This window comes from Protopterus annectens, chromosome 8.part0, assembly GCF_019279795.1.
Source record: "Protopterus annectens isolate FY-2018-M chromosome 8.part0, PAN1.0, whole genome shotgun sequence".
Taxonomy (NCBI): domain Eukaryota; kingdom Metazoa; phylum Chordata; order Ceratodontiformes; family Protopteridae; genus Protopterus; species Protopterus annectens.
This window is the reverse complement of record NC_056741.1, coordinates 1,557,942,256-1,558,014,344: the sequence shown is the minus strand read 5'-3', so window position 1 is coordinate 1,558,014,344 and position 72,089 is coordinate 1,557,942,256.

Sequence of the window (72,089 nt, the reverse complement as noted above, 5' to 3'; positions counted from 1 at the left end):
CCATGAGTGGAGGAGCTCCCTGGTCAGCCTCAGTAAGAAGCTGAGATCCCTTATCAGATCCTCCAAAGCTAGCTATGAAAACAAAATCACCACTAATTCTAAGGACAACCACAAAGCATTCTATATCTATGTCAAGAATCTCGATGGCAACACCCAGATCTGCTCTGAGTTACAGCACAAAGGCACGAAAACTACAGAACCAACTGATATTGCCAACATCCTAGCAGATAGGTTCAGTGCTACCTTTACCCCCCCACCCCCTAACGGGCCCATATCTATACAGGAAGAATGCAGAGTCCCTGTAATAACAACTACACAGGTAAAAGCTGTACTCTCTAAAGCCAAAAACACAGCATCCATGGGACAACACTCCAGGCTGCGTTTTACATGAACTTCAGAATGAACTGGCTCCCCACTTAAGCACCATGTTCAATAATAGCCTTGCATCAGGCTTTGTGCCCAATTAATGGTGCACAGCAACAGTTATCCCACTCCACAAAGGGGGAGCCACCACTGATCCTGGGAATTATCGACCTATCAGCCTGATGAGCCTGGTCAGCAAGGCCATGGAACGTATCATCATGGAACTCATAAACAAAGACATTGGTAACCTCCAAACTCTGGATCCCACCCAGTTCGGTTTTGTGAAAAGCAGATCATGCCTCCTGAACCTGATTGACTCTTTGAGGCAGTCACCAAAGCCGTAGATGAGGGTAAGGTTGTTCACACAGCCTATCTTGACCTCGCCAAGGCTTTCGACACCATCCGCCATTCTAGAATTATAGCTAAACTCACTAAACTAGGCATAAATCCCTACATCACAAGATGGGTTGCCAACTGGCTCACTGACAGAACCCACACTGTAAAAGTTGCAGACTCCAAATCTGACCTCAAAGCAGTGACAAGTGGAGTACCACAAGGTTCCATGCTGGGACCTCTCCTGCTTGGTATCTACTTCTCTGAAGTACAGGCTAACACAGAAGGTCTCTGGCTAACGAAGTTCGCAGATGACTGAAAACTAGGAGCCATAGTCAAGTCCCCAAATGATGTGGACATCCTACAGAAGGGCCTCGCTGAGACAGATGTCTGGTTTCAGAGCCATGGCCTCAAGCTCAATGCCAAAAAGTGCAGTGTCATCCCCTTTGGTAAAATCTCTGTACCCATGAACTACCACATAGGCAGCAATCTACTTAACACTGAATGTGTGATAAGAGACCTTGGGTCCCAGGTGGACAGCAGTCTCTCCTTTGATAGTCACATCACCACAGTAGTCAGGAAGTCCTTTTACGTGACACACCTCATCATAAAAGGGTTCTCATCCAGGAAAAAGAGGTCATTGTTCTCCTCTACTCGACACTCATTAGACCCATTATAGAGTACAATGCCCCTTTTGGAATGTACCTCACAAGACATCTGCAGCAGCTGGAAAGGCCACAGAAGTACCTCACAGAGAGGATTACTGTCCTAAACAAATGCCCTACACTGACTGCCTCAAAAAACTCCAGCTTTACTCCATAGCATATCGCCTACTCCGAGGTGATCTCTGCTTAACATATAAAGCTATGTCAAACCCAGAGCTGTTGGACATGCTACACCTAAAGAAATCCCAATCCCTCCAAGCTACACACTCTAGGGACCTAAACCTTGTCACCACAATAAACAGGACATGCTGGAGGGATAGATTCCTGTCCCAGAGACTTCCCATACTCTGGAACAGGCTACCCATCTATGTCAAGCAAAGTTCTTCATTAGTACTCTTGAAGAAAAATCTTGATGAGTGGATGGGAAATAGGAAATACACCCCGTGGATCACTTCTGTGTCTCTGCTCGACAGTGGCACAGGAAAATAACTTTCTTGGATGGCGTAAGCCAGGGAACCTTGTTGGCTAGGCTTAAGTAGGCCCTTGGGCCAATAGCCTAGTACCGACCTATGAACCTACCTATGAACCTATGAACTCTCTTCTCTCTTCACACACTTCTTCATTAAACTAACCCCTATCCAAACATTTGTCTATCTATGGACTAAACATTCAGAGCCCTTCTAACAAAATCACTGAGCTCCATTCCTGGATATTCCACACAACCCCCCCCCCCCATATCCTTAACTATCTGAAACTTAGCTTAAGCCTCACATCACCAACAGAGAGATTCTCCCACCAGGATATAATATCTCAGATTCCCAAAAAAAGGAGGTGGTGTAGCCATCCTACACTGCAATACTCTAAACTTCTCAACATTTCCCTCTCCCATCCCCGCCTTCCACCCAGCTGAACTTATTATCTTAAACTGTCACGTCAACCCCACAAATAAATTTGCAGTTACCTCAATTTACATTCCTCCAGGAAATAATCTGCCCACCTTAGAGAATATTCTATCCTGGTTTTCCCAGAATATACCTTATGAAAGCCTTATCTGAGGAGATGTTAACTTAGATTGGTCCAAACTTAAAAATGACTCTCCCCACTTCAGTATCAACCTACATGACTTCCAACAACTGATAACTTCCCCCACCCACCCTAACAAAAATACTTCTGGCTCCACAATAGACTGGATACCCACCAACTCACCCCACTACTACCACAACCCCACTACTCTACCAGACAGTCTTAGTGATCATCTCCCTTCCACTGTTCTAAGACATTCTACCCAATTACCTAGAGCCCACCGCTATAGAGACTGTTGTAAGCTCACTAACTTTAATTTATCCCAATTCAACTCCACTCTTTCTAGTACAGACTGGTCCATTCTCAAAAATATCCCTCTTAATGATGTAGTCAACACTTGCAGCACTATCTTCCTGAACACCCTAAACTTCCTCGCTCCCTCTAGGAAGATCAGAATTAAATCTAATCATGCTCTCTGGCTTACTAAAGAAACTAAATCCCTTATACACAATAGAGATAGTACTTGGAAAGCCTGGATTAAAACAAAGGAGCTACCTCTCTTACACAAATATAGACAACTTCGAAATATTACAAAAAAACAAATCGACTATGATAAAAAATCCTATTTTAATTCTGCTCAACACAAATTCAAATCCAACCCTAGGAATTTTTGGTCAACTATCAACAATATCCTTTCTCCTGGCTGTCCCTCAAACCCCTGTCCTTACCCAAACACATCCCCTCTGGAGTCGGCTACTCTCCTAAATAAGCACTTCATAGACAGCATCCAAACACTTTTGCCATCAATGCCTAGCAACCCTACACTACCAACTCCTCCTAACCCTTCTGCAAAAAATATTTTCTCTTTTCTCCCAGTTCCTACTTCATACATCAGGTCTCTTTTACTAAATCTCAAGCCCTGTTCTCCCTCCACTGATAATCTACCTCCTGCCTTCCTCAGACTAGCTGCTGACTCAATTGCCTATCCTGTATCTATTCTATTTAATATATCAGTTCAAGAATCTACTGTCCCTACCCTTTGGAAATCCTTCTTCACTATTCCCCTGCATAAAGGAGGTAACTCCACAGACCCATTTAACTACTGACCCATAGCTATCTTATCCCCACTGTCTAAAAGCCTCGGAAAATGTATATACTCACAGCTCCTTAAATACCTACTCCAAAATGACCTTCTCACCCCCACTCAGCATGATTTCCATCCTAACCATAGCACAACCACTGCCCTCTTATCTTTTACACATACCATTGCAGAGGCCCAAGATAACAACAAACTCATATTCTGTCTTCTCCTTGACCTCTCCAAAGCCTTCGATACAGTCAGCCACCCCCTGCTAATATCTAAACTTGCTCATCTCAACCTCTCTTCATCCTCCCTTCACTGGTTCAGTAGTTATCTTTCTGACAGGCAGCAATCTGTTAAATGGCTATCATCTTCTTCTCCATTTATATCTGTCCCAACTGGGGTACCCCAAGGCTCAATCCTAGGTCCCCTCCTGTTTAACATCTTTACCAATGACCTCAAAAGCTCCTGTAAACAGTCATCCCTCATCCAATATGCTGATGACTCTACCCTCATCTCCATTTCTAACATATCGAACTCCATACTGCTACCCGATATGCCCTTCTTTCCACAGAATGATGGTTGTCCAATAATTTACTCATCCTTAACCCAAAACAGACTAAACTCTTACTCTTCCTTCCTCGATCACTCATCACAAATCTACCTTTACTATCGCATCCTCCAACAACACTGTAATCCATCCAGAATCCCATTCAAAACTCCTAGGTGTCATCATAGATGATGAACTCAAATTTAACCTACACCTGTTACATTGTATAAAAAAGACACAGCAAAAGCTTGGTCTCCTGTATCGCAACAAAAAGTTTCTGACCACAAATTCTAGACTAGTCCTTGTTCAAGTTCTGCTCCTCCCCTCCCTTCTATATGCTGCACCAGTATTCACCAACATCCAAACTACAATCTTGAACAAAATGCAATAAACTTATCACAAGATAGCCAGATTTGTCACTGACTCTCCATATAACTCACATCACTGTCTGGCCCTTAACTCTCTCCAGTGGCTTGAATTCCCCCATCTACTACTACTAAGACAATTCCAAATTCTACACTCCATCCTCTACAAACCAGCATCCTGTCCTGCTCTCTCATCACTCATCTCAATCTATTCTCCACCTCGGACTCTTCGTACCTCTAATCAGCAATTACTTGACATCTACCAACCCAAAAAAGCAGTAGGTAAGCTCCTATACAAACACTCCATTGCTAATGCTTGGAATAAACTCCCTCTAGAGATACATTCTACCATGCACCCATCTCACTTTAAAGAAAAAAATCAAACTTCATCTACTTAAATGTAAACTCTGCCCCTGTCAAGCCCCACTTAAGTGCCATTACCCTCCTTTCTCATCCTATTTTCTAACACCCCCTCTACTTCCAATGTACTCCATTATGGGTATATAAACTAACCAAATCAAATACACTGTAAAACCTCTTGCTGTAATCATGTAAATATTTTTGTTACTCTGTACAAATATAGTGCCTTTGTTTCAAGCTTCAATGTGTCTTATCTTTGTAAATTGAAATTATCTATTGTTAATACTTTTTACTTATTGATTGTTAAACTTCTGCATGGTATTTTTTTTTTCTTTTTGGAGCTTTTCTCCTCAGGTCTCCACTGAAAATGGGTCACTAGCCCAGTTGGACCAACCCAGTTAACAAATGTCAATAAATAAATAAATAAAAAACATTACTAATGTTACTCATGTATTCTTATGTCTTTTCCACATGCGTATCCATATATAAGTGTCAACATTTAATTTCTCTATAACCTAAGTGAAATTTGTGTACAAACACAATTTCTAATGGCTATGTACAACTCTTGACCTAAGGTGTTACTTGCACCCAAGTTGTGGCTGGAAAAGGCTGGAGCACAATTACATGAATAACAAATATCAGTCTCTCTCTGTCTGTGTGTGTATGTATGTGTGTATATATATATATATATATATATATATATATATATATATATATATATATATATATATACATACATACATATATATATATATATATATATATATATATATATATATGGGTTCCCTACGTTGGACCGAAAGCTCGGAAGATCGACAATCACATCACCGACGCCAGAAGATCAATGGAGCAGGTAACCGACAACTCGTAATCCTGACAGCGAAAACACCGACATGGAAAACGTGTAAAGCGACTAGGTAAGTGTGTGATAGTGAGGGATTTAGGGTTAGGGTGCGTGTAAGGTGTGTGTGCGATAGTGAGGGATTTACGGTTAGGGTGCGTGTAAGGTAAATGTGCGATAGTGAGGGATTTAGGGTTAGGGCGCGGGTAAGGTGTGTGTGCGATAGTGAAGGATGTAGGGTTAGGGTGCGTGTAAGGTAAGTGTGCGATAGTGAGGGACTTGAGGGTTAGGGGCAGATTAAGTGAGTTAGGGTTAGGGTGCGGGTAAGGTAAGTGTGCGATAGTGACGGACCCTAGGGTTAGGGTTTGGGTTAAGGTTAGTGCATAGATAGTTGTGTGTAAGATGTAGTGTAGGTTTTTAGGTTGTTGGTGTGCTTGTGTTGTGTGTGTGTTGTGTAGAACAGCGAACATTTTGTTTTGTTAACTATCGGTATTGTGGTTTGTCGGGCATGTGAACTTTCGTGTTTTTGCAGTTTTGTTCTTGTGCTGTCGGTGTTGTGGGTGTCAGTGTTGTGTACTGTTGGTCTAACGTAGGAGACCTGTATATATATATATATATATATATATATATATATATATATATATATATATATACTATAAAATACTTGACCAAAAGGTAGTGAGTAGTTCTCCCAAATGGAAACATTGACATTTTTTGCAGACAGTTCAAGGGTTCCAGAACTGAATTATGAAGTCATTTTCAACCATTAATGTACTATGGTTGAAAACATCACTAAATTGAAGAACTACCCCATTAATTAAAAGAGTAAAGATGAAAGGGAGCATACAAAGAAACAAATAGAAAGTAAATATCATGCATTTGTTTTTGTCTTTCATTTGTTTTTGTCTTTTATCGCTCTTTATTCACTGTAAAGTTTGCAGCTTTACAGTACTATTTTTTGAAAGTGTCAAAGTACTAAATGCTGAGTAAAATATAATCATAATTATTTTCTTCAAATTATTGTGATTAGCTAGATCATAGCTATTGAGACTCCTTACTCTGGTGGTCCACCTCTATGAATTAAATGGCAAAGTTATACAGTTCATAAAATGCAATATAACGAATACATAAGCTGCTAGCAATGGTCACCTTCCTCCAAAGCAAGTTAAGGTTTGATTATTCCAGATGGTAGTCATAAATGGCAAAAACTAAATGGAGAGTCTGTGCAAAGTTTACAAGGCAGATTCCTGATAATTCCACAGATAATCTACATACAGAACTGTAACTATTGATTGGAGCAGTTTATATAGTTCAACCACTGTTATCTCTGCTTTACCTCACATTGCTAATCTAATCTCACCCATTCAAGACAGGCTCCCACTAGAATAACTAGTCTTAGAGGTCAGGCTACCCCTTGGCTAACATTTGAATTAAAGCAGCAAATTAGCAAGTATATTGTAGCTGAAAAAAGAATGGAAGGATGACCCAGACCGACAATAACAAATACAATGCATACCTTAAGGTACACAGGGGTCAGCTCAGTATAGATATACATAGAAAAAGCTATTTCAGGGAACTTCAGATAAAAAAGGCAAAGCAGTATTCACAGTTCTGGCACATTATCAAATATCTTTGCAGTAACAAAGTTTTCTCTAAACTGCGGGCATAATGTACAGTCACCCAAAATATATTAGATAATAAAATGTCACCTTCTCAGACCTCTGCAGTTCTTCAGTGGTCTACAATATCCCCCACCAGCTCCTGCAACTCCCCTGCATAATAAGTACTTAGAATACCCATCAGTTTACTTTAAGTAGCTAAAGTTTATGTTAAGGACTTGCTTATAATTTACACTGCAGCTATAACATATAATTTCACACAAGACACCCTAAACTATTGATGCTTGGAAGTTCAATACTATGTACACCAGTCTCCTTTAGTTATAATTTCTATCCCACATTCTACATCATCTCGCATAGCTTTAAACATGCTTTAATAATCCAGTTACTATAGGTTTTCTCTACCACCACTACATCATGTGACTGACCAACTGCTAACCAATGTCCACTCACAAAAGACTTGGGAAAATTCCTATATAACCAACCCTTGGACTATATCTCAAAATATTGCATATTTACAGACTAGCAGCTCTGTATACACTTACAAACCGAATGTAGAAAATATGGACAACTGCCTTCTAATGGCTGAATTTTTTCTTGATATCAAACATACCTTAGGAACTTTTGACCATACTCTGCTGCTTAACATGTCATCATCTACAGGCTTCTCTAACAAAGTCATTCTTTGGTTTAAAAAACTATCTTAGAGGGCACACATTCAAGGTACTGGAAAAAGACAAAATCCATGGCCAGTATTAGAACCACTTTTATTCTTACTATTCATTAGTCACATGCCATGTGACATCCCTTACTTAAATCATCTTCTTTATGCAGATGACATAGTTATCTCCAAATATGGTAAGAATAACTCTCAGCTATCCAGAGTCTTTCAGACTGACTTCTCTTTATTGTGGAACTGTTTAAGTGCAAATAAAGTAATCATAAACACAAGAAAAAACAATATCATGCTATCCGGCACTCTCCAAGGTAACAGAAATGCTGCCAATGTCACTATTATAGACCATTATAGCTCACCTATCCCAATTACTACTTCTCTGAGATATCTAGACCTAACCCTAATTTGACTTCTACCTCCAACAGACTTTAATGGCTTACGCAGACTGCTATCTCAACATGAATAATGCAAAATCTCTAATTTACTAACACTTGAGGTAATGAGAGCTATTATTCAAAGGGTACTGATACCCAGATTAAAATATGCACTCCTGATCATTTCTCTGTCCTCCCAACATAACACTAAGCTACTCCAAATAAAAGAGAATAAAAGTCTAAGATTTGTCCAATTGGCAAACTCCAGAGAGTGCCACTACTGCACCAAATCAAAATGTAACTGTCTGGGCAAGCTAGAGCTTTCCTACCAAATATACTGACCTACAAACTGCATAATGAGAGCTAATGCTTAATCTTAAAAACAGTACTTTTCAAAAGGCACCAAGCTTACTTTCTGCAGAGCACAGATCACCTACAGCTAGTTTGACCACCTTTCAAATTAGTACTGATGGAAAGTGCCCTCACAATGACCCCAACCTAGAGGAATGGCATTCTACAGGACATAAAAAGCTTTCTTGATGTAATAACATTTAAAAAGTCTCTTAAGTCTTGCCTAGTTACGGCAATCATATGTTCATGCTTCAGCAATGCTGGCTACTGTTTCGTTTACTGGGGCCTCTACTTCTTTGTTTGTTTCACATCTTCTCATAACCTTTTATCTAATGCATTTTGCTCTGCCTGCTTTAGACATCAGAAGCACTAAACCCTAACTTACAACTACCATCCGAAGTTATATTTACTGCACCTAACTGCTATATCACCATTAACTGCTATTATATTGTCACTGTTTTATCTTTGTAATGTTTTTATTTCTGTTACAGCCACTATATTTGTTTTATACATTTTTGTTTTACAAATATGTTGCTATGAATTTCAATCATCTTGCCATTGTCTGACTTTCTAGGTATCGTAATATCTGTGTTTATAAAAGACAACAGGATTCTGAAAAATAAAATTCAGTGTGATTACTATAAATATTACTTAGGCAGTCTATTATAGGTGTGTTTTTCTGAAGGAGGGAACAACAATGAAGCACGATACACCAACTGTTAGCTTACAGGTTAACTTACACTGCAGGCAGAATCTTGTTCTACTGTAGTTGTATGTAAACCAACGTTATTCCACAAAGTGCATGGACAGACTAGCAGTGATTATTTGAAGGACTGTGTATCACAGCCAAATATCTGGTTATATTCCAAAATGTAAGGGAAAAAATTGTTGTCATCGATTATTTCACTTATTTGTTTATAATAAAATGTTAGATATCCTTCCATGGAACTTCCTTTACTTTTTAATCAGATGAATACCGGTGCTGCTAAGGGTATCCAAGGAACACTGACATGGTTAAATAACTTGCTTACAGTCGTACACAGTACAAGTGAGGAATGAGCGATCAACCACAGGGTGATGTTCAAAGGCTCCTCACTTCACACTTGATTGCTACACTTCCAAAGCATATGATATCCCCTACTTAAAAAGACATACATAGAAGCTAAAATAGAACTGCACAAAGCAAGCAACTATTGTAAATCTAGTTTCTACAGCCTGAAGACAAACATACAGACTGAGAAAAAAAATAGGGACATTGCTACATGATTAATTAAAAGTGGTATATCCTGAATCTGTAGCAAAGGTTAGCATAATACAGGCAAAAGATAAATAACAATGTCAACAGAAACTCATTATAATTATTTATAACAAATTAAATACTTAACTGTATCCACTTTCTTATTTCATTTACTTTCACCCTGTAATATAATCTTCCATCAGGGCTTCTGTACCGAGCACGGGTACAGCTAAATGGCTGTTTCTCTTGACAGTTAAGAAGTTTAGAAAGTTGTCTATTGTGTGACTGGAAAAAAAACTCATTGTCTTTCATACATCTCCTAGACAGAATACAATTTAGTTTGTGACTGCTGTCCACGTGTACATGAATTTTCACAGATGAAGGAAGGAGGCATATCTCAGTACAGAGATGAGTAAGGGAGACAACGTGCACTCTTATTACTATGATTGCTGGCCACATGAATTTAGTGCTAGCATTGTAAAGATGGGGAGGACAGGATACTGCTAGAATTCTGCTTTGTATACCCAAGGTTGTGTAGCGAGTGAATAGAATTCCATGTGCAAAAACAATAAACCATAAAAATGTGCTCCTATGAAGAATGCCATCTTATTTGGCCAATGCTTTGATTTATATTTTATTGTTTTACATTTACTTTTCACTGCTGATTGTTAGAAAGGGATAGGTTTTAAACAGGCAAGCACTAGCCTTCCCAAGGGGTCTAGTCAACTATAAATTCACACAGACTGCAGACAGGACAGTCTAGAGCTTATCTAAACAATCCTATCTTGGTTTGTGATTGTTCCACCTGTTCGTGATTTATTGATCTTTACAGTTAAAAAGAAGTGTTACTGTGAGCGATGGTGAGCAAAAGCTACTGTGTGTGACATAAAAGAATTATAGTTTTTGTCTGACTTTCAGAACTTGTACGGTCAGAACTGTACTTACTTTAGTATTTAGTTGCATATCGCTTGTGTGATTTTTCTCACAGAATTTGACTTAACTTCTCTCAGATTTCTGTGGTTACTCATTTTGATCAGTCTTTTCTTTTATCATTTTTGTTCATCTGAAGCTGAGTATGGATTCCTTAAATGAGTATGCCATTAATGATTTGCTAAAGCACAAATATCTTGTATAGTGTAATAAATGCTAGGCATATTTAAAAGTGAACCTGATAACACTGGTGATCTGTGCTCCTCATGTAAAACGTTGGCTGGTTTGCTTACCATTATTAGTAGTAAATTTGGACTTACTGAGGATGATTGCACTTGTGCAATTGGCACGACTTAGAGAACAGTTGTTACATACATTAATGACAGGACTAGTGAGACAAATAATGTTAGGTAAAGAGCAAATTGAACACATTCAGGAAATGATGTGTCTATTGTCTGTATAGATCATACAACCCCTATGAAACAAGATGATGCCCCTGACAACTTTGGAATTCTGGATGCAGGTATTCAGCAATCTGTGGATTCAGAGTGTTTAAAAAGAAACAAAGAAAGGAAGGATGAAGTTCACAACAAATAAGGAAGAAAAATAAACTGATAAAAGTCTGTAAAGTACAGCGGATACGTGCTAAAAGGACACTGCTTTGTTATGTAATACACAGATTACAGGGAATGATAACATTTTTCTATCAGAAAACCTTCAGTCTACAGAAGAAGGCATCATTTTTCCAAAAGAGAAGGTAGAAAAAAGAGGCAAGGGGCAGGTGAAAAGGAAGAAATCAAAACTAAATGTGGAAGGACTTGAAGAACATTACTGTAAGAAAATAGATGTTGACTACATGGCTCAAGCTGTGGATGTACACAGCCAACTGGATGAGAACTGTGTGCTTGTAAATGTAATAAGCAGTGAACGAATACAGTGGGATTAATAAGACTAATGGTGATGAGGATCATTCCTCTGTAACAACAGATAGAGCAGAAATTATTGAATTAGAAGTTGAAGAGTCTTCATATCTGATCAGGAAATATATTCTTGTAATTGGAGATTCTATTATCAGAGGAACTGATTCTTAACATTTGCAGAGAAGATAATGAACATTGAATAGTGTTAAGCTTGCCAGCAGCAAAAATAGAAGATGTGAGACAAGCCTCGGAACACCTTAATGTAAGGAAGTACGGATCTGTTTTCATTCATGTCAGTAAAAACTATCTCATCTGCAAGGACTCTCTGACTGTTAGTAGGGAACTTACAGCCCTCTTAGTATAACTTGTACTGGTGTTAGGATATATTTGTCACAAACCACATATAGAAAGGATAGTCAGGTCACTGTGAACAAAAAGATTTTTTGGATAAATACATATATAGAAAAATGTCCTGTTTTAAAAAATGCAAATGTGTAGAGCATCCAAGCACAGTTTTGGGCACACATATGTTCAGACAGGATGGCATGCATTTGTCAAGAACAGAGAAGAGAATTTTGGCAGCAGATATTTTACAATATCTGACAAGCACTAGGCAGGATTATCTGACAAGCACTAGGCAAGTTTTTGCCAGGTCGAAAATTTAACAGTTCACAGATAGCAACATTTGATGCACCTTTGATGGTTGTTAATGCTAGGAGCATTAAAAAATAAAGTTTTTTTATCAGAAAATTTGCTACGTTTCAACAAGACTTATGTTATTTTTTGTGAAATATGGTTAAAGAACAATGATTGGAAACCAGTTTTTCAGGGTATAAACGTTTTTACTGTAACAGACATTCTAACAAAAATGTAGGTGTAGGTGTTATGATAGGGATTAAAGATAGTTATAAGACCTGTGATTGTTACATGTTCAGTGATAACACCAATACTATACACTGTGTAACAGTGACAATAAAGACAACCCTGGAAAATACAACAATTCTTGGAGTATATAGACCACCAAAGTCAAGAGCTGATTATAAAAAGAAATTCATACATTTCTTGCTCGAAACATAGGCTGGAGGAATAATAATGGCTTGGGACTTAAATTTATCAGAAACAAACTGGAATAATATTGATTCAACAACATTAGTAAGGAAATTATTTATAACATATGTTTAGGAACAACAATTGCTTCAGATTGTAAAAAAAACCTGCCAAGGAACAAAACATACTAGAGACTGTTTGTGCTCCTAAAGAATTTGTTGTTACTTCAAGTCAAGTTTTAGCACCATTGATATGCAGTGATCATGGGGTTATAAAGGTTAATTTGTTGCTAGATAATTCTGCAAAACTGAAATCGACACCAGTGCAAAGAATATTAATTGCAGACTATATGCAAGCAAACAGTCACTATTGTAAAACTAAATAGACTGATGTGTTTAGTGGAAAAACTGCAGATGGAATGTGGAAAGTTTTGACAGAAAAATAGTTTGAGTGCAAAAAATCAAATAAATGTTCAATATCGGGATCTAGGCATACAATGTCAGGGGGACATATTTCCATAAGAAGAAGATACCTAATTAAGGTGAGCGACAAAAAATATATAAGAAACTGAAGAGAGGTCAAACTACAAATTTGAAAACTGAAATAAACAAGCTAGACAAACAAATTAAGCATAGTGAGATACAAGATGAAAAAAAGGTGATTTTATTCAGCTGCTTTTACTGTATTTGTGTTTCTTCCTACTTTATTACTTTATTTTGCTTATGCTGTTGGTTCTTAAAAGTGTTCAATTGCATTAATTCTGCTTCATTTATTACTGCTTATTAGTAGCCTGATTACATTGTAACTGCGAGTCTATGCCTCCTGTGGACTTGGGGAAAGCATATGACAGGGTGCCTAGAGAGGAGTTGTGATACTGTATGAGAAAGTCAGGAATGGCAGAGAAGTATGTAAGAGTGGTACAGGATATGTATGAGGGTAGTGTGACAGTGGTGAGGTCTGCGGTAGGAGTGATGGGTGAATTCAAGGTGGAGGTGGGATTATATCAAGATCAGCTCTGAGCCCCTTTTTATCTGCAATGGAGATGGACATGTTGACAGACGAGATAAGACAGGAGTCCCCATTGACTATGATGCTTGCAGATGATATTGTGATCTGTAGTGAGACTAGGGAAGAGGTTGTAGAGGCCATGGAAAGGTGGAGATATTCTCTAGAGAGAAGAGGAATGAAGGTCAGCAGGACTAAGAGCATATGTGTGTTAAGCACAGGGAGGATAGAGGAATGGTGAGGATGCAGGAAGTAGAGCTGACAAAGGTGGATGAGTTTAAATACTTGGGATCAACAGTTCAAAGTAATTGTGGAAGAGAGTGTAGATAGGGTGGAGTGGATGGAGAAGAGTGTCAGAGTGAAAGGGCAGATCTACAAGAGGGTAGTGAGACCAGCCATGTTATATAGATTGGAGACAAGGGCACTGACGAAAAGAAAGGAGTCAGAGCTGGAAGTGACAAAGTTAAAGATGTTAAGATTTGTGTTGGTTGTGATAAGGATGGACAAGATTAGGAGACAAAGCCAGACACGCAGGATTGCATTGGTTTTAACGTGCTGAGGAGGGATGCTGGGTATATTGTGAGAAGGATGCTAAGGATGGAGGTCACTTGGGGGTTCAGGCCAGTTATTTTACATTAAGAAAGTTTGTGGTCTACACTCTTGTGGGAGGACAGGGTAGCCTTTGCCCTTCTGAACAGGGAGTTGCTGGTTGAAGGCTTATTGTGCCTGCTTATCTGAACTGTTTTTTTCTGAAATTGTTGTACTTTGCTGTAGCATAGGCTAGATTCAGACCTGGTGAACCTAGTTCTGTTTGTATAACTTGAGCACTAAACCAGGGCATCTTTTGTTGGAGAGGGTTACCATGCAACCTAGTGGCAGGAGTGTATAGTTAGAACTCATCTGATTGAAGGCTGCTGGACATAACCTCTCAACCTCTTAGAACATGAAATCTGGACAGAGACATAAATAAAAGTGGGACAAAGGTCCAAAAATAAGGACAGATTTTAAATATTGCTCTTACAAACTTAGAACGTTGATAGAATAACAGGTTTTTCATTAGCATGGGTTTTCTGAAGGGTATGAATTCTGAAACTCAAATATCGGTCAATATTTTATAATTTCAGTCTTTAATGATTTGACGCTAATTTGCTGGAAAACCACAATTTTATAAAAATGGCTAAAAATATGTGTCAAAAATATGGACATTCTGTAAAAATCTGTACAGTTCAGAGGTATGTTGCTGGAACAGGGCTCAGTTTTGAATTTTTAATTGATTACTTTGTTTAAATCAGTTTGCTCTCATAAGCACCACATTTGAATGGGTTTGAGTTGCACTGCTGACTAGGGGTAGGGACCATTGATGGTTACAGATGCAAACACTTCTGCCTTTAAATTTTCTGTTTGTACTTTGCTGGTGCTCCATTGGTGAGTTCTTGTGACTGTCCCTCACTGACAGGTGATACATTCAGAGAAGCTCCTGAGGTACCAACACAGATCCCACCCACTAGCCCTTCATATTTTTTGTCTACTTCTCCTGTCTTCTACTTTACCTGGTCCCTCCTGTCCTTTTCCTGTTTTCTGACCACATCAGTTTACCTAGCATTATGGATGAACAATTTCCCACAGTTTCTCCAGCCAGCCTGGTTGACATGGGCATCCTGAGACAATGTAGCAACTATCTCGTATACACTGACTACCCACTTCTTCTAGTCCACACAAATTCATTATGTGAGAGATGCATCTATATCAAGATCCTAGAATTCAGGCTCTCTCACTCACCAATAAGTTTATCTGATATTAAGCAGGTTGTCTATGTACACTTCACCTCCTGCATCTACCAAACCAGCAACACATATACCTACATATGCGGAGGTCCTTACCAGAAGCTTACTAAACATCAGGGACCTCACAAATACAAGCATGATTCACATAATATATCCTCTGCAGAGCACAGTACACATAATATATCACACACTAGTGTCTCACCAGTCAAGCCCCTAAGGCAGAACACAAAAATAGACATCTTGGTCATAGGAGACTCATTGTGAGATACACAGATGTCCCTCTCACCAGGTTGGATAAGGAAAAGTCACAGTTAGCTGTCTGTCAGGTTCACAGATCCACCACATCATACACACACACAAGTCTCTCAGCAACAGGCAATATTATGACTGTCCATACTAGTAAAGGTACAAAACCAGAACAAATACAGACCAGCAATGAGACCACAGGAAGGCAAAAAACTCAGAACAGATTTCCAACAAATTGACCTAGGTTTTGTCTTTATTAGACTTCTTCAGAATACAAATGATAAAAACCACACACTTTTTATATAAAACACATGATGGTAACATCATCAAACAATCAGTGCAGAAGACCAGCTTTCAAAATAAAAGCACCAGAACCATCATGAATAAAAATTGCAGAAACCTATAACAAAAACAACATAATAAGCCCCTGCCAGTAATAATGATTAAAAATAAAAACAAAAAACCAAAATCACTTACAAGACAGTAAATTGAGTGTGTTAATGCATAAACATATTGACAATGCCAAAAATCTGTAACAGGACCTAACCCAGAATGTTCCTTAATCTCAGAATAGGCTTGATGCTAAGGTAGTCATTAATGCCTGGGAAGACTAAAGCATTCAATTTCAACTGCCACTTCATCTCACAGATGTCTAAATGAACTTCAAGCTGGTTACCCTGATTACCAACCAGTACTTGCTGTATCACACTATATTTGAAAAGGTGACTAGCATTAGACTCAATATGCCTATATAGGGCATTTGTCTTTTTCTTCAATCTAATGTCAGATTGATGCTCCATAATACGGTCCCTAAAAGCCCTACAGGTCTTCCCAATGTAGAAAGCCGGGCATTGCTGACATAAGGCCACATAAACGACACCCCTGCTATAACAATCGAAATGGGCCCTGGACCTGATAGTCATCCCAGTCACTTTAAATTCAGAACCAGTAGAATTAATCAAATGACAGATGCTACATCTACCACACTTAAAGGTGCCCCTACTCCTGTTGGTAGTACATTGGGGAACATTATCCCTTTCCAGTAGTTGCTTAAACGAATGACCTTTCCCAAAAACGTATCTAGGTGGAACCCCTGCTATAACAATCGAAATGGGCCCTGGACCTGATAGATGGCTTGGATGAACTCATATCTAGCGATATTGATAACACTGAACTAATTAATTGTGCAGCTACGTGTGGTAATTTGTGTATACTGGAATCAATCAATCTTACACCAACATTTGATAATTATGGCGAGGGGTTTCCTCTTATGTCTAGTTTTTTAATTACAGATTTACCGTCCCATTCTGGGGGTGGTTCAGCTGATGTATTCAACGTGGATAATTCGCATTTTGATATGTGTTTGCATTCTGTCGCTTCACCTGTAGAGGGCGATGAGAGTGTACTTTTGGTTGAAACAGATTTATTAGTTGAGCCACAAGCAGTATCAATGGCCAACAGGATGGTTACATCTGATTTGAGTTCTAAGCAGTCATTTGAGGTTGGTGTTGATTATCCTGCTGTTGTTAGTGTTAAAGGGTCTACAGCTGACAAGTTTGTCAATGGGGATGCTGAACTGGGCTCTATTTTAGATCTTAGTGTGTATACTTTTCCTTTTCAAAGTCAGGTTTCAACACAGTAAGCTATGCATGTCGAGGTGCAGATGGGTGACCATTATGTAGCTAATGCAGAATGCTTTAGTTATACATTTCAAAATCCAGTGAATGATTGTGACATTGAGGCATTAATTTGAATAGCTGATGACGAGTCCCAAGTTGTCAGTAGTTACGGACTTAGCAACCCTTCGATAGTTGTTAATTCTTACGACGATTTTAAAATTTACAATTACTCTAGCAGAGTTATTAATGAGGGACATGTTGAGTTATTGGCCAAGGGGTTAACTTTTGTCCCACTTGCTAGGGGCACCTTAACTGAGTCTTTGGTGAATCTAAAGATGTTAGTGAGGAAGATGAATTTAAAATTGTTATTTGATGGTACTAACTGCAGTAAAATAACTTATACGTTAAAGAAACCAAGTTTGTACATGCCCCCCATTAATGGTGTGATTAATGCATTTGATAAGATTTGCGAATTTGAAATTAGGGAACATTTTTCCCAGTCTAGATACATAAATAATAGGCAAACTTATAACAAAATGGATAATTTAACTTCTGATGAGCGCATCTTACTTAAAGAATTAGTAAATGATGGAACTATCAGATTCATGAAACCGGATAAGGGTAGCGGTCTAGTAATCACGGACCGGATTGATTATGTAAATAACATGATGGCCTTGTTAGCTTCGGATACCTATGAGGAAGTAAGCCTTAACCAGCTTAATATTGCATATAGTAAAGTTAATCTATTCATTGAGGATTTGCTATGGCAGGGACATATAAATGAAGTTGAGTATAGGTATTTGTGTAATGATTATCCCTTAGTAAGTGGGATTTTCAGAATACCGAAAATACATAAAGGTTTAAATAACTTAGCCTTTAGACCAATTGTTGATGGAAAGCGCAGAAAAACTTGCTTCATAAGCAAATTTTTGGATTTTGAACTACAAAAGGGTTTAAAGAAATTCAACTACATTTCTAAGGATTCTTGGTCATTTTTGGAGAAATTAAAAAGGGTCAGGATTAGTAAAGACACCATAATGATCACAGTTGATGTTATTAACTTGTTTTCGGTTATTCCCACAGCGATAGGACTTGAATGGTTGGAATGTCAATTGTTCAAAACGGGTTTGTATGATCAGGACAGAATTAATTTGTTAATTGGCTTTATGGAAATTGTCCTTGATAACAATTTCCTTCAATTTGAGGGTTGTTATTACAAGCAAACAACTGGTGTATCTATGGGGGCGGCTTGTGCCACAGTATATGCCAATTATGTTATGGCATACTGGGAGCAAGAATTTTTATTTACTAGCCGATTTATGCCCCATGTTACCTTTTACACCCGCTTCCTGGACGACTTGTTTATAATTTGGGAAGGTGGACTTGATGGTGTCAAGGGACTCATTGAGTATATTAACAATTCTGTGGAATTTTTACATTTTACCCACAATATGAGTAAAATTGAAATTGATTATTTGGACGTCCACCTGACCATTCATCCTGGTGATTTTTATTTAACTTCCACCATTCATAGGAAGGCTACATTTTCTAACTCCTATTTGAGTTATTCCAGCTGGCACCCTGACCATCAAAAGAAGGCTATCGTCAAAGGGCAGATGGTCAGGGCTGCGAGAATGACTAGTTTGGACATTGATTTTTTTTAAAGAAATTGAATTTATTAAATCAATGTTCATTAGGCGAGGGTATCCATCAGCATTATGCACGGGTATAGCTGAAGAGGTTATATCTAAAAGACTGAATGGTATTTATTGGGCATTATTACATAGTAAGTCTGATTCTGAACCTTCAGTTGGCTACGTTAAGGAAGGTGTGAGTGGAGGTATTATTGCAGTTGAACCCGAGATTGGGGGTAGAGACATACGGGGTAACGAGGATGATGGACTTTTCTTCATCACTACTTATTCCTTTGATGCACCTTACATTTCTGAGATAGTTAGAGGTAATTGGAAATTTTTGAACTTAGATAAATGTGTTAGTGACAAATTGGGGGTTCCACCTAGATGCGTTTTTAGGAAAGGTCATTCATTTAAGCAACTACTGGAAAGGGATAATGTTCCCCAATGTACTACCAACAGGAGTAGGTGCACCTTTAAATGTGGTAGATGTAGCATCTGTCATTTGATTAATTCTACTGGTTCTGAATTTAAAGTGACTGGGATGACTATCAGGTCCAGGGTCCATTTCAATTGTTATAGCAGGGGTGTCGTTTATGTGGCCTTATGTCAGCAATGCCCGGCTTTCTACATTGGGAAGACCTGTAGGGCTTTTAGGGACCATATTATGGAGCATCAATCTGACATTAGATTGAAGAAAAAGACAAATGCCCTATATAGGCATATTGAGTCTAATGCTAGTCACCTTTTCAAATATAGTGTGATACAGCAAGTACTGGTTGGTAATCAGGGTAACCAGCTTGAAGTTCATTTAGACATCTGTGAGATGAAGTGGCAGTTGAAATTGAATGCTTTAGTCTTCCCAGGCATAATGACTACCTTAGCATCAAGCCTATTCTGAGATTAAGGAACATTCTGGGTTAGGTCCTGTTACAGATTTTTGGCATTGTCAATATGTTTATGCATTAACACACTCAATTTACTGTCTTGTAAGTGATTTTGTTTTTTTGTTTTTATTTTTAATCATTATTACTGGCAGGGGCTTATTATGTTGTTTTTGTTATAGGTTTCTGCAGTTTTTATTCATGATGGTTCTGGTGCTTTTATTTTGAAAGCTGGTCTTCTGCACTGATTGTTTGATGATGTTACCATCATGTGTTTTATATAAAAAGTGTGTGGTTTTTATCATTTGTATTCTGAAGAAGTCTAATAAAGACAAAACCTAGGTCAATTCGTTGAATATTATGACTGTCACAGTCCATGTTGGTGTGAATGACTTGAGACATACCTCAGTGAACTATATGAAGAGAGACATGACTGAGCTCTCTGATTATGTGTCTCAGGCTGGTATGTCCCTAGCTTTAAGCAGCATTTCACCTTCACCTAGGATGATACCTAAATACAAACAAAAATGATGAACTTTAACAATCGGCTTAGTTTCTGAAGTCATTGAAAGTGGTTCCAGTATCTGTCAGCCTGGGATGACATGGTCGACAGACCTCAATGCTTTGCCAGAGATGGTCTTCATCTGTCACCTCTGGAATTTTAGTTACTGGCTAAGGCTCTTGAGAACCCCCCATAGTGCCTTTTTCAGGCAATGTCACAAGAACAAAATTCCTGACGTAAAAAAAACCTTCTAAAAACAACCACAAGGATATGCTACTAAATGTTAGGAGTCTAAACCAGAAACTGCACTAGCAGTCCTCACCTTGGAAGATAATGATGACATGTCTGTAGTCACTGAGACCTGATTTAAGGCTCCAGAGAGCACCCCATTAATACTACATTAACTTTCCTTTTTCACGTTCAGACCACAAACTAAAGGCATGAGAACTAAAGGAGGTGGTGTATCAATATTTATTAAAGGCAAATACACTTCTAGACTGGTTAAATAGCACAGTTCCCTTGAATTACTTCAGGTGCAACTGACTGTAGGTAAGAGCCCTCTTCAGGTCATTGTCAGCTATACGACCCCTTCCATGAATCAGGACATCCACTCAGCCTATTTGGATCTACTTGAGTCAATCAAGATACAAACAAATAACCTGGGTTTGGGTGACTTTATTTATTCATCCATTGACTAGGTAAATTATACGTGTTCTAACTCACTTGCCCAAAGGTTCCTGGACCAGCTGGTTGACATACCTAAAAGGGGCTCAAACATCCTGGATTTGGTTCTCAACAACATGGGGGACCGCTGTACCACCCCCAGTGTTGTGTCCACCCTGCTGAGATCTGATCACAAATAAGTCATTACAAGCAACTATAACACACACACATACACACACACACACGCACACACACACAACACACACACACAAACACACACACACACACACACACACACACACACACACACACACACACACACACACACACACACACACACACACACACACACACACCCTTAGCAACAACTAGACTAAAAAACGTCTTCAAGGCCAATTGCAAAATTGCAACCTCTTACATGCCAGCATAAACAGCTTCATAGACCCTCTCCCCACTGATGGAATAGACACCTATGCCGAGTTATACACCAGTGCTGTATACAAGCACCTGTACAATTGTATTGACTCTGCCGTACCTGATAGAACCAAAGCAAGATCTTCAAGGAAAAAAAACCTGCCTGGTGGACAACTGCCATTAATAAGCTATACAACAGGAGAAAGAAATTGCTGTCTAAGAGTAGGAAGGAAAAGTCTCAAAACTGGAAACACTCCCTCCTCAACTTAAACAAGCAAATAAGACTCCTAGTGAAGTCTTCCAAAGCTAACTATGAATCCAAATTAGCTTCCCTAACTAAGGATAACCACAAGGCATTCTTTAGTTACATCCGTAACCTCAAAGGTAAGGCCCAGATTTGCCCTGAACCTGTACCTAAGGTAATGCAGATACAGAACCTGTGGATATAGCAAACCTGCTTACTGACAGGTTCAGTGAAAACTTCCCTCCCCAGTCTCTGGCACATATACCCCAAAACATCCCTAACACCTGTCCCCCACCTAGTATCTGTGAGTAGCAGGTCTTAAATGCCATCTCCAAGGCCAACAACACAGCCTCTATGGCAGCAGACAACATACCAGGCTGTGCTCTACATGGGTTAAAACAGGAATTAGCATCACCATTGCACACACTTTTCAATTATAGTCTATGCACTAGTTTCTTCCCAGCAGAATGGAAAACAGCTATTGTCATCCCTTTGCACAAAGTGGTGCCTCCATGGACCCTTGGAATACAGACTCATTATCCTGACCGGCCTTACCTGCAATGGCCATGGAATGAGTGAGTCATCATGGACCTTATTAACAAAGACACAGGAAATCTCCAAACGCTCGACCCCATTCAGTTTGGCTTTGTCAAGGGGAGTTCATGCTTGTTAAACTTAGTGGACTTCTTTGAGACAGTCACCAAAGCCCTAGACATGGGCAAATCTGTGCATATGGCCTACCTAGACTTAGCCAAGGCCTTTGACACATTCCCCCACTCGGGCATCATTGACAAACTTACCCAGCTGGGTATCAACCATATATTGTCAGGTGGGTTGCAAACTGGCACACTGATAGAACTCATACAGTCAAAATAGGGGACTCCACCTCCTCCAGCAGATCCATAACCAGTGGTGTTCCACAGGGTGGGACCCCTATTGTTTGGAATCTACTTCTCCGAAGTATAGGCCAAAACTAAACAACTGTGGTTGACAAAGTTTGCTGATGACTGCAAACTGGGAGCAATCATTGAAACCCCTAGTGAAGTCAACATCCTGCAAGAAGCTCTTACGAAGACTAATGATTGGTGTCATTGTCGTGATCTTAAACGTAATGCAAAAAAAATGCATTGTCATCCTCTTTGGCAAGAGTGATGTTCCTGCAAACTACCACATCAATAGCAATACCCAAAGCACACAGTCAGTGGTGAGAGATCTGGGCACACAAGCCAACAGCAACCTTAACTTCAATCACCATGTCGCCACAGTGGTAAGAAAGGCATTTTATATTGCTCATCTCATAAGTGCATTGCCTCCAGAAAAAAAGAGGTTTTACCCCCCCTGTACTCTTCCTTCATTAGGCCAATAATAGAATACAACACTCCCTTTAGTATGTTCCTCTCCAAATACCTGCAGCAATTGGAGAGACCACAAAGGTTCCTTACAAAGAAAATTCAGGATCATCAAGATCTGTCTTATGGGGACAGACTGAAATCATTGTTACTTTACTTTGTGTCATACAGATTGCTCAGAGGAGATCTATGACTTGCATGTAGAGCAATCTCTGACCCAGCATTAATGGAAATGCTGCACATTTGCAAGTTAAATGGCACACAGGTCACTCGCTCAAAGGACATTAACCTGGTATGTAACATTAACAGAACTTGCTGGAGAGACAGATTTGTCTCACAGAGGTTGCCTCACCTTTGGAACAACCTTCCTATTCATGTTAAACAAAGCCCCCCATTGGCCCTATTTAAGAGTTATTTGGATGATTGTATGGGTGACAAGATATTCAACCTTGGAGTTCAACCTGTGTCCCTCTTGCACAGGAGCAATAGTTACTGACTCTAGTGTCTGCTTGAACCAGACATCGTTGGGAACATGGGTTGAACTTGGCTATGCTTGTAAGAGCCCTGGGGCTGGATATTCAACCTTGGAGTTCAACCTGTGTCCCTCTTGCACAGGAGCAATAGTTACTGACTCTAGTGTCTGCTTGAACCAGACATCGTTGGGAACATGGGTTGAACTTGGCTATGCTTGTAAGAGCCCTGGGGCTGGTAGCATAGACATTGAGCATAATAGGAAACCTTTTTATAGATACATAAGATATGGAAGGAGTAAAGATATACAAATTGATAAACAGTGTGTAAATTCTAAAATTTATTCTCAGACACAACAGATTATAGATATATTTACAAAATATTATGCAAAACTGTTTGGCTCCACAAATGGGATGATAAGCTGTCCTAGTGACATCTAGGTAATCACAGAAACTGGAATCAAATTATATTATATTGAAAAAGAACTGTGCTAACTGGATCCAAGCAAAGCACAGGGAGGAGACAAAATTAGTAATAATGATGTGAGAACACTTCATCAAGAACTTACAGTACCATTATATCTATTATTTACTAGGTCATATAAATATGGGGAGATTCCTCAAAATTGGAGACATGCGCTTATTAAACCTATTTTTAAGGGAAAGGGGAATAGGACCACCCCAGAGTCATGCAGATTCTTAAGTCTACTTTCATGTTGTGGAAAAATAATGGAAAAGGTAATATTGGATAAGTTATTGTCAGAACTGGATAGGCTGGCACTTAAAACCATATATCAGCATGCATATGTTGAAAATAGATCTATTATTACCTGTAACATGATGTTCTATAACAACATAATAACAGCTATGAATGAAAAATTGTGCTGTGATGTAATTTATATAGATTTAACTTCAGCATTTGACAGGGTCATACACATAACACTGATCAATAAATTAGTACAACTAGGTATTGGTGTACTGTTGATAAGATGGCTAGCTGCATGGCTTATAAATAGGACATGGTAAGTATCATACAGCAACTGAATGGGTGAAATTCTTGGTTACAGGCAAGGTGTTCCACAGGGCTCTGCCTTAGGCCATTACTTGTTTAGATTGTATCTTTCAGACCTACGTTTTTCATCCAAGATATTCTATAGTCTCCATGCAGATGAACTGAAATTGGGTAAACTGATTACACATGTTACAGATAAGGCATGTCTGCAAAAGAATTTGAGTAAATTAACCATTTGGGTACAGGAGAATAATACACCAATAAATACATCAAAAACTAACCATATGAGATTTGAGAGACATAAACTGAAAGGCGAATATTTAATACAGCACACAGTGATTGAGACTGTAGATTTATTTAAGGACATAGGTATATGGATAGATCCAGCTTTGAGTTTTTCTAATCATACCAACCAACTGGTTAATTGGTTAAAAAGCCACATAGAGCAATCTCTGATCCAGCATTAATGGAAATGCTGCACATTTGCAAGTTAAATGGCACACGGGTCACTAGCTCAAAGGACATTGTACAGTGGTAGCATTGTTGCCTCACAGCAAGAGGTTATCCTGTTCGATTCACAGCTGGAGTGCCTTCTGTGTGGAGTCTGTATGTCCTCCCCGTGGTTGAGTGGCCTCCAAAAGACATGCGTGAATGGGCTTGCCTTTGCTGAAGGTTCGGCGTCGGGCTGGGAACTCAGCACCATAAAAAAATCTATTGCCAATCATTAGTGGACCGGAGTTCCGCTGTGGCGACCCCTAACTGAGAAAAGCCGAAAAGACAAACAAACCAACCAAATGGTTAATGATAGTTATAGAACTATAGGTTGTATAAAAAGATTTATAAACTCTAGGAAATCAGAAATGATGAAGTCATTGTTTGTTAGTTACATAGACCCAAACTCGAGTATGGAATAACAAACAGTATGGAAACCTTGTAAGAAAACAAGTGTAAGTAAACTGGAAAGAGTACAGCAGAAATATACCAAGGGCATCCATGGATGTGAAAATTTAAGTTATTACGAAAGAGTAAAATATCTGAACTTGTACGGTATCTCTTACAGAAATCTAAGAGATCTTATTCAGGTATATAGGGCATTTAGAGACAACTATCTCTGGGAATGTTTGGGGTTATCAAAAAGTGTTAGAGAATCATCAGACAACCTTATGTATAAGATTCTATAGGAATTAGAAATGTACTAATTGTTTCTCTTAGAGTGCAGCTGATGAATGTAACAGATTACCGAATTACATTAAAGCAAGTACTAGTTTAGATATTCTTAAGAACAACCTGGACACTTATTATGGGAAGTGTTTTGGTATATTGGCAGGTTAGAAGGTCATTAATTCCTGTGCTTGAAATATTTGTATGTATGTAACACCACCACAGACAGTATCCAAGCTACCATATACCCAACTAGGTTTACATGAATGCCTTTACAGCAAATAATTCTTTAAAATCATTCACTTTGCATAATGCCTAGAAAAATGAAGACCTTACTTACACTTCAGAGTCTCTCTATTCTTTGATATTTACTGCCTGAACATGCTGTTACTGCCTCTATATAATAAGTCACATTTTCCCTTTCATTCTGTTGCATGTCTTCAGCTCTGACATGCAGTACCTACCTTACCAGGATATTCTTCATAACCATGCTTCCTTCCCATCAAGTATGTAGTGTCACTTCTAAACATTCTTCCCAATGCTGTGATGCAGTAGGGCTCAAGTGAAGCTAACCAGTTTTACCTGTGATCAGTAGACAATATACAGGTTATGTATGTGATCACTAAAAGTCAAAGCTATTCGGCAGGTCCCCCCTACTTTAAGCTTGGATGAAAGAAAGCATGGACAAGCACTATAAATTTAAACATAGGTTTGGGTCACAAAATTATACAGGAATATGCTAAAAAGTATAGCACATGCTGATAAAAAGAACCAAAGCAAGACGTATCAAACACGTACTGTGTGTCTAGGAATAAATGTTTTATTATATATGGCAATGACAAACAGCAGCAATAGTATTTCTTGGGAAAAGTGACAAAAGGGAGGTGGATGTGAAAACCAAAAACTGCACTGTCCTTAATTTAAAATCATTTATTCAAATTATTCTAGAGATGGAGTCTGGGCCACTTAACTCCAGGGATAATGCTAATAACTTAATAACTTAAATTTTACCTTATTCATGAAGAAAGCATATTCTGAGAGGCTATGAGGAGCTATGGCTCCTTGTATTTTGCTGTTACTCCAAATAAGAGCAAGACAGGTCTCAAAGAATAAGTTAGTCAATTTACCACTTGTTAAACAAGATTAACTGAAACTGGACTGAATTGAGTCAAGCTTCCACTATGATTCATAGAGTTACAGCTCAGCATTGGACCAGCTCATCAATTCAAAGTAGTAAAACTTAACCAATGAAAAAATTAAAAGTAATCATTTTTTGCAGAGGAGAAAGACTGCTTGCCCCACCCCCCATTGCTGGCAAACATGAAGACAAATAAAACTTTGCACAGTGCACATTTAGAAACTGCACGAGCAGTGATTTCTTCTGGAAACAATGAACAGGGAATTTGGCATCGGCAAACTGAGCACAACCAGGTGGAATCTCATCTAATTTACACTTGTCAAGATGTTAGAAGTCTGAAAATCAAATTCAACAAAAATCTGAAAATTGGACCTTTCAGAAATCATATCAATAGTGGAAAGCATAGCTATAAAAAACAAGAACCAAATAAGAAGTTACTCTGCCACCACCAGTAGGAGACTGTGCAAAACAATCTTTATTTATTTATTAGTCTTGATTGACTAAGACAGTCCAACTGAGCAAAGCTAATTTTTAGCAGAGGCTTGGGGTAAAAGATCCGTCATACACTCATAATGGCATTTAGCAATAACGCACAGGATTAACCCATGGTTGGCATGGTTTATTCACAAGGGCAAAGCCCAAGTGATTAAACAGGGTTAATCCTGCAATACGCATACCCAGATGTGGTTTACTGTTATTTTACAATGGCATAATTTAAAAAAGAAATTGCTTACTTTCTTAAATAATGTCTTCATATAACAGTGCGGCAAAGTTCTTGTGCTTTCGCTGATGTACTGCACATGTATATGGGAGTTATGTTCCCACACATGCACAGTACATCAGTGCTGTTCGGTACTGCACATGTATATGTGAGTTATGTTCCCACACATGCACAGTACATCAGTGCTGTTCGGTACTGCACATGTGTATGTGAGTTATGTTCCCACACATGCACAGTACATCAGTGCTGTTCGGTACTGCACATGTGTATGTGAGTTATGTTCCCACACATGCACAGTACATCAGTGCTGTTCGGTACTGCACATGTGTATGTGAGTTATGTTCCCACACATTCACAGTACATCAGTGCTGTTCGGTCCTGCACATGTGTATGTGAGTTATGTTCCCACACATGCACAGTACATCAGTGCTGTTCGGTACTGCACATGTATATGGGAGTTATGTTCCCACACATGCACAGTACATCAGTGCTGTTCGGTACTGCACATGTACATGTGAGTTATGTTCCCACACATGCACAGTACATCAGTGCTGTTTGGTACTGCACATGTATATGTGAGTTATGTTCCCACACATGCACAGTACATCAGTGCTGTTCAGTACTGCACATGTATATGTGAGTTATGTTCCCACACATGCACAGTACATCAGTGCTGTTCGGTACTGCACATGTATATGTGAGTTATGTTCCCACACATGCACAGTACATCAGTGCTGTTCGGTACTGCACATGTATATGTGAGTTATGTTCCCACACATGCACAGTACATCAGTGCTGTTTGGTACTGCACATGTGTATGGGAGTTATGTTCCCACACATGCACAGTACATCAGTGCTGTTTGGTACTGCACATGTATATGTGAGTTATGTTCCCACACATGCACAGTACATCAGTGCTGTTCAGTGCTGCACATGTATATGGGAGTTATGTTCCCACACATGCACAGTATATCAGTGCTGTTTGGTACTGCACATGTATATGGGAGTTATGTTCCCACACATGCACAGTACATCAGTGCTGTTCGGTACTGCACATGTATATGGGAGTTATGTTCCCACACATGCACAGTACATCAGTGCTGTTCAGTGCTGCACATGTATATGGGAGTTATGTTCCCACACATGCACAGTACATCAGTACTGTTTGGTACTGCACATGTATATGGGAGTTATGTTCCCACACATGCACAGTACATCAGTGCTGTTCGGTACTGCACATGTATATGGGAGTTATGTTCCCACACATGCACAGTACATCAGTGCTGTTAGGGAAAAGCAATAGAGAAAAGAGAATCTCCATTGCTGTTTTTTTTTCCTTTCTTTTTGTCCCTCCCCCTACCATTATGGGCTCTTAATGCAAGAAACCTAGAACAGCCCAACATAATGGAGGAACAAAGGTGCAAAAATAGGGACAGATTTTACTGCTCTTATAAATTTAAAAAGTTACTGGAATCCCACAAACAGAAATAAAAATAAAATATAGCTTTAAGTACTTAGGTGTAAATTTTGATAGCAACTATAATTCAGCATTAAAAGCAAACTTGTTTAAAACATGGGAAAATATACAATATGACATTCAAAGATGGAGTAAGATTAAACTGCTTTTTCTTTCTAAATCGGCAGTTGTAAAAATGAACATACTTCCCAGGTTATTATACCAGTTTAATGCAACGGACGTAATACTTTCAAAAAAAAATCTTTAAATCCATAATAACAACACTATTAAAATATCTCTGGTACCCTAAATCTCACAGAATTAGCTATAAAAAATTAATACCTCCTAAAGATAAAGGTAGAATGGGCCTTCCAGACCTCAAGCTACATTTTGACATTATCTGTTCTAACAGAATTTTACAAACTGCTGATTTTAATCTTAAGGAAATTGAAGGTTCTCCATTGTGGATTAAAATATGGTATGATCATAATCTAAAAATTTTAAATCAGCCCTAAAGCTCTTCCCTTCATTAGTCAAGAAAATCTTAAATACATAAAAATACATGCCCTGCTCAAAAATAAAATATTTGCTTTCCAAAAACTCATGAACTGAATAAATTAAAGCAATTCCCTAATTTTTTTTCAATCAATTCATTTCAATCCAAATATTAGGTTGAGCAAGAAAATAATAAACCTTGATAATTACCCAAAAATTAGACACTGGAACCTAAGGGATATAATAAAATACAAGGGGAAACCCAGTGAGGAAATCAGTTCTCTTAATAACCTCAACAAGAACTATACAATCATATTAATGCAATTGTTAGATCGGGCTTCCCCTTTAACGGCTGACCTGAAACCTAGTGAAAATTAATTAGAATTATTTGTAACACTATGGAAATTCCTATTATTGAAAAAAAATATGTTGTCACATGTACAAATTGATAATTAATATTAGATACCAATCATCCATGGTATATTCAAATTATTGGCATCTTAAGACAGGAGATTATTCTACCGAACAGAAATCACAATGCATTAAAAATACTCTCAAACCTGCGCCCTTCAAGAAACTTGTTTATACATAATTAATGATAAATAATAATGCATACTTAACTCCAGATAAACTAAATCACTATAATCCTTAAATCCTCTCTAGTTGCCCATCCTGCTTAATTTCAAATGCTGATTTATTACACATTTTTGGAGCTGTAAAAGCTCCTATAAATGTTGGTGTGCCCTCAGAGTAAGGTTAGAGAAAATGGGCTATGAGAAAACAACTCTCTCATGGGAATTTGCAATACTGAATATTAATTCACTTAAACTATCAAGATAAGACTACATATCCTAATTACACTTTTTGCTCTAGTTAAATTATACATTATGCAAAATTAGTTAGCTCGTTCACAATTGTCCTGGACGGGCTTAAAAAATATGGCATGAAAGCACATATCTTCCCATAAATTAATCACATACAGTCAAATCTTAAATACTGGAGTCTCCTTATTGATGACATTTTAGCAGAATGAGACACACCAATTAACTTATAACATACATAATAAAATTCCTGACCACATTTTTATAGGTTTGCTACGATTTTTGTAAATGTTGCCAAGTTGAATCTCAATTCTATGGGTTATTCGATTTTTGTAACTGATACCTTTGTTTCTGTGGCCCGTTATGTAAATAGTGTATATAGTTTGGTTGTGTTTTTCTTATGTTTTCTTTCTCTCTTATTATGTATATCTTTTATACTAAAGCTTATGTTATATGCTACCTGTAAAACTTGCAGTGAACTATCCAATATTGTATTACTCAACAATTCTTTGAACACACTCTGTGATGTGTATAAATTTTGAATTTCATTATTATATTTTTTGACATGTGAATTAAGGAAAATAAATAAAAATACTAGAGATAAACTTGTAAATGCCAGGAAAGAAAGACCAGGATCCACACTTTCGATAGATTAAGCGTTTTAATTTTTTAATAAAAACTTCATCAGTGATAAAGTTTTTATTAAAAAACGAAAGCGCTTAATCTATCAAAAGTGTGGATCCCGATCTTTCTTTCCTGGCATTTACAAAATAAATAAAAACATACACAAAAAAAAGTTATTGGAATATGAGGTTTTGTGTTGCATTTTTTTGAAGGATATGAAGTTTAATCATCAAATGTCTGTCATTATTTAATGACTTCAATCTGCAATGGCTTGCTAGAAAAATACATTTTTATATGAAGAAAAGACCAAAAATATGAGGCACAAATCTGGACATTCTGCAAAAATATGGACAGTTGATAGGTACGAGACTCTGCCGACACTTTAGGAGGGACAGCATAGAAATACAAGGAATATCAGGTACATTTCTGTTTCTTTAGCTTTGCAGAATGTACCTGATTTTTCTTGTACACTGTTCTGATTTCTAAGCATATGCCAGTAGAAAAGGCGTGGCTGCTCAGTGGAAATTTGGTTGGGCTGCCCAGTCAGTGTGCATATTTCGGAATGGGAATGAGCCATTACTGTATAATTTTCATTATACATTTATAGTTTCAGAGATAATTATATACATTACAAGACTATGGGTTATTTCACTAGAAATTAGATAGTCTAAGGCACCAAACCTTAGTAGTGAGTCATATACTTTGAGCTACTGAGTCAAGTGAAATTAGGATATGAAAGAAGAGGCAGATTAACTTAACAGCAGTCAAACCAGCTGTTTTGAATAAAAGCATTAATATTGAATGTTTGCCAAAAGTGCAAAAACTCTGATTTTTAAATTTAAATTTATCACTATATGTTATCTTGCAAAAATCAAACATTTGTATAGGATTTTGTGTAATGTCTGATGCTGAGTTGTCATGTGTCTGATTTCATTATTTCCTTTGTTTTAATTAACTTATTCTTATACATGAAAGTTTATTCTGATGAAGTTCTTTTCTATTAAACAACAAAAATGCTAAAATTGTATTTTGGTTTGTCTTCCATTACTTTAAAGTTTTTTAAAGTTTGAGTTGTGGTTTATACTTTTCACATTCTGTGCCCATTTTCTGATTTTATTTATTTTTTTTTAGTTTTATTTGTGGTTGCATTCTGCTGCAGTAATGGAAGAAAATCTTGACCATACATGTACTGTTATGGATAAAGACCAGGACCTTAGTTTGGATTCTTCTACATTTTCAATGCCTGATACCATTGCTGATCTTTTCTAGATGCTGACATGTCTAGTTTCCAAAGCCAATGATGTTCTTACTGAATTGCTGCCATTGCACCTGAATTTAATGGTGTTAATTCCAATGAACTGCTTTCTAACAACAACTCTACATACAACACAACTGTGGTGGGCAAGTCTTCTGCTAGTTCTAGTTTGACTAACCAGCTACTGACACCTGGACTCATTCCTCCTTCAGGTAATGTAGGTGCTTCTGCTATCGATAACAGAGTTTCAAAGCAATATTACTGTGATTTCTTGTAAGTCAAATGTGTTTGAGCTAGAATGAAAAATGTTCAAATTGAAATCACTGGAACTTAATAATTGTTACTTAAAACACAGTATTAGAATAAAGCAAGTGCCTTTATGGTTACGTTTATACAAGTTTCCAAATGGGAGCAGTACTAATGATAACATTTACAAAGATATGTTTCTTCTTTTCATCACAGGACTTGAAATTTTAAAGTTACTTATAAGCCACAATTCTTCCAAAATTGAAGAATTAAAGGCTCAAACTGCATCTCTTGATCAGATTGTTCTTACTCATCCATTTTTTTCCTGTCAGACATTGTATGATAGCATTCCAGCTAAGACTAATACGCATGTTGTCAAACTAATTAACAAGAAGAAAGGCAAACTAACACATGATGACAAAGCCTATCAAATTAATAATGCATATCCTAGTTCTGGTGGTATCAATTCTAAAAGTTATGAAAAATTAAGTTTTTCAACATCACAATGCAATGCATACTGTTTCAGTTATTGAAAAAAGTTCAGCTCCTTTTCCTGCAGCACCAAGTTTGCCTAGTTAAACTGATTTCCCCTCATTGCCCAGAAGATCCTTGAGAGCTGGAAGTGTTAATTGGCAAAATAAAAACAATTTCTATTCTGCTTTAGACCTACAAAGTGAAGGGTTATTTTTAAACGGTCAATCAGAATCAACAATGACTAACCACAAACTGAAAAAGACAATGTTCAGTTTCATCAAACAGAGGGAGAAACAATTCTTGGAAGAAATAAATGGGTCAGGGACCTTTGAACTAAAAGTTGATGATTGTAGTTTTAATTTAAATAACTTTACATTATCTCATGATCACTTGAAAGTTTTAAGTAAAGGATTTACATTTATTCCTACCCTGTCAACATCCTTACTGATATAAAACTATTTATGAGAAATGTGAATTGCATTTTAATGATGTTAAACAATTTCAATGTGAAAGTATTGAACTGGTTAGAAGAAGGAGTACATACAACCCAAGTACTGCACAGTACTCTAAAAACTTAACATTGATTGTTGTGAGAAAGATATTAAAGAATTATGTAAAACTAAAATTAATTTGTATAATTTTTCAGATATGGATAGGAACGCCCTTAGTCAGCTTTATGTGGCCAGCTCTATCAAAGTCATGAAAGCTGACAAAGGTAGTGGGATAGTTGTCATAGACAGTGAAACTTATAACACCAAAGTCTTTGACTTGTTGTCAGATACTGACTGCTGTGAACAAGTAACAGAATGTCATGTATTGGATTGTTATAAAGAATTGGATTATAAATTATTTGATCTTTTAAATTAAGGTTGCATTTGTTATAATCTTTTTGAATTTTTAAGGTTGATTTTCCTAAAATAGGTTGAATTTCTTGTATCCCTAAAATACCCAAATATTTTTTTACACCCACCATTTAGATTGATAGTGGTCACTGATCATAGTAAAACACAACCAGTTTCGATTTCTATGGACTGTCTTTTAAAATCAGTTTTTTCAAAAAAATTAATTTTTTAGGTATCTTGGGTTTGTCTGGATTTTTTTGAAAAAATATGTGTTTAAAGTACAGAAACATTTTTGATTACTACTGCTGATGCTTAATCATCATAAACTTCCATAGTTCAAAACATAGACATTGATTATATTAAGAATTACTTAAGTACATTCAGTACTTTTGACAATTTTTTTATTAATTTGGTTTAATTTTGGATTTAGTATTAACAAAATATTTTTAAGTTCCAAGACTAGATTCTTCATCAACTAAAAGGTGTTACAATGGATACAAAGATGGTGCCAATTTTTTTGTAAATTTAGAGTTAAGCTGGTAACACATGTTTTTGATTAACAGAATGTATTTTAAATTTGTGTCATTCTATAGACATTGCATTCATGTTTTATTTTTCATTTGGAATGGAAATATGTCTGATTTTGATCATTTTGGTAGAAGTGAACAGAAGTACTGAATTGTGTTTAACTAAGCGTAGTAGTGACAACACGGTCAATTTTCTTGATTTTAGTATTACTACTGATATTGAAAAAATGTTTTTGTAATAAGATCTATCAAAAGGACACTTTTATTAACAACTATATACACAACACCAGTCAGCATGCTCATTTTATTAAACCCAATGTTTTAAGGGGAGAATTTATTAAACTTAACAGGTTGGTCTGTGATGATGCTGTCTTTAAGAAAGAAACCTTTTTAAAAATTGTTTATTAATCAAGGCTTCACTAAAGAAAAAGTTGACAGGATCAACTTAGAAGTTGAGAAAAGGAGGTGTAAAAATGTTCAAACCTATTCTTATCAGTGTTTTTACTCCTAAGGTTATAGAGGAAAACTAAACAGTTTTTATAAGGCTTTTTGTTGTCCTGTTAGCTTGGATTCTTTTGGTTTGAGGATTATTACTGTTAATAATTGGAAATGTATATGTGGTAACAAAGATTTAGTTAATATAGGCCTTTCTCCACAGTTTACATGCAAAAGATCTTGCCACATCAAAGATTATTTAGAAAATCATATTAGATATTACTATTCCTCTAAAATGGACCTTGTGTTTTTTGTCAGTGTTTAAATTACACACTGTGTCATTTTATTAATGCAGGATACAATGTTCTTTTGAAGCAGGCATGTATAGAAAATGCTATATGCTAGATTTGATTGTAACAGCACTTTTGTAGTTTATTTAGCTGTTTCCTGTGTAAGAGTTTTTATATAGGCATGACTACAAGGAATCTCCCTTCCAGAATTAAAGATCACAGGATAGCTATTAAGAAGCAGTTCATTGTTATTGCTTTAGCAAAGCATTCATTGATTTGTACTGATTAAAAATATTTATTTAGTTTATTATTACTAATTTTGTTATTGTCAGTTCTTTTGTTGGCAACTGTAACACTTTGCTTGAAAGCAAACAAGTTAAGTGGCATATTAACTTGTGGTGTACAAAACACCTGGTTTGAATGAAAGTATTAATATCAAATGTTTGCTAAAAATGCAAAAACTGTCATTTTTTATAATTTACATTTCTTATATGTTATATTGTAAAAATCTAACTTTTGATAAAATGTTATGTAATGCTTTACTATTTGATGTCCGAGTTGTAATGTCATTGATTTTGTCATTTGCTTTCTCTTATTTAGCTGATTCTTAAATATGAAAGCTTATTCTGATGTAGTTCTTACCTATTAAAGAAGAAAAATGCTAAAAACATTACTTTGGTACATCTTTCATTACTTTAAAGTGTTTTTTTAAGTTTAATGATATGTTTGTTAATGCTGATGAAGAGGTAGGTATCAGGAGGAATGGTAGGTGTAGTACAATGTAAGATATAGTAACAAAGATATGTGTTTTATGTAACATAACACAAGGCCAAGATTAAGGTAGGGCAGCACAATAGGTTTTGCCTCAGAAAGCAGAAAGGCTAGATAAGAGTGAAAAATCTGTTAAAGAAATACATAGAAGGGTATCCTAATACAGCTAAGGAGAGGAGATTGTGAAATATGATTAATAAGAAGCATGAATTTTAGATGAGAATGCATTTTATTTAACAGTTGAATGACACAGTTTTGCACAGAGTCCCCTGGTGATCACAGTGTAACTTTTTCTTTAGATCTTTCATAAAATGTCATTCTTTGTACTTCCAATACAGAATGGATTGTACAATACAGGCTTCTTCCACACCAAACATACTGTCTCCCATGGGATCAAGTAATGCCAGCAGCAGTTATTTTACCAGCAATGGAGTGTGACATCTGTCCTGACATAGATTTCAAGGTAATGGGAAGACAGACTGTTAAGTACCCAAGAGATAACAAGGTCTAGATATTTTTAATTCCATACTGAGAGATAGAATGACTCTCAAAACTTGAAAAAAATTATATTTTAGTTACTATATAAATATTTCTATAGAGTGATGAAATGATCATACTTCAACTTGAAGTACTGTTCACATTAAATCATCTTTTGCAAGTATCTCAGCACATTGTAGATTACTTTGTGGCAGCTGATTTCAGAGAAAGAGATAAAGTGAGGTACCTGTTTTAGAAATGTTTCCTCTGCAGATTTGTGTGACACTTGAAGCTATATATATTAATGTGGGGGTACAGGACAAAATTATGGGGTGGTGGAGGCTTATTACCTACTAAATAAATTTTTTTACCATATACTAGTGTTGTTTTCTGTAGTATTGCATTAACCTGATTGTTTTATGTTTTGTGCCTCAACTAACAGAGATGCTATCTATATGCATATATCTCTATATATCTAATCTATATATTTAGTTTTATATATATATATATATATTTATATATATATATATATATATATATATATATATATATATATATATATATATATATATATATGTATAAATATATATATATATATATATATATATATATGTGTGTGTGTGTGTGGGTCAACTTCACTTAATTGAAAGCTCACTAGACTGAAACTCATTTCACAGAGCACACCTGACTGAAAGCTCACTTCGCTGAAAGCTCACTTGACTGAAACTCATTTCGTTGAAAGGTATACGCCCTTTTCCCCATTGTAATGCAATCCTGGAGTCACATACAGATAAGTATATATGCATGCGTACACACACACACACACACACACACACACACACACACACACACACACACACACACACACACACACACACATATGTATAAACACAAATATAAATAAAGAAATTAAACACATATATGTACATACATATAGACATATATCCAGCAGTATAACATGGTGGGTCTCACTTAAAGTTTAAATTGTGCCATATTTATATGTAGTGTGTGAAAACAGAGCTGCACTTTTAAATAAGTACCACCTCATTTAAAAACATAAGGTGAAAAAAAGTGTTTCTCTAAAAACAGAGAGGAACTTTCATTGTATTAGGTACAGAAATTTTGCTATTGCTCTAAATGAGAATGCTACTTTAACTCCAGAAACATTTGCTGTATTAGCTAGGGCAGGTCTGCTTAGTGAAATGATGTATAAAAGGATGGATTGTGCTATTGCCCTTCTTGAAGCCAATGTGATGTCCAGACAACAGAGTGAATCATGACTTGGAAGAAGGCTAGAGGAGGAAGATGAATATTCTTTCTTTACAGGAATTCAAAAGAGAGAGACAGAGGCACACAGAGAGGTGACAGAGACCCTCTGAAAGAGGCTGCATTCCAGCAGTATGGAACTGTATTTAAGATGGGTATATGTTACTTCATCAAGTTTTCAGAAACTAAAAATTCATATGGTCAAGACCATATGATCGAGTTTCCGAAAACATCAAATAAAAAAAAAAATTATGTTTTTACAGGAGGACAGGCCCCCCTGCACCATCCATACCCCCTGCTAGTTTTATATATATATATATATATATATATATATATATATATATATATATATACACATAGGTCTACCTGAAAAAGCCGAAAGTTGTAAACACCGACAATGAGAACACCGACACTGGAAGATTGACAATGGAGAAGACCGACAGTTGAGAATCCCGACGCTGAGAACACCGACATCTTAAGGTAAGGGATAGGGATGGATGTTAGGGTCAGGGTGTGGGTAAGGTAAGTGTGTGATAGTGACCGACTTTATGGTAGGGTGCTGGTCAGGTAAGTGTGCGATAGTGATGGACTGTAGGTTTAGGGGGGGTTAAGTGAGTTAGGGTTAGGGTGTGGGTAAGCTAAGTGTGCGATAGTGACAGAGTTAAGGGTTAGGGGCGGATTAAGTGAGTTAGGGTTAGGGTGCGGGTAAGGTAAGTGTGCGATGGTGGCGGACTTTAGGGTTAGGGTTTGGGTTAAGGTTAGTGCATAGATAGAGGTGTATGTAAGGTTTAGTTTAGGTTTGTAAGGTTTTTGGTGTGCTTGTGTTGTGTGTGTGTTTTTCAGGAAAGGTATTTGTTTTGTTGATAGTTGGACCTGTGGTTTGTCGGGCATGTGAAATTTCGTGTTTTTGAACTTTCTTTTTTTTTTCGGTTTTGTCATGTCGGTTATTTCGTTGTCTGTGTTTTGGTGTGTCGGTGTTATCAAGTAGATCCATATAGATATATATATATATATATATATATATATATATATATATATATATATATATATCTATACCAACTCCAAGATAACACTACATTGGGGGAAAGAGTAAATTCCCCAATAGTGTGATCTCAGAGGTGGTATATATAATTTGCAAGGGGTGTGGTGGATGCAGGGGTGCTTTCCCCTGCAAAAACATAGACTTTTCTTTTTTGAATTTTTGATCGGTGAACCATATTGTCTTAACCATATGAATTTTGAGTTTCCGAAAACTCAGAATCATATAAACCCATTTAAGATACTTGCTGTGATCTTCTTTTAAGTCATATGGCTTCTGTCTTGGGAAGAAGCTGTACCTTTATGTTTTTGTACAATAAACTGCACCGTTTTTCTACAACTAGAATCTCTGACTTTAATGTTCCACAATGCATATGTATATTGTAACATACAAAATTACATTATTCACCCTGTAGTATCAACTAGTGACTAAAGGATACTGAATATATTATCCCTTTGTACAAAAAACTTTGTGTTTTTCTTTTTGTAGTGAGCTGGGAATATGTACTTTTTTAAATACTTTTATTAAATTATCACTTAAGACATAGGTGCACACACATTAATAGAAAAAATAAATCATACTGATGTTTTCATTTACACATGTTTTTCTTTCTATACAATAACTCTTGTTTACTCCAACATTAAGTAAATTTCTCAGTTATTGCCTTCTCTTAAACCTTAGTCATCCTGGATGGCAAAAAATACAGCCTTCATGGGACCCGATAACATCCCAGGCTTCATCCTACGTGCAAGAACTTGCAGCACCATTAGGCACCCTATTCAATCAAAGCCTGAGTACTGGCTTCATCCTAGCTGAGTGGAGGACAGCAACTGTCATCCCTTTACACAAAGGAGGAGCATCCACTGATCCTGGAAATTACAGACTAACAGCCTGATCTGTAAGGCCATGGAATGGATTATCATGGACCTCATTAACAAGGACATTGGCAACCTCCAAACACTTGATCCCACACAGTTTGGCTTCATCAAGGGGATGCTCAAGGGGATGTTATGCCTGCTAAATTTGGTTGACTTCTTTGAGACGGTCACCAAAGCCATGGATGAGGGGAAGACAGTGCACACTGCCTACCTTAACCTGGCCAAAGCCATTGACACTATTCCCCACTCGGGCATAATAGATAAACTCTTGCAACTAGGCATCAATCCATATGTTACCAGATGGGTAGCAAACTGGCTCACTGATAGAGCCCACATAGTCAAAACAAGGGAAGCCAACTCAAACAGTAGACCTGTAACAAGCAGCGTTCCCCAGGGTTCAGTCTTGAGGCCTCTGTTATTTGGGATATATTTTTCTGAGGTGTAGGCCAAAGCCAGTGGGCTATGGCTGACCAAGTTTGCAGATGACTGCAAGCTGGATGCTGTCATCAATTATCCTAGGGATGTGGACATCCTCCAAGAGGTTCTCACTGACTGCCAGAAACATGGCCTCAAGCTGAATACCAAAAAATACATCATCATCCCCTTTGGGGAGAGTGACGTCCCTACAAATTATAACATTAATAACAACATCCTAAGCACTCAATCAGTCATGAGGGATTTGAGCATCCAGGTTGACGGCAACCTGACTTTTGACCACCATGTTGCTTCTATTGTACGGAAAGCCTTCTACATGGCCCACCTCATAAGTAAGGGTAGCTCATCCAGGGACAAGGAAGTCATAACATTCCTGTTTTCTTCCCTTATAAGGCCCATTATTGAGTACAATGTCCCTTTCAGAATGTGCCTCGCAAAGCACATGCAGCAGCTGGAGAGACCAGAGAGGTTCCTCACCAGGAGAATTCAGGGCCTCAAACATCTACCATACACACATAGGCTAAAAGCCCTATCTCTCTATTCAGTTTCATACAGACTCCTCAGAGGTGACCTCTGTCTGGCATACAAGGCAAATACGGACCCCACCTTGATGGGACTGCTGCATATCCACTAGTCAAGCTCCACTCGCGTAACCCACAAGCGCTGCCTCAACCTGGTCTGTGACATCAACAAAATTTGTTGATGGGAGAGATTTGTGTCCCAGAGACTCTCCCATCTATGGAATAGACTACCTCTCCACATCAAGCAGAGTACCTCTTTACCCCCTTTAAAGAGTAACCTGGATAACTGGATGGGAAACAGAAAATATACCCCTGGGATTCCTCCCATGTCCCTGCTGGACAGGGGCATCAGACGCTGATTTGTCTAAACTTGGGATAAACTATTGTCTAGGCTTATAAGGACCTCAGGGTCAATAGCCTTGTAACCTCCTATGATCCTATGAAGAAATGAAATCAGTGCAAAAAAGAAACAGAAAGGGAGGTTTAGTTTTGAACTGAAATCACCCTTAAGCCTTGGTTGGTACCTCACATGGTGGGGTGGATCCACTGTTTAATAAATCCCACCAAGGCAAAGTGATATATTTAGACTATTTTATATATATATATATATATATATATATATATATATATATATAAAGTAAGTGTTGGGTACACTCACCCTAGGATTACAAAAAAGTGCCCAGCCCTAGCAAAGGCATCATGGTCTGGGCTGTTAGAAAGACTAGAGCAAAGTCCTCCAGGAATAAAAGAGATCTTTTCTCTATGTTAGGCCCTGATCCAACAGATGATTTACGAGGCTCCACCTGGCAGTAAAACACAATAGTCCACAAAAAGTTAAACAAGGACCCACCAGATAAATGCCTGGAAACTGGGAAATGGACACTTCAGGACAAAAAAGAAATGATGTTTTATCTCTTCTATGCAACTAACCAAGAGCTCTCAAAAAGGGGCTACACTGCAAGAGCAAGGATAAATAGAGAAGAGAAAAATAATTGAATCAGAAAAATGTCAAACATTACAGATGACAATTTAAGGTAATTAATTGATCAAATAAAAACAAATCATATGTAGACAAGAAGACGTTAGAATTTTGGAAAAAGGAAGCAAAAAAATTAAGTTTTAAGAGAGAAAGAAAAAAGTCACACGTTTTTCCAACAGTAAAGAGAGAGGAATAGACCAGAGAGAAGAAACAAGACCTAATATGGTGCAGTTTACATGCAGAAAAGAAATCAATGTTAAATAATAATCGTAATGCAAAGTCAAAAATATTTGAAAATAAATATAAGCAAAGGCAGCCAGACATGGTAAATTTTATAAAAAAAGAGTACAGTAGCACAGAAGTCTAACGCAGTGCCAAGTAAACAGAAGTGTAACGCGGTGCCAAGTAAACAGAAGTCGAACGCGGTGCCAAGTAAGCGGTACAGAAATGGAAGAAAGTGAAAATGAAGTGACAGATCAGTTACAACGTGAAGGATTTCAGTGGGTATCCTAGATGCAAAGGCCACTACAGTTTGGTGTTTTATTAAAAGATTTGCAGCTGGAAGAAGTGACAGTGGAAGAAGAGCGGTAAAGTGTTACAGAAAATCACTCATTAATTCAGTTAAATTTTGAAAGCAGTGAAAATGTTTGTGGGATTGCATGCATATTTATTGACATCATCAAATTCAAACATATTCAAAGTTCTAAAGCATGAACAAAAAAGTCTTTTTGCTTAGGTTAGCAGGAACCTTTAATAAAAAGCCAACATGGAAATCCATCCAAACATTGATAAAAAACAAATGGCACCAGAAAGTGCAAAAAAAGCAAAATAAGGAATGCAAAGAATGGGATAGGGAAAAATGAAAAGATAAATGGAACAATTACAATTACAGTAAGAAGTATAGAGATCTGCTGCAACAGACACATTTTGGCCAAGAGTTGTTAACGGGAATGGCTTAGATGGGATGAATTTAAACCAAAAGATAAAAGAATAATATTGGAATCTCTAGATAGTGGATTACACACTAGATGGTTTATAAAATCCACATAAGGTAGGAGATACAGACAAATATAGGGTTTGCATTACAGAACTAGAAAAGTACAGGTGTGTTCATTTACCATAAATGTAGATGTTCAACTGTATTCACTGTTGCAGTCCTGACAGTTGGGATTTCCTGCCATGAAAGCCCTTGGCCAGCCTGACTACCAGAGAAACTTATTTCGCCTCCCAGGCTGGCAGATGCCTTAACCAATGTCAGTACGCTCAGGTATAAAGGGAGCCAGCCTGCATCATCACTTCAATATTTTTTTGACCTCATGTCGGAGGAGCTCAGAGTCAAGCATAGGTGAATAAAAAAGGGGATACCCAACCCAGGGTAGCCTGGGGAAGTGTCAAAGGTCATCCTATTTGGAAATTCTAAACCTACCTGATAAGCCAAGGGGGGTAGAAGGGAGGGAAAGAAGACTGCAACAGTAAATCACTTGAATATCTACATTTATGGTAAGTGTACACAACTGCACTTTGTTCTTCGTGTTTCACTGTTGCAGTCCTGACAGCTGGGAAGATTCCCAAAGCTTAAATCAGGGTGGACAGAGATCAAGGAGAGGAGAGGATCCCCTGCAGGACTCCAGAGGCAATTCCTGCTCTGGATTTTGAGAAAGCTGGCAGATGGTAGTGTTTTGTGAAGGTATGCACAGAAGACCAGGTGGCTGCTTCCAGAATGTCTTTGGTGGGGACCCCCTTAAGGTATGCTGTAGAAGTAGCTCTGGCCCTGGTAGAGTGAGATCTAACCAAATCAGGGTTTTTATTTGCCATGATGACTCTGGCAGAAAGAAATACAATGTGAAGTCCACTTGGAAATGGCTAGTTTTCCTTCAGATCTGGGGCCAAAGGTTATGAGCAGTTGATCTGATTTCCTTAAGAATTTTATCCTGTGCAGGTAGAAGTTTAACATTCTGTGTACATCCAAGGAGTGCAGTAATCTTTCTCTCCTGTTCTAAGGATTGGGAAAGAATGTAGGCAGATGGATGGCTTGGTTACCACCTTAGGCATAATGGAAGGGTTAGTCCTGAGGGAGACCCTGTATTCATGGAAGATAATGAAAAGCTCTACTACCATTAGGGCCTGTAACTCTGAGACCCTTCAAGCTGAGGTAATGGCTAAAAGAAGAGCAGTCTTCCAAGTGAGGAATTTTAAAGAGGCATTAGCTGCAGGTTGAAAGAGCGGCAAAGTCAAATTTCCAGCACATAGTTGAGATCCCATGGAGGTGTGGATTTCCTCCTGGGGGAGTCTAATGTGAATGACAGTCATAAGGAATTGTTTCAGGAAGGGGTATGAGAAGATTGGGGGAAGAACAGGAATGTGAGCACAGATGGCCGAGTCACATATTTTATGAAGGAGTAGGAAAGGCCTTTATTCAGTAGACTGGTCAGGTACTCCAGGATGGCCCAAATGTTGGCTGAGCTTGGCTCAAGGTGGTGCCTATGGCACCAAGCAGAGAAATGTTTCCATTCGGCTGAATAAGATTTCCTAGTGCTAGACCTTCTGGATTCTGTCACAATGTTTTGCACCTGTTGACTTAAGCTGATGTAGCAGTTAGGTGCTGTGGGATAATCCAAGCTAAAAGGTTTAGGGTCTGCAGATTGGGGTGCACTATCCTCCCTTTGTCTTGCATGAAGAGGTCTACCCTCTGTGTGCTCTCTCCAACACTTGCATGGCTAAGTGGCACAGGGCTTAGGAGTATGTGCCTCTTTGTCTGTTTATGTACCACATGACTGTGTTGTCTGTTTGTACTATCAGAACCCCTGGCATCAATTTCTCTTTGAAGGCCAGTAAGCCTTGTAGAACTGTCATGAGTTCTTTCCAATTTATCTGCTTCCTCTTGGTCTGGGAACCTGTAGATTTGGAGATGTAGGGTATGGGCCCCCCATGAGATGTCCGAGGTGTCTGTGTTGAGGGTTTATCCCCGAGGAGAGATTTTGAAGGGTAGCCCTGATTAAATGTGCAAGCCTGTACCCACCATTTGAGCTCTTGCTTGAAGCAAGGTATCATGTGTATTTTGGTGTCCAGGGACTGAGTGCTCTGTCACCACACACTCTTTAGATACCACTGAAGCTTCCTCATGTGTAGTTTGGTAAGTGGCACCATGAGGATACAGGATCCATGTACCCCAGAGCTCTGAGGAATTCTCTGGCTGCTATGCACTGTTTGTGCTGTAAGGTCTGGAAGTAGCTGGTCAAAGACATGAATTTGACGGGGGGGGAGGAAGACCTTTTGGAGGAAAGAGTCTAGGAGTGCCCCGTGGAAAACCATCTGTTAGGATGGCACAGTGATGGGCTTCTTTAGGTATAGAGTGAACCCCAAAGAGGTTAGGAGATCCTGTGTGAGTGAATTTCAGGTCTTTGAGAATCTGTGACAGTTCTGAGGCCTGTATTAGGCAATCATCCAGGTATAGTTAAATCTGGACCCCTTTGGTCCTGCAGAAAGCAATGACAGGAGCTAGGCACTTTTGAAAACCCTTGGTGCCATAGACAGCCCAAAGGGCAAAGCTGAAAACTGACAATAACTGGAGCTTGCTCTGAAGTGAAAAAAGCTTCTGTGTGACTTTGATATGGGGATGTGCAGATAGGAGTCTATTAGGTGTAAAGAGACCATAAATGCCTGAGGGGCTAACATGGGGAGTAGTTTCTGCAGGGGTCAATATTTTGAATTTTGGAACCTCGAGAAAAAGATTTAAGTTTGACAGGTCCAAAATGGGACGCCAAGACGCTTCTTTTCTGGGTACCAGGAAGAGTCTTAAGTAAAATCCTTCTCATTTTTGATGTTCCGGAACTGGTTCCACTGGTCCCTGGGAACAAAAAATTTGAATTCATTCTAGAGCCTGAGATTTTTTTTTATTTTGGGGTACATCTGGGTATCCTGAGAATCTTAAGGGCTCTTTGAAAGTGAGTTTGTAACCATAGGCAATAATATTTAGAACCTACTGATCTGAAGTAACATGGGTCCAGTTCTGATCAAAAAAGCTGACAGGCTTCCTCCTAGTTTTGAGGTGGGGTTTGGGAGGGGGGGATGGAAGAGGAGAGTCATAATTGCTCTCTGGCAGGGGCAGGTGTCCTAGAACTCCCTTGTCTGTGAGTGAGGTCCACTGCCTAGATCTTCATTGTTATGGTCTATGCCAGGGTGTTCTGTCCCTCTGAGACTTTCTCTGTTTGCTTCTAGATTGGGTGAGAAAAGAACAATTTTTAGCCAAAAAATTCCTGGTGAACATGGGAGGTTGGACTTGTAAAAAGTCCTTTACGGTTTGCATGGGTTTTGCCTTGTCCACCATCTTTTTGAGGACTGCTTCAGCTTTAACCCCAAAAAGGCATTCTTTGTCAAGAGGGCATCCAAGAAATTAGCTTTCACCTGGTCAGGGAGGGGCTGCTCCCTAAGCCAAGTGAGTCTCCTGATCACTGTGTCAGTGACAGGTGCCTTGCAATAGGCTTCCTTAGCATTATATCAGCAGTGTAAGGAGTGTCTGGCCACTTGAAAACTGGAATGGCACAGATCTAAAAGTTCCTTAGAAAGGTTTTTATCCTCTAGACCTGACAGCATTTGTTTTAGTTGGTCAGTAATGGTTTGCTGGTATTTGATTATATGGAATTGACAGCTGAGGGCCCTCATAGTAAGGGTAACTGAATTGTACACTTTATTTCCAAATCTATCAAGAGCTCTACTTTCTTTGTCAATAGGTAAAGGATTCCTAGAGGTACTAGTCCTAAACCCCTTAGGGCCTGGGGTGACCACTTCAGGGTCAGCAGTTGGGTTTTTGAACAGGTATTTATGCGAGTCCTGGACCCTGTAGAACCGGTCAGGTTGTGTATAGGAGGGAATGAGTCAGGATTTAAGGAAGTATCCTGAAAAACATCGTCCACTACTTCCAGAATAGGTGGGATTGCTAGGAGTCTGTGCTCAGGGAAGTCTAAGATCTCCCTGCCTCTCTTTTTAGTCTGTGGATATTCTTGTGCTTCCCACTGAAAATGTTGTCTCGTAGCATGAAGAGTCTCTCCAAAAGTAAAGTCTTCAGGCAGGGAGGCAGAGGGGAGATTTTCCTTTGAATCCGATTCCTCATATGAGGTGTAAGTAGGGCCTTCTTCAGATGAAGAGTCCTCCAAATCAGACTCTTCTTCTGAATGCAGTGGATCAGGGAGGTATTTTGGGGGGGGGTCTCTTTTTCCTTGTGGAAATATCCCCTGAAGCCTGTCTGGACCTTACAATGTTAATGAGGTCTTCAGCCAATTTTTTTCTTAAATCTTGTTGCATCCCTGAAACTGGGAGCCTGTAGACCTAGGCAAAGGCCCTGGCACAATATCTTTCTTTGGCGTGGGTTTGGCCCTAGGCCTAAAAGCATCCTACACCCTGGGGGCTGAATATTTAGATTGATGATGCACTGGAATGGGCCTAGGCCATGAAAAGTCTCCTGTTAGCAGTCACTTGTTGGAAGCCATGGCCTGCTGAGTGGTCTCGGACCCAACTGAGGAGCTGAAGATATGAGGTGTAAATGTTGAAGGGACTGACAACATGTCCGACTCCAAATGGGTCTCGATAGAGGTCTGGGTAGCTGAATCAAAGGTCGAAGAGGGCTGCGAAAGCATATCACCTTCCTCAACATTCACAAGTCTAGTAGGCCAGTCAGGGGGTGAGTGAGTGTCGTCTGTAGACCTAGGCTTTTGTTTCTTATCTTTTTTGCACTTAGGTAAATCGAGCTTGGGATGACTGGAAGATCCCATAGTACGTGATTGCACAGATTCCTGCCCCAGAAAACAAGCTAAAAACTCTGCTCTACACCTAATAGTTCTAGTTTTAAACCTAGCCCAGAAACATAAGTTAGGAAAATCGTGGTCTGGGCCTAAGTAAGTTGCACAAAGCATATGGAAGTATCTGTGTGAAATTTGTTTACCACAGCAGACCTTTATCTGACATGAGTCAAAGAAGAAAGAAAGTTCCCCAACGAGGTATTTATCTTTCCGATGACGTTGTCTCTCTGGTGAGGACCTTCCAATGCACCTGAAATCTGCTTCAGGCTCCGGCAGCAAGAAAAGACTGAAGTGATGACGCAAGCTGGCTCCCTTTATATCTGAGCATACTGACGTCGGTTAAGGCGTCCACCAGCCTGGGAGGCGAAATAAGTTTCTCTGGTACTTGGGCCAGCCAATGGCTTTCAAGGCAGGAAATCCCAACTGCCAGGACTGCAACAGTGAAACATGAAGAACATCAGTTACACATCTTGTTGCAGGGTGCTATACATTTATTGGTGAAAGTTTGCATACTGAAAGACATAATGCGGCAAGGTTGTTACAGTGTACACTCTGTAAACAATACAACATAGAGGCAGCTGAAATACACTGGAAATGTGAACGGCAAAGGATTGCTAAAAATGGTGAAGTAATGATTATGTGGGATCATCCCATACCAGCAGATAAGAATGTAGAAGCAAACAGACCAGATATTGATTTTTGATATTGTTACATCCAAGGACTACAGCAGCTTGCAAACTGAAAGGCATAAATTTGTAAAATGTCAGGACTTGGAAGCAGAAACTAGAACAACGTGGAATAAGGATACACAGTTCCAGTTGTAGTAGGAGCAACTGAGCTAATATAAAAAGAATCTTTAAACATGTCTAAATATGTTACCGATAAAAGTAACCCCTTATGACCTGCAAAAAGAGGTGGTCATATACTCCCCATTTTAACAAGGCACTCAAACTTGCTACAAAAGATAAGGCTACAGTCAGAAAACACAAAGCAGATTATAAACTAAAAATGTTCACTGAAGCCAAAAGAAAATATGAATTTGTCTTTAATTACATTAGAAAGACAGAAAACAATACCCACCATTGTTCGGAGCCAGTTCACAATGATATCATTTATTATCCTAAATTAATAGCTGATATCCTAACAAAGTCATTACAAACTTCAGTTCACCCATCATCTTAACTGCCCTCGTGATTCCTCAGTCCCTGACCCCTCCAGGCCACCAAGATCCATCTAGAACAAGTTATTACAACTCTTTTTAAAAGAAAGGCCACCAAATCCATGGACCTTGATAAGCTAACAGGACCTTGATGATTAGTGCCACATAAATGCATAAAATGGAAACTGCTTTGTCCATACAGACAATGTGAGTACACATTTATTTTTGTTTCACACCTTTATTAAATTGAGGGAGTGGGTGGAGAAGACTGTCAGGAGTGATTTGTGACAGACGAGTACCAGTAAGAGTGAAAGGGAAGGTCTACAAGAGGGTAGTGAGACCAGCTATGTTATATGGGTTGGAGACAGTGGCACTGACAAAAAGGCAGGAGTCAGAGCTGGATGTGGCAGAATTAAAGATGTTAAGATTTGCACTGGGTGTGATGAGGGTGGACAGGATTAGGAATAAGTATATTAGAGGGTCAGCCCAGGTTGGAAGGTTTGGAGACAAAGCCAGAGAGGCAAGATTACGTTGGTTTGGACATGTGCTGAGGAGGGATGCAGAGTATATTGGGAAAAAGATGCGAAGGATGAATCTGCCAGGTAACAGGAAAAGAGGAAGGTCTAAGATAAGGTTTATGGATGTGGTTAGAGAGGACATGCAGGTGGTTGGTGTGTCAAAGCAAGATGCAGAGGACAGGAAGAAATGGAAACAGATGACCTGCTGTGGCGACCCCTAACAGGAGCAGCCGAAAGAAGAAGAAGATTAAATTATCACTTAAGACAAAGGGAAACATACATTGATATCAAATTAAACAAACCATATCAACATGTTTTAAACTACATACATTACATACCATATATGCTCTTTTTTAGAACTATCATCAGTCCAACATTACATAAATTGCTCAATTTCTGCTTTACCTTAAACCTCATGCTTCCCACAATTCTCACTTTTCATGTAATTTGCTCCTACCCTTTTCTAAACCTCCCATTTCCAGTTGTTTTAGCTCTGTTACAATATTCCTTACTTCTAGTATGGTTGGTTTACACTTTGATTTCCATTTTCTAGTAATTGCTTTTTGGCAGCCACCAGAGTTACACTCAGCAAGGCTTTACTATGTCTAGGCAGTTATGACAGCTCAAAAAATAATTTCCTTAGTTACAATTTGCTCACCCAGTATTCTAACAGAGAAGTCTGCAGGAAATTTTTTAAGTCTGCCAACTCATTACACCCCCACAAAAATAAGTTATCAATTACCTCTTTTTTCCCCATCACATCTCCAATATTTGCTATCTACATGAGGAACAATTCTTTGGAGTGTGCTTGAGGTATAAAAATACCGGGTCTATATTAGAACATCGAAGTTTCAAAACTTCAAATGTTCTAATATTGACCTGTATTCAGTGAACGCTGAAAATATCGAAGCTACAGAAAACCAAATTTTTTCCTAGGGAAAGAATTCGGTTGTCCGTTTCTGTTGCTTCATTATTTTCAGCGCTGTGGTGGAAAGTTACGGGTTAGGTTCAGGTAAGTGTGCGATTGAGCGCGGGTTAGGTTAGTTAGGGTTAGGGTGCGGGTTAGGTATGTGTGCGATTGTGTGGATGTGAGGGTTAAGGCGGGTTAGGTGAGTTAGGGTTAGGGTGCGGGTTAGGTATGTGTGTGATTGTGTGGACGTGAGGGTTAGTGCGGGTTAGGGTTAGGGTGCGGGTCAGGAAAGTGTGCGATTATGTAGATGTGAGGGTTAGGTGGGGTAGGTGAGTTTGGGTTAGGGCATGGGTGAGGTGAGTGTGCGATAGTGACGGACCTTAGGGTTAGGGTTTGGGTTAAGGTAAGTGGATAGTTAGTGGTGTATGTATAGTTTCGTGTAGGGTTAGGTGTTAAGATTTTAAGTGTATGTGTGTGGATTGCTGTTTGTTTGGTGTGCTTGTATTTTGTGTATGTGTTTTGGAACAGCAAATTTTTTCCCTAGGAAAAAATTTGCTGTTCTATATGTTCAATGTTTTCAACTTTCACTGAATAGGGTTTTGAAACTTCGGTGTTCTAATATAGACCTAAAATACCTATGCAAACACTTTCAAGCAAAAATCCTAGATCTTCTAGACTTTGTTGCATATTTGGGAGCTGTACATATTTCTTCCCATTGTTTCTTTGTAAAAACTTATCCAGTGTCTCTTCTCAATCCTTTCTAACCTCATCTGATTGATTCTTATAGTTATAATTGCATTATTTTATATGCCCCACTAATTATCCATTTTTTAACAGCAGCTTCTGTTCTAGATTCTACTTAAAACTCTAGCAGTGCTGGTCTTTCACGTTTCTTCCCCTCCATTCTTTTCTCTTTACTTGTACTCTGACATCAGTCCTTGATAAGGAAGGTCGTCTCTAGTCTGCAGTCCAAATGTATTCCTGGCCTCTTCCAATTCTATTACATTTCCCTCTCATTGATTTGCTCCCGTGTATTTATTTAATCATAAATAACTGAAGTCATTACTCATGTGACTGGGTCTGGGTCTTTCAGAAATAGCTGAAGTGAAAGTGTTAATTCTCTGTTTATGTCTCATTTACCTTCCCTTAACTGTTTTGTTCAACCTGGTCGTCACTTATCGATATGACAAATAGGAAAGGCAGATTCGGGGCACTGGGATCCTGTGTTATGCTTTTTCAGCTTGCACTCTACCTGTCCTGTTGCCATTTGCCCTAATAAAGCATGTTCTTGACATACTACATGGATACAATTAACCTGAACAAGATATGGACAAGCAGGCAATCTGTTACGCTAATTCTGCAATTTACCTTGCCTTTTTCATACTTTCAAACTAAAACTGAGAAACCACTTAAAATAGTTTACAATGCACAGTACTAGTATTTTCAAATCTCCCCCTCCCAAAAATGCCCTCATTGCCACACACTACTGAACAACCATCATATTTTCACTTAATTTCTTTTATTTACGGCATATGACGAAGAAACGATAGCCAACAGTGTGTCAGAAACTGCACTGGAATCTCTCAGGAAATGAGTTCAACATCATCCCGACTAACCTTAAAACTTACATCCGTTCCCTAGCCCTAATCCCAAATCTTGCTCCCTAAACCTATATCTACTGGATACTCCTTATCCCTAATTGCAAACCTCACTCTGTAGCTGTAACCCTAAATTCCCCAGTCACACCATAACTCAAACCATAACTGCTGCAAAACTGCCTGGAAAGGGAACATCCAGCTTTAAGACTATGGTTGGCAAAACACGGGGACTTGAGCAATTATTGTAAACTGACAAATTGACTAAAGCTGTGTTTGAAAGTAAAATTGGATTTTTGGTTAGAAAAGTTGTGGATTAAAGGCAAAACAGCAGAGTTTAAATTGGACACTAGTGTAAAATGTAATACAATGGCTAAATTTACCTATAAAATGTGGTAAAATTTTAAGCTGTATATGACTTTCTGGATGTGACTGTGTTATTGTTTAGATAAACTGAAGCCACTATGACAAAATTGGTTCAGCTGTGTCTACAAACATAAAGAGTACACACTTTTGTTTCAGAATGTCACTTTACACATGCAAGTGGAAAAAATTCTTGAGGAATACTTGTTTGACACTGTGCATGATCAAGAGTGTTCATGCTATCCCGATGACAAATAAAAAACTTTCTATTGGACTGACTGATAGAAATGCAGTGTGCAGTAGGACTGTAGCATCGGATGATACTGAAAACATACAGAAGGAGGTTGCGACAGTGTTGTAAGAATTTGTAGGAGGAGGCCTCATGACAGAAGTTCACCACAAGTAGCTGGCACTCAGCACAGCAAGCAATAATTTGTAAATTAGTGCTAACACACTTGTTGTGTCTTTTGGCTTTTCCCGGTTATGGGGTCGCCACAGAGGAACTCCGGTCCACTAATGATTGGCTGTAGATTTTTATGTGCCAATTTGCTGGCCCGGATGCACAACCTTCAACGAAGGTATGCCTATTCCCACATGTCTACACACAGAAGACGCTCTAGCTGAGAATCGAACAGGACAACATCTTGCTGTGAGGCCAAAACACTACCGCAGCACCACCACCGCTGCACATTGAAATTTGCTCTAACGTTATTAATGTTTTTTTTCCAAGGGAGCAGCTTCTTTCACCCCCCCCCCCCCATATATACTAACACTTTGACTGCTTCACTAGACTGTAAGGGGTAATTCAGCAAATTAACACATGCTCAGATGTGTGCAAATTAGTGTTACACTTCTGAGTCTAGAACACGTGTTGTGAGTTCCTGTCTTGCACCTGTGTGAGGGACTTGAGAACACTGAAGGTGTCTTCCTGCTTGAATAAGTTTGACCACTGCTGAAGTTAATGCAGTATAATGGCAGTCACAAGCAGTGTGCAGAGCAATGCAGCTAAAGGAAAGACTGTTTAAACGTCTGCAGTCAAAAACTGCAAAGTAACACCTAGTGCTTCCACTGAGTGTCACCCTTTGTGGCAAAACAATCCACCACCCTCATTACAACCCACTAGGTTGGGCAAGTCAACAACAGCTGTTCAATCCTATCCTCCATGGAACTCCTACAGGCACCTGAATCAATAAAAGAACCCAGTTTACCTGCGCTGTAGTCAAGGCTTTACCCCTCTATAGCATCTCTTTGGCAGGTCTTGAAACTGTTACAGTGACTGTCAATGTTTAGGCTGCACTTATCAGGAATTATTTCGCCATTGAGAAAGCTGCTATATAGTATGATGCAATAGGGTGTTGGTCAGATAATTTAGAAAAGAGTTTTGAGTTAATAAGATGTTAGTGTAAACAAATCCCCTATGAAGTGCTATAACATGGCACAAACTAAAAACCTATAAGCCAGAGCAAATCAGCAAAGGGTTGGAGCATTAGCTGAGCATTTCTTTTATAAGAAAGGCAGATATGTCACTTGTGTATCAAGGACTCTGCCTGATGCGCAGACACGCAATGCAGAAATAGAAAAACAAATGCTGATTAGATGTCATAATGATTAAAGTCTTCAACTTCCATGCACAATGTACAAGGTTTAATCTTGACCTACAGCCCAAGCCTGAATGCAATTTACATGTCCTCCCTGTGTCTCTGTGAGTTCCTCCCATCTCCCAAAAACATGTTGAATATTTCCACCTGAAACCCAAGAAGGAGTACACAGACTCTAGATGATGCGTGGGGGTGTTGTATAGAAAAAACACCTTGGGCATCAACTGTGATGCACAGTATCCTCTAGATAAGAAAACATGGACCACAGACTGTGCATAGTGGGGCTAGCCACTCAGTGGTGTAATTAGTTGGTTCTGAGTGATTCAGTCACGGTGAATAATGTCACCAAAAATGAGAATGAGTATATGCAGGTGATAAGTGAGTTGAGGACTTGGTCAACCCTGTCATATGCCATGGATGCATGCTAATTATGGGAGGGGTGTATGTGCTCATAATGGCCAGTGTGTGCCCGCAATAAAGCACAGCAGCCCTGGGTCAATAAACTACTAGCCGGCCAGTGTCCAGTTGCCTAGCTTGGGTTACCTGGGATAGTTATGTTGAGCAAAAGCAGGATGCAAAACTAATTAAGATGCCAAACATGAAGTAAGGATTTTTACAAGCAGTGTATGTGCCATGTTGATAAGAAGGAGGCAGGATGGAAGGGTAGTGCAGCAAAGACATTTGGCTTGGGATCCACAGTCTACTACTCAGGAGGTGAACAGACTAAAAATGATGTGAGAAATGTGGTCAAGGATAGGCTTCAGAAGACAGTGAGGGATATCATCAGAATTTGTGGCAGACTCATGGCAGTCAACTCCAGTGTAAGAATGGGGCAATATTCATAACTGCAGCCTATGCCTGACAGCAGGTTTGTGATAGTGTGGAAAAGTCCACATTCAGACAGCAGTTGTAGGGCCAATTGTTGCTGATAATGTGTGACCTGAATGCACATATCGGGATAGACAGAATAGGATATGAGGACTGCCTGGGTCCACATGCGTGGGGAAACAGGAGACAAATAGGAAAGGCCATTCTAGATTTCTGTCTGGCCACTGGTTTGATGGTGGCCAACACATAGTTCAGCAAGAGTAGCAGTCACAAGATCACATACATGACTGGCCATCATACAACTCAGCTTGACTTTCTCCTACTAAGGAAAGGGCATTTGGGTAGAATCAGTGATTGCAAACTCATCTCCAGTGAAAGTCACCCTACAGCGAAAATCACTGGTTGCCACAATCAACAGCAAGCAGTGGTCAGAGAAGGCTCTAAGGTCAACAGAGACTAGGCTGAAGACATACAAGTTGACTGGAGAGACAGCACAATAATTAAAGGAAATACTCAAGGCTCTAGCATTTCAAGAGGAACAGGAAGTAGGCAGAGGTGAAGCAGAAGAATGGCAGTGCCTCAAAACATGTATGAGGCCTACAGAAACGATATGTAGCTAAGTCAGGTATGGATATAAGGTATGTAAGGAAAGCTGGTGGTGGAATGCATAAGTCCAGGAAGTCATCAAAAGAAAGGACTGCAGAAAAAGTGGGAGATATTAAAGACAGTCCAGGCTAATAAGGAATACTGGTTGATTAACAAAGAGGCTTAGAAAAGAGTTTCCCTAGCAAAGAAGAAGGCAACAGAGACACTCTACCATCTTCTGGAAAGTGACTCAGTAAATGGCACAAAGAAACACTATCTGGTTATAAGGTAAAGACAGAAAGCTAAAGAATATAGTCACATGTCCTTCATAAGGGATGCTAGCAACAACCTGCTCACCAGTCGACAGGATATTAAATGCAGGTGGAAGGAGTACTTCCAGCAGCTTCTGAATGAAGAAAACCCCACAGAAGTTGTATTGCCCCAGACACAGCCTACAATGAAAGATGAGGAGGAGCCCACCCTAGAAGAAGTAAGAATAGCACTCGGGAAAATGAAATCAGGGAAAACAGCAGGCTGAGGTGAGGTCAAAGCAGATATGATAAAGATGTTGGGCTAGATAGGATAGAAATGCATCCTGAGGGTACTCATAGCATTATGGAGAGAAAGGCATATCCCAGATGACTGAAAAATATGCCTTCTAGTGCTAGTGTGCAAGAACAAAGGGGGCATCCATATATGTGGCAGCACAAAGGTGCCACACTGCATGAATGTTCTGGAGACAGTGACTGATAAACAAATACACGGAGTAGTAGAAAGTAAGATGGGAGATCAGCAGTTCAGATTCAGATCAGGATGCATTACAATTGACCCAATGTTTGCAGTGAGACAGACAGTTGAGAAGAAGCTAGAGATGACAAAAGAGTCCAACTGGGCATTCCTGGATCTGGAGAATGCATATGATAAGGTCACATGAAAGCTGATTTGGGAAGTCCTACGGTATTTTGAAGAGCCAGAAACATTGGTAAAATTAGTGCAGGCTATGTAGAAGGACCCAATGACTCAATTACGAACAGTTTGGTCTCACAGAGGGGTTCCCAGTGAGAGTGAGTGAGCGTCAGGATTCAGCTCTGAGCCAGATCAAGAAAATTGCTGTGTGCAGATGATGTGGCATTACAAGCAAACTCTGAGCAAGAACTTCTGCAACTGATACAGAATGAAATGCAAAACTGAAGGCACATAGGATGAAACTGAGTACAAATAAGATAGTTGTAATGGAAGCAAATGGGGGAAATCAGAAGAAGCTGAAAAAAACTGAGGCAGAAAGGAAAATAGTGGAGCAGGTTAACAGCTTCAAGTATCTGGGAGGGGTGGTTGAGGAGAAGGGAAGTCTGAATGAGGTCAGAGCTAGAATCAGAGGGGTACAGAGTGTCAGGGGTAGTGTATGACAAAGAATGCCAAAGGAGCTGAAATGTAAAGTGTACAAAACAGTGGTACACATACCTCTCATCCTCTTAGCACAAAAAATCTGGACAAAGCCTAGAGGCCCAAAAAATAGGGACAGATTTTAAATATTGGTCTTATAAACCCAGAAAGTTACTAGAATAATAGGATTTGTGTTAGCGTACATTTTCTGAAGCACATGAAGTCTGAAACTCAAATATATGTCATAATTTCTGACTTTAATCTTCAGTGATTTGCCAGAAAGCAATAAATTGTATGAGGAACAGACCAAAAATATGAGGCAAAAATCTAGCTATTCTGGGAAAATATGTGCTGCTAAGAGGTAAGGTGGTGTGACCAGTATTACCGTATGTTACAAGAATCTTGTCAGTAAAGGTAGAACAGCAAGCTAGGGGTGACAGAGATGAAGTGCCTGAGATGGATAGTAGAATGTACACTATGGAACAGATGAAGAAATGAGGATATCTGTGTAAAAATTAGAATAGTTCCAATTGCAGAGAAAGTCAAAGAAAACAGATTATGGTTGTCTGGGCACATGCAGAAAACCAGAAGACAACCTGGTGAAAAAGATTTGGGACAGACAGGAAAAAGGCAATACAAAACTAAGGTGTCCAGCAAACAGATGGGTGGATTTCATTACAGAAGACCTGTGACCCTCAGCTATGACTATTGAAGAAGATAGGAGAGTGGCATTACATCGAGTGAGAGATGGCAGCAGTTGACATGATACCCTGACCCCCATGTTGCAAAAGGCAAAAAGGGAAGATGATTATGATGATGGTACTAGAGTAGGCCACTTATACTGAGAGCAAATCTTTTAGAATCAGGCTTAAAGTAATTGTCCCTGCAAAACACTTCATCATTCAGTTTCAGATGTAGATTTTATATGTGTTGTGTCAACTTTTGAGTTGTTGCAACATTTATATCCCATCAGGTTCATAGGTTATAGGCTCATAGGTTGGTACTAAGCTATCAGCCCTAGGGCCTATACAAGCCTAGCCATAACAATTCCCTGGCTATTTCTTCCCACACTATTTACTTCCCTGGACCCCTGTCTAGCAGGGTGACTGACGTGATCCCTGGGGTGAATTTCCTTTCTCCCATCCAATCGTCAAGGTTCCTTTTGAAGAGGGCCAAAGAGGCACTCTGCTTGACATGTATGGACAATCTATTCCAGAGTCTGGGGAGTCTCTGGGTCAGGAACCTATCCCTCCGGCATGTTTTGTTTATTGTGATGACAAGGATTAGATCCCTGGAGTGTGTGGCTCTGAGGGATTGGGATTTCTTTAAGTGTAGCATGTCCAACAGCTCTGGGTTTGACATGGCCTTGTATGTTAAGCAGAGATCGCCACTGAGTAGACGATATGCGACAGAGTACAGCTGGAGTTTTTTAAGGCAGTCAGCATAGGGCATCTGCTTTAGGCCTGTGATTCTTTTAGTGAGGTATTTCTGCGGCCTTTCCAGTTGTTACAGATGTCTTGAGAGGTACATACCAAACGGGGCATTGTATACTATAATGGGTCTAATGAGGGATGAGTACAGTGGGACAATGACCTCTTTTTTTCTGGATGAAAAGCCCTTAGTGATGAGGTGTACCACATAGAAGGATGTCCTGACTGTTGTGGCGATGTGGTTATCGAAGGTGAGACCACTGTCCACCTGTGTACGTAAGTCTCTTATCACAATTTCGGTGTTTAGTGTACTGCCACCTATATGGTAATTCACGAGTACATGTTTTTTCCCAAAGGAGATAACTATACATTTCTTGGCATTGAGCATGAGCCTATGGCTCTGGCACCAAGCATCTGTTTCTGTAAGGCCCTTTTGTAGAGTATCCACATCATTTGGGGATTCAATAATGGCTCCCAGTTTGCAGTCATCTGCGAACTTTGTTAGCCAGAGTCCCTTAGTGTTGGCCTGTACTTCAAAGAAGTAGATGCCAATCAGAGATTTATTTAAACACATCAGAATTACAGAAAATGATCTGACTATTCAGTCTTGTTCCCCCACCTTTTGTACCATTATATAGCATTTTGTATAGTCATCTTTGGTAGTGAACATTAATGTTATGATTTCTCTTAGCTCTTCCACAATAAAGGACCCATCACTTTTGACAAAATGTCTTAAACACATAATTCTCTAATTCTGCCATACTTAGGACATTTTGTCAGAATGTAAATTTCAATTACTGTAAAATCACAATAACAAAATTTACTAAACTTTCTTATGATAGTTCTTTCATCCTAGGGATTTCCATTAAAATGTTCAAATTTGTATCTCACACAGATTATTTTAAACTACTGCTGATTAAATCATTCATACTGTCTGCCATAACTTAGTGGAGCAAAAATAAAAAGAGGATTTTACTTAAAAGTTTTCCCCTTTATTATTTCTTATTTGCAGTTTGTATAACATTTTTGCTGTTCACCACCAAATCCCAATCCACTGCTAATAGTGACTCACTACTCAACAGTATGTATGTCGACAGAGTTCATCTTACACACACATAACAAAACTGTTACAATGCCTGTGACTAGCACAATCACTTTTTACATTAAACATTACTCAACTGCACTGCTCAAATTTATGTGGAAAAAATCTGTAATGTCTTATCTTTGCAATCATCTCCTACCCATAGTGCACTGAACTTGTGCAAGGCTGAATATACACACAGTTAGCACAATTAAAACTCTATCATAAAAATCAGATTAGTGCAGCATACTAAAGTTTAAAATAATAAGGTACTTACTTATCTTATACTATATTTGTTGAATATGAGCAATTGTAGTCATAATAGCCAAATGCTTTGGCCACTGAAACCTGATTTGAAATTTGAAAAATAGAAAGTATGCGACTGCTGCAGATTATGCTTACCGTCAATCACTAATGTCAATTATAGTCTAATATTACATATATCAGTCTTACTCAACAACTTGAAGTGCTTGACCCCACACAGTTTGTTTTTTGTTAAAGGGAGATCATGGCTGCTAAACTTGGTCAACTTCTACGAAACAGTCACCAAAGCCACAAACAAGGGGAAGACGGTGCACACTGCTTACCTTAACCTACCCAAAGCCTTCAACAACTATTCCCCACTCAGGCATAATAGATAAACTCTCCCAGCTAGGCATCAATCCATATGTTACCAGATGGGTAGCTAACTGGCTCAATAACAGAACCTACTCAGTCAAAATAGGGGAAGCCACCTCTAGTAGTAGACCCGTAGAGTGGTGTACCCAATGATTGGTCCTAGAGCCTCTACTGTTTGGTACATACTTTTCTGAAGTGCAAGCCAAACCCAGTGGTCTGTGGCTTACTAAGTTTGCAGATGACTGCTAGCTGTTGCTGTCTTAAACTCCCCTGGTGATGTGAACATCCTCCAAGAGGTCCTTACCGAAACTAATGACTGGTGGTGCCAGAAGCATGGCATCAAACTAAATGCCAAGAAATGCATCATTATCCCCTTTGGGGAACATGGCATCCCCACTACTTATCACATTAATAACAATGTATTAAGCAAGCAATCAGTCGTGAGGGACTTGGGCACCAGGGTTGACAGCAACCTGACTTTTGACCACCGCATTGTCTCCATTGTAAGGAAGGCTTTCTACATGGCTCACCGCATAAATAAGGGTATTTCATCCAGGGACAAGGAGGTTATAAAATCCCTGTACTCCCTTATCAGACTTATTACTGAGTACAATGTCCCCTTCGGCATGTACCTTGCCAAGCACATACAGCAGCTGGAGAGACCACAGAGGTTCCCGATCAGGAAAATCCAGGGTTTCAAACACCTGCCTTATACAGATAGGCTAAAAGCCCTGCCCCTCTACTCACTCTTGTACAGACTGCTCTCTAGTGACCTGTGTCTGGCATACAAGGCCATCTCAGACCCAGCCTTGATGGAGTTGCTGCATATCCGTACGTCAAACTCCACTAGCGCAACGTGCACACAAGGCCTCAACCTGGTCTGTGACATTAATAGAACTTGTTGGCGGGATAGATTTGTGTCACAAAGACTCCCCCATCTCTGGAAGAGACTTGCTCTCCATGTAAAGCAGAGTACCTCTCTAGCCCTCTTTAAGAGGAACCTGGATGACTGGATGGGAAACAGAAAATGCATCTCATGGGATCTCACCTCTGTCCCTGCTGGAGAGAGGAAACAGGTGCTGACTTTGTGGGAACACAGGCAAAATTCTTATCTAGGCTGATAAGGGCCTCCACGCCAATAGCCTAGTATCATCCTATCAGCAGCTGCCATTAAACAGTGTAATAATGCATAGTTGCAATCTAATTAACAATTTGCCAACTAAGTATAACATTTTAAATTAAAATAGCATATCCACAAGAAATTTATACTTAGTCACCTCAGTATGTGTTAAGATAGAAAATTCATAAATTACTCTAGTCATTTAAATTGCTAAATATGACTGACAACACTAAATTATGTATAATATCAAATGTAGTTCAAAACGTGCAGGACTTGTATTGATTTTATAAATCTAAACAAAGGAAATAGCTTGGAGCACCACTGTGTAAATACAGAATTGCAATACTTCCAAATCAATTTAAAAATCAGAATTTGATTTTATATCTTGAATATTCAATTACTAAATCACACTTTGTATTACATATTGTCAAAAGCAAACAGCATGCAATTATATAAAAAGTCCTATTTTCTGTCAAATTCCGGGTTAACTTCACACTTTCAATTAGGTGCCAACTCGAATTTTTCACATCATGTCGCACTTTTGTTCAGTAATGACTTCATTCAGCAAAATGATCAGTGCACATTTACAACAAACTTTCCAGGTTAAGCCAACTTTATATACAAATCTGCATAAAAAAGGCAGAAATGTATTTATTTTATTTAACATTTGTTTGCCAGGAAAGTCCAACTGGGGCAGAGCCCAGTTTCAGTGGAAGCCTGGGAAGAAACAGTCTAGATGCATGTCTTTGGAATGTGGGAGGAAACCCCCACGAACGCAGGGAGGACATGCAGACTCCACACAGAAGGTACGCTAGATGAGAATCAAACTGGAGAACCCCTTACTGAAAGGCAACAACGCTAACCGCTGTACCACTGCACCAACCTTCGTCCTGAGAACTGAAGTTACCTTGGTAGTACTCTTCTAATGACTTCTGTACCAGCTATGTAGTCTTATCAGTGACTTATGCACAGTACAGTCATTTATTTAATTGCTTTAAATAAGGCAAACCTTCTTTCCTATGAAGTTAAGTTACATAAATCAACATGCTTATTAACCAGTTTGGCATAGAGTAGCTTCAGAAATGTGAATAACACAGTTTTATTCAGTTAATTCATAAATAATCCTTAACAGTCACAGGCATGTAGTATATAAAGTATATCAAAATATATGTAATGCATACAAGTCTCTCTCTCGCTCTCTCTATCTATATTTATTTATTTATTTATATATATATATATATATATATATATATATATATATATATATATATATATATATATATATATATATATATGGATGTACTTTTGAAGAACAAAAGTTCACTACTTTAAACCTCAAAAGTACACCCACACTAACGCGAAAGTGCACTTTCGTGAACCCACTAGACCGAACGGGCTACCAGTCATGGAACTTAGGATTAGGGCATGGGTCATGGTAAGGGGATAGCCCTACTAGCTATCACCTTACCATAATCCTTGCCCTAACCCTAAGGTTTGTGACTACCACACGACAGTGGAAGACATTCCAAATCATGCTATGTCCTCCACTGTAGTGTGATAGTCACAGACCTTAGGGTTAGGGCACGGGTTAGGGTAAGGGGATAGTTAGTAGGGCTATCCCCCTTACCTTGACCTGTGCCCTAACCCTAAGGTCCATGACTATCGCATGACAGTGGAAGACATTCCAAATCATGCTATGTCCTCCACTGTGGTGCGATAGTCACGGACCTTAGGGTTAGGGCACGGGTTAGAGTAAGGGGATAGTTAGTAAGGCTATCTCCTTACCTTGACCTGTGCCCTAACCCTAAGGTCCATGATGATCGCACCACAGTGGAGGACATAGCCCATTTTTCAATGTCCTCCATTGTTATGCAGTAGGTTTAGTCTAGTGAGCTTAAACGAAAGTGCATTTTCGCTTAAGTGGGGATGTACTTTCCCATTTTGGAAAAGTGAATTTTTGTTTTAGGAAAGTACACCCATATATATATATATATATATATATATATATATATATATATATATATAGGTTCATAGGTTCATAGGTAGGTGCTAGGTTATCAGCCCAAGGGCCTACATAAGCCTAGCCAGCAAGGTTCCATAGTTTATGCCACCCAAAAAAGTTATTTACCTGTGCCACTGTCCAGCAGAGACACAGAAGTGATTCCCAGGGTGTATTTCCTATTTCCCATCCACTCATCAAGGTTTTTTTTCTTGAAGAGTGCTAATGAAGAACTTTGCTTGACATAGATGGGTAGCTTGTTCCAGAGCATAGGAAGTCTCTGGGACAGGAATCTATACCTCCAGCATGTACTGTTTATTGTGGTGACAAGGTTTAGGTCCCTAGAGCATGTCGTTCAGAGGGACTGGGATTTCTTTAGGTGTAGCATGTCCAACAGCTCTGGGTTTGACATAGCTTTAAATGTTAGGCAGAGATCACCTCGGAGTAGGCGATATGCTACAGAGTAAAGCTGGAGTTTTTTGAGGCTGTCATTGTAGGGCATTTGTTGGAGGCCAGTAATCCTCTTTGTGAGGTACTTCTGTGGCCTTTCCAGCTGCTGCAGATGTCTTGTGAGGTACATTCCAAAAGAGGCGATGTACTCTCTAACGGGTCTAATGAGTGATGAGTAGAGGGGAACAATGACCTTTTTTTTCCTAGATGAGAACCCTTTTATGATGAGGTGTGCCACATAGAAGGACTTCCTGACTACTGTGGCGATGTAACTATCAAAGGAGAGACTACTGTCCACCTGGGTCCCAAGGTCTCTTATCACACATTCGGTATTAAGTAGATTGCTGCCTATGTGGTAGTTCAAGGGTACAGAATTTTTACCAAAGGGGATGACACTGCACGTTTTGGCATTGAGTTTGAGGCCATGGCTCTTACATCAGGCATCTGTCTCAGTGAGGCCCTTCTGTAGGATGTCTACATCATTTGGGGACTTGACTATGGCTCCTAGTTTGCAGTCATCTGCGAACTTTGTTAGCCAGAGGCCTTCTGTGTTAGCCTGTACTTCAGAGAAGTAGATACCAAACAGGAGAGGTCCCAGGACGGAACCCTGTGGTACTCCACTTGTCACTGCTTTGAGGTCAGATTTGGAGTCTGCAACTTTTACAGTGTGGGTTCTGTCAGTGAGCCAGTTGGCAACCCATCTTGTGATGTAGGGATTTATACCTATATTAGTGAGTTTAGCTATAATTCCAGAATGGGGGATAGTGTTGAAAGCCTTGGCGAGGTCAAGATAGGCTGTGTGAACCACCTTACCCTCATCCACGGCTTTGGTGACTGCCTCAAAGAAGTCGATCAGGTTCAGGAGGCATGATCTGCCTTTCACAAACCAGAACTGGATGGGATCCAGAGTTTGGAGGTTACCAATGTCTTTGTTTATGAGTTCCATGATGATACGTTCCATGGCCTTCCAGACCAGGCTCATCAGGCTAATAGGTGGATAGTTCCCAGGATCAGTGGTGGCTCCCCCTTTGTGGAGTGGGATAACTGTTGCTGTGCGCCATTCAGTGGTCACAAAACCTGATGCGAAGCTATTATTGAACATGCTGCTTAAGTGGGGAGCTAGTTCATTCTAAAGTTCGTGTAAAATGCAGCCTGGGATGTTGTCCGGTCCCATGGATGCTGTGTTATTGGCTTTAGAGAGTGCAGCTTTTACCTGCGTAGTTGTGATTACAGGGACTCTGCATTCTTCCTGTATAGATATGGGCCCTTTAGGGGGTGAGAGGGGGGTAAAATTAGCACTGAGCCTATCTGCCAGGATGCTGGCAATATCAGTTGGTTCTGTAATTTTCATGCCTTTGTGCTGTAACTCAGAGCAGATCTGGGTGTTGCCATCTAGATTCTTGACATAACTATAGAATGCTTTGTGATTGTCCTTGGATTTAGTGGCAATTTTGTTTTCATAGCTAGCTTTGGAGGATCTTATAAGGGATCTCAGCTTCTTACTGAGGCTGACCAGGGAGCTCCTCCACTTATGGGATTTTACTCTCTTTTGCAACAGTTTCTTCCTTCTGTTGTACAGTTTGTTTATGGCAGAGGACCACCAGATTGGCTTAATTTTTTTGGAGGATAGCATCTTGGTTATGTTTGGGATAGCACGATCCATGCGCTCGTGTAAGTGTTTATACAGTGCATTTGTGTAAGATTCAGCAGTTGTAACTGTATTGTCAATCTGCATGGGTGTCATGAAGTTCACCACTTCTGTCTTAAGAAGCATGAAGTTGGCTTTGGAGAAATGTTTTACTGTGGTTTTCTTAATGGGGGGGTGGGGGAGGGATGTGTATATCAAGGGTGATAAGCTTATGGTTGGATCGGACCAACAAGGAGTTGACTTCAGGTGTGGAACACCGGTCACTCATGTTGGTAATGTCTAGGTCTAGAATATTGTTGCCCCTGGTGGGGGTTTGGATAAGTTGATCTAGGGCATTGGAGTTTATCAATTCCAGAAAGCGTTGAGCTAAGGAGTTGGTACACGAGTAGTTTTCCCAGTTAATGGTGGGGTAGTTGAAGTCGCCCATTATTAGGGTGTTTGGTTGAACCCTAATATTTTCCAGTACATCAAGAAAAGAGGAGTGGGAATCCTGGGGCATGGTGGGGAATCTGTAGCAAGCTACAATTTGGATTGCAGTTTTACCCAGATTTAGTTGCACTTGGATAACCTTGGATGCATTATGCTGAGCAACTAGTCTGGAGGTGTGGATATCCTTAATGAATATGGACACACCTCCACCTTTGGTGTTTCGGTCCAGGTTACATGGCCAAAAAGTGTGGTAGGAGTTATAGCCTGGTAGTGCAGGGGTGCTCTCTGGAGCCTTGAACCAGGTCTCAGTCACTGCACAGATATCAATGTTCTCCATTTTAAGGAGTGCCTCGAGTGAGTGCATTTTGAGATTTAGATTTCTAGCAGTGAGTAGCATTACCCTCAGTTTTTGCTTGCCTGTTCTTGTTATGGTGGTGAATTTGTTATTTGAACCCTGCTTAAAAAAGGCACTATAGGGGCAGCAAGAGCCTTAGCCAGTATCCAGAATCCCAGGGGCGACAGGTGCAGGCCATCTGTGGCAAAGCATTGTGGTCTGTTGACCATGTCATCCCAAGCAGAGAGATATTGGATCCCCTTAGAATGACACCAGAAGCTTAGCCAATTGTTGGAGTCAATCATTTGTCCTTGTACTGTGATATCATTCTGGGAGATGGCAGAATGCAATTCAAGGCTAGGGTCATGCCTGCCTGGGCTACAAGATCGGAGAGCTCTTCCATGTATCTTTCATGTAATCCAGGGAGGTACATCTCTGGTCATTCACACCAACATGGACCTCACTCAAAACGGACTTTGCACATTTTTTGAGCTCATTGACATGAGTTTTTACCTTGCTGTCAGCATACACACATACACACACACACACACACATATACATACATATACATATGTGTTTGTGTGTGTGTGTGTGTGTGTGTATGCTGACAGCAAGGTAAAAACTCATGTCAATGAGCTCAAAAAATGTGCAAAGTCCGTTTTGAAACTCAGTGAGGCAAGCCAATAAGTAAGCCGCTGAAACATTCACAAATGAACATACAGTATCTTCCACTATTTATAGTATTTCCAACTTGCTATTTCAGTAAAACAAAGCAAAAGGGAAGCTGACTATAACACCTACTGCCCAGTGCTTTAAATGCAATCAAACACACTGCCACAACTATCCAAGATGTTGCAAGGGAACTGGAAGAACACCTTGCAGTAGAGTTAATAAAAGTGATGAATACAGTATGTCATAACGCAAAGGAATCCAAACAGCAGTACAACTGTGTCTGGCCATCCATTCACAACCCCTTTTGTCTGCTATACTCAACCAAAATATTATATTGCATATGGTGATGACATATAGTTTGCCAGTAGGTGCTGATGACAACTACTGAAATTGCCCAAATTGATATGTATCCAATACTAAAGCAGTTATGAGATGAATGAAATCATGGGCTAAAAGAGATTTGTTGAAGTTTCTTCCATATACATTGTCTTCACATTGCACAGCAAGGTTTTAGCATATGTGGAAGCATACATCAATCCTGAGAAACTTCTATGGCAGAAGTTACAACTGGGTTGGCAGTAGGGAAATAAAACTCTCTTCCCAAAGGGGACAAAAGGACCAATGGGCTCTTGCCCTGAAGGAGAACAGCTCCATCCAAACAGAAAATGACTGAGCCACAGAACGTTCACCCCAAAGGAAAAGTGCCCTGCCCTGATGTGGAAAAAAAATGGTCCAAGGTTGTCACCCTGAAGAGGAATGAAGGGATATAGGATGTAAAAGGCAGCCAGGAGGAGAGTTTGATGATCTTGTGGAGTGGGGACCAATAAAAGTGAAATAATGACAGTCAATAACCTTAATAACTGAAAGTATTATACTAGGGTTAGAGCCAAAATGCTAATAACAAAATAAAACTGTTTCCATTCAGTTCAAGTTCCACAAATGTAAAATGGACCAAGAAAGAGCTCAAACTTACCCATAAAACCATGCAAAAAACAGAAACATACAATTCATCTCCATGCTGTAACAAAACAGAGAGGGGACATTCACAGTAAAGGAAATGTCAGCTCTAGCACTCCCATATCTGCTGAAACATGTATAGGCTTTCCAGTATTACCACCATTTACTGAAAAGAATATATGTTAATGATAAAACTAACAGAAATAAAACAAAACATGCAGTAAACGTAATTAGACTCCATTATGAGACCATAGTCTAGACTACAAAAAGTGAGAATAAGACTTATGTATTTAATTTATTGTGTATGTATTTTATTTATTTATTTATTTTTATTTAATACATTTGCCAAATGGGCAGTGTCTGAGCTTAGGGCTCCTTGCCAGCATAGTCCTGAGGAGAAAGCTCCGGAATAGTAAAGCGAAAGTAAAATTAAAGAAAAACTAATCTGCATTTAAGAAAAATATCAGGCTTCTCAAATCATGTCACTCTCAACACCAGTATTACGTAAAATAAGAATGAGAGCCCAACAGAAAATACTGTCGGCATCCTCCCTGGTAAGGTAAATTTTTAAAAAATTACACAAAAAAAAGCCAATCCATAAAATTCCTGGCAGAAACACAGCCACGAGGGAATACTAAGTGTTCAATTTATACTCTGGAGTCCGTCTTGGTCAGATACCCAAGACTGGAGAGATATCAGAACATGAGAGAGAAAGGGTACTTATGATAGTAAATGAACAGCTTAAATAACCACCTTTAAACCAAAAAAAAGTCCCAAACAATAAAATAATCAACGTCCACGTAAGGCAAAATGAAACAGCTATGAAAACAGCAAAAATAGCGTATACTGATTTATTATCCGCTTTCGTACCAAACTTCATCAGAATAAACACATATATCAAAGCTTCCTCTTATATACAATAATAAAATCATGTGATTAATTAAACAATTAATTAATAAACTTCCCAAACCCAGTTAAAACCAACTTGATTTTTAAAAAACAACTAGACAAATCAATTAATCTAAACTATTGTAAATAATGTTTAAGTAAAATGAGAATAAATTAAGCTGCCAGCTTTGTTCACATTTAATCTCGTTGTTTTAAAAACACTTGATGTTAATTGTCTCATTGAGACCAGGGGCTGTATCTGACTTTAATTTTATTTGCCAGTATGTTTCCCTTTGTAAAAAAGAATTCTTGAAATCCCCTTCCTCATATCCTTCTGCCCCACTTCAAGTATAGAAAATAGAAATTTTTAAAAATGGACAAATCAATGAATGTTTGAACAAAGCTCTTTTTCGTCCTTGGATTTAATGGAGTATAAATGTTCCCTAATTTGAATTTTAAGCTTAAAGCCCTAGTGGTCATCCCTATGTAGAACATTGCATGTTGAACACAGAGCGATGTAAATAACTCCACCAGTACTACAATTCACTAAACCTGGGACCTCCAAAGTCCTATTAAAGGTAACCTAACGAAATGTAAGGTCCAATTGAAATAAAGCGACAGAAATTACATTGATTAAGCGGTACATCCCCTCTTGTGGGTCCCTAATTTAGAAACAATTTTGGTGTTTTTAAAATTAAAAATCCGTAAAAACACTTTTTGAAACTTTTTGAACTTTTCCCAAACATTGAAATAATGTCCTTACAAAAATAATAATGTTACCCTTAATAATACCCCCAGTTTTCTTGATAATGTTCAGAGCTCATTCCCAAGGAGCAAATTAAGCCAAGGAGCAAATTAAGTTAAATATCATCTTATAGCTTATATCCTTCCTAGGCTTAAAAAAGGTTTAACGGCCAATTTTAAGGTTTAACCCTTTTAATATCCATCCAGTCTTTTAGACCAAATATCCACTCTAGTCCCACTAAGTGGTGGATTGTTCATAGAGGTTTTAAAAGCAAAAGAGGTGATAAAGGCAAATCTCTGGCGTGGTCAACTGCATCCTTAGAGAAACTGCTTGTCCGCTATTGAATTGCCCTCTGGGGATATTATTGGTTATAAATTTGGGGTATTATTATGGGTAGAAAGGACATTTTTCTGTTCAAAAAGGAGAAAAGTCGGCCCTTGACGGAAAAAATCAACAAAATCCGTTTTAGGTTAGGGACCCACAAGAGGGATGTACCCGTAATCAATATGTAATTCTGTCGCTTATTTCAATTGGACTTACATTTCAAGTTAGCACCTAATAGGACTTTTGGAGGTCCCAGGTTTAGTGAATTGTGGTAATTAGTGGAGTTATTTACATGTGTCTGGTTCAAACACATGCAAACTCTACATAGGGGACGACCACTAGAGCTTAAAATTCAATTAGGAACATTTTTATACTCCATTAAATCCAAGGGATCTAAAAGAGATGCCAAACACTTCATTGATTTGTCCATTTTTAAAAAATTTCTATTTTCTATACTCTGAAGTGGGGCAGAAGGATATGAGGGAAGGATTTCAAGAATTTTCTTTAAAGGGAAACATAACATACTGGGGCAAATAAAAGTCAGATACAGCCCCTGGTCGAGACAATTAACATCAAGTGTTTTGTTTTTAAACAGATTAGATTAAAACAAACTGGCAGCTTAATTTATTCTCATTTTTTAAAACTTAAACATTATTTACAATATTTAGATATTTTGATTTGTCTAATTTTTAAATCGTTGGAACTGATTATTTTAAATAACCACCTTACAGTTTTACAAATAATTGTTCCCTGTTCTCTTTCCTAACTTGAAACATTCCTTACAGAAAAGAACAATCCTCATGCAGTCTTGCAGGCTGAAATGCATGCTGAAAAAAAGAAAAATGCTGATGCAAACAATTCATAAAAGTAGACTTTCTCCTTTAAGTAGGTTGAATAACACAGAAGTCAAGCTGAACAGTACCATAAATCACTGACAGAATCTGACAATGGGTATCACAGCACAATATCAGTGGTATCTAGTTTTGTACATGGAAACGATTTGTCTATTTCTTATAAGAAAATCATTGCTAGCTGTTTTGTTTGCAAGAAATCCACTTGTTGTAAAACCAATGGGATGGAAGAAATAAGAAATGGTTTGAATATCTAATTATTTCAAGCACATTCTTTCTCCTCGAGCAGTTTTTTCGTTGGATTTTGATTTGCAGAAAATATTGCTATGCTATCTTTAAATTTTCAACACCTTTTTTGGTTTTAAACATATATATAGTCTCCTTAAAGGATCTTTTTTTTTTGTAGTGACCCTATTACAAAATATACAGATTGCCATATTGCCAGTGAACAGAATACTATAAGAAAAAAGAGAAAAGGCAGAACATCTGAAACTCTTCTTCATTCTTGGCCACACACAGATGATAGTAATGACTTCATAGATTCTTTTAGTTTTGTCACATCCTTATAAACATTGGTATCCAAACAGGAGGATTATTTTCTCTTTTCAAACATTCACCATCCCCACCTTCACCTGGGCTGGCAAAATAAACTATATTTGAACCAATATATACCTCTCAATATGCAGTTGTCAGCTTGAATCTAGACTTTGAAAATATCTCCTGTAACTTTTCTTATTGTTTATCAAACCCCTGGATTTTACTGTCCCTAAAGATGCTAATTGTGTTATTGACCATACTGATGTTTGGCTGAATGAATCTAAAAATTCTCACATCAAACCAGATTTAAAGTCAGCTTCATTATCAGTAAGGCATCTTATAAATAAGAGACCATGAATTTCAACAGAAAGTTTTCTTCTCAGATGTCAGTTTTGGAAAGGATGTAACATAATTCCTCAAAAGAACAGCAAATGAAATCTCAAACTTATAAAACTAGTTAAATATTTATGTTATCGCTTTCATGGCCTACTGCTGTATTTGGGTTGTCTTTTGGGTTAATGCCACCGTTTTCAGTTTATTTAGCTAAAATCATCAAATCTCATAACCTGGTTAATTTTATTTTCAATACATGCATGGAGGGAAAGGATTATGTTTTACTATTTAACATATTGAAGTTATATCAATAGTTATACAGTTGCTTCTGTAGCAACACCATTTCTTTCGATGGTCACTTTTTTCATATTTTCTAAATCTAATTTTTTAGTGGTCTCTTTGCCAAACTCAAATGAAAGCATTAAGTCAAACATCTCAGTAAACTAGTACCAAAAAGCATTTTACAGGAGTTCAGTAGTCATTTTTTATCACTGACCCATTAAATAAGGGCATGCAAATCAGCCTGAAGTTTGAGTTCAAAAGAAGAGATAGAATAGTTGGTGCAAAATGGGACCATGTCATCAACATAAAGCAAGATAGGAAGATGGGACATCAAGAACCCACTTTGAATGTTATTGTGTCCAACAAAGAAACCTTGTAGGCGTTTGTTTATCCACTTGTGGAGACATTTGTACAACAGCCTCTGACATTTTCATTGTCTGGACTCATTCTTCTGAACTTTTACCTCTGAAGTTATAGCCAATGGAAACAAAATAATTAGGGAAAACACCCCAAATTAGGAACACTTTTTAAATGGTAGTATTGTTAGCTTAGATCTTCTTGAAATAATTTCCATATTTAGGTGGGGAGGAACCAATGCTGAAAAGGGTAGCTTTCTGCCCAGCTGGACTATCCTGGTAAAGAAACTCAATAAATAAATAAAATAAAAGTTTGAGAACACATAGGGCCATTCCTCCAAAATCTGGACAGCTAAGATGTAAAGTTTTACTGTCTCTGTGGTTATAACACATCCCCCAGCACATCCTAAATGCTAGCAACCTACACCAATTCAAACCTCTGCTCAAAGGCCATCTCCTTAACAACTAGCTCTGCTCCTGCACCAAGCCAGGCTAATACCACATAACCCCACATCAAATTTAATCCCCTACATTTTATAGTATCCACATAGACCCCACTCCCACTTGTTAACAACACCTATCAGCTTCCTACAATAAGAGTATAATTTGATAATTCCTTTTTTTTTGCAAGGGTATACATATGTACATATATTATAGTATACACAAATTATCACTAAAGTTGGACCCTATAGATATATATATATATATATATATATATATATATATATATATATATATATATATATATATATATATATATATATATATATATATAAATATATATATATATATATATATATATATATATATATATATATATATATATATATATATATATACAAACATGACTTTAATATATTGTAATAACTTTCTCTTTTTCACTAAAGTG